Raw genomic sequence first — 72089 nt, forward strand, 5'->3', positions numbered from 1 at the left:
TCAGGTTAGTTGATTTTAAAGAAGATTAAACTTGATATTTCACCTTGTAGGCTGTGATTATGAAACCAAAGAAGCTACCAATGAGTAAATACAGAGGCCACAAGCAACATGAAATTGAACATTCATGTGATATGGTCGATCGTATCAGCAATCTACCGGATTGTATTCTTCACCAGATTCTGTCATTTATGCCTACAAAAGAAGTTGTAAAGACGTCCGTATTATCTACAAGATGGAAGAACCTCTGGGCTTATGTTCCCAACATTGAGATTGATGATGCAGTGTTGTATCCTAGAGAGATTGATGACAAGCATCCATCTAAGGTCACCTCCTTCATGAACTTTGTAGAAAGGGTCCTCCGGATGCGGGATGCATCAAATTTAGAGAAGTTCAGTCTAAGATGTCGTATTTCCTCTGATGCATCCCAAATAAAATTATGGATTTCTGATGCAATCTCGCACAATGTTCGGGAGCTTGATCTCTGTATAGTGGATATGATTTTACCTGTGATTCCTAGGTCTATGTTTCATAGCATGTCATTGACTATCCTGAAATTAGAAATAGAATGGATTGAAGTCCCATCTGACGTTTCTTTTTCGTGCCTGAAAAACGTGCACCTAGATTATGTTGGGTTCCTAAATGATGGTGATGCAGAACGACTTTTCTCAGGTTGTCCGGTTCTAGAAAAATTGGTTTTAGCATATTGCCAATGGATTCACTTGGATAACATTTTGATTTCCAGTCCCACCTTAAAAAGCTTGACCATATTCGATGACTCGGACTTTGAGCCAGAAGATGATGATATTGGTTGTAAGATCAAGATTATTGCAGCAAATCTTACATCTTTTGAATATATCGGACATCTATCAAACGAAATTCTCTTGAGTGATATACCTTCTCTTGTCAGAGCATACATTCACATTTCTCTCCCTGAGGAGAGGCAGAATGAAGTCACATGTCGAGCTGTTGATCTACTCAAACAACTACGAAATGTTATGGCTTTGGGGTTATCTAATGTCACTATGGAGGTAATTGACAAGCTAATCTACATCTTAAGTTGAATATATATCACAACTCACCTCTTTCTACAATACTGTTAAGATACGACTGTGTGATTATGATTACTGACTTTTGTGTTTGTGTGTTCTCTTTTCCATGTAAAAAGTCTCTCATATTTACAGACATGCCACTCCATTTACCGGTTTTCCCAAATTTGATCAATTTAACGTTGACTAAGGAAATCGAGAATTATACTTTTGGAGCAGTGATGAATTTGCTTTACTTCTGTCCAAATCTACAATTTTTTGGTCTCTCTGAGGTGGATTACTCTATACTCAAAGTCGAAAGAAACATCAATCATATGATATTTAACATAAGGTTTTCTAAAATGTTGTACAGGGTTTCGAGCACTCTATGGACCTTGGTGAGGAAGATAGAATCTGGTTATTAGTACCTATATGCATGTCAAATTGCCTCAAGATTGTGACTTTCAAGAACTTTCATGCTACTGATTCAGAAATATGTTTTCTCAAACGTGTTTTGAAGTATGCAACTGTTTTGGAGAGGATGAATATCTGTTGGTCTAAGACTCAGGTGGGAGATCGAAAGAAGGAAACAGATGTCATAAAGGAATTTGATAAGATCGAAAGTAGCTCTGCAGCCTTTGTTGTCAGGTTCACATGAAATATCAACAACTTTTATGTACTTTTATTTCTTTTTTAGTATTTCCCAATAAACTGGGATTTGATGTGCGTTGCTCCTTTGGATTTTCATATGCATTAGGATTTCACAAATCATTGATTTGAAGGTTTGGGTAAACATTTCATTTCATTATTTGTTTGCTGGTTTGAATTTCATGTCTATATTATCGTATTGCCACATTGGTTGCCTAGTTGTCAGAAAACCGGTAAAACTGGATATTAAAGGTTAAATTGGTATAATTTAAACATTTTCTACTGGACTAAGGGTGCGTTGTAGAAATTTGTTTTTTCATTTTTGTAAAAACGTTTTAAAAAATTGGAGTTGAGTTGAGTTTTCAGTTTACAATGAAAATTTTCAAAAACGCCTTTAGTTGAAACCTGTGGAGTTTTTATTTTCTATTTTAGAAATTTAGAAAACTTTGGAATACTGTAACAATTACTTTTCTAATTTACACACAATTTGGAAAACATAAATTTTTTTAAAAATGAGTCAACCAAAACTTTTTCAAAATTTTTATGGAAAACTCCAAATGCACCCTAACCCTTTCTTGTTCTTCAAAATAATTCTTAGTCTTATTTCTTTCAAGTTCAGAACTTATCCCTAAACAACAATATTAACAACTTTATTAAATTTCAGTATGTTAATTTCCCTAAAGTTAGCCTTTTTACCCATAAAAAGAAAACAACGCACTTTAGATCTTTGGCTAAATTTCATTTAACTCCCCCCAAAACATCTTCATTTTACCCCTAGTTAATAATGAACTAAACTCTTTGATTAATCACCATAAATGAAAAGTACCTACCGTTACAAAGTGATACTATTTCAGTGATTATTTGAAGTTTTGAATGTGTCAATTGTTGGTTGTTAAAGATAAAAGGATGGGATGTATGTCCATGACGGATGTTGTTGAAACTGGTTTTATATGCCTTCACACACTTTCGTTACAAGTGTGTATTCCGTTTTCCCTTTTTCTTATTATTGTTTATATTATTGGTATGAAAAACTCATTTGGTTTTCATGCTTACATCATCTACATGTGTGATACATCTCAGGTGCACATATCGTTGTTTATACATATCACTAGTGTAATGTTTATAATGAAAGTAGGGTTATCCCTTCACAAATTGCATGAGCATGCGAACATTAAAACATTTTCATTTTCCACTTACCATATGCACACGTATGCTGATAATACGGACAATATGTGTAATTCCACATGTTTGATTTATTTGTGACATTGTAACAATTTTATACACCTTCATTATAGTCAAACTCAAATAAAGTATGACTTTGTACGTGAGTATCACATTTAACAAAGAGACACCACATACACGGTATATATGTATTGCACTTCATTGCAATATCACTATAGTTTCTAAAAAATTGTAATATAGTTATGGTATGTGTATTGTAATTCATTGCAATATCATTGTGTTTTTCTAAAAGTTGTCAAATTCTATTGAATGTAGCTGCAATACGAACCATAGGATAAACGATGCAAATTACTATACAAAATTTAACATTTTACATCAAACATATGCAAAATATTTAGATAAAAATATGTACCTTATGTTTAACGTATGAAATAACTAATGATTCGAACATGAGAGAAATATGGAACGTTGATGATGCAAATGTGAAGAGAATAATATTCAAGGAATGTTAGAAATAAATGTACAAATTTATAATATTATAAGCAGAAAGTTTTTAACTTTTTTTCAGATGAACAGTGACGTTTTTGTTTTGGCTTCTGCCATTGAAGTAGTTTTGCATATAGTTTACCTTTGGATTTTACAATTCACATGCAATAGTTGTAAATTCATTTAATTTTTATACATTTCTAATGAATTCTACATTTATTTGTTATATATAATTTTAATTATATATAATATTGGTATTGATTTGAAGGTATTAACACGATCATTTTAGTGGTATAAACTATTAAAAATCATATAAAAGTTTTAATAATTTAATTTTATTAAAAGATATTATATGTATATATATGGTGAAGGTATAAATTAAACATTGAAAATGTAAAGGATATAATTATAATATATTATAAAAATAAAATGGTTAAAGTTGTAAAATGAGAAGCACCACTAATGTAGCTTTCAGATCAAGTATTAACCATATCTTCCATGTGGGTCCAAAGCCCAATTTTTGCAAGGCTTTTTAGAAACAACCCCATTTTTACAAATTTCTTCGAGAAAGTGACAGTGTGTGAGCTCATTTCTTCAAAACCCTAGATGCATTCCCAATTAGTTTTCTCAAATTTACTCCGCATTTAGCCCCAAATACAAAAATACTTATATCTTTTATTCAATTAAGAAATTTATATCATTACACATACATAGGGGGTGTTTGGGATTTGCTTATTTAACTCAATAAATTCGTTCTTATAAAAGTGTTTGTTTATTAGCTTATGTGGTGACAAAGAGTTTCTAAAAAAAATGTTTGGATTAGGTTTTGACTTTTGAAAAACTAACAAGTCAATCACTTGGGATATGACTGCAAAGAACCTGAGATCTCAGTTGGGATTGTCATATCGAGACATGAAACTAGTAACATGAAGAATAAAGAAGGATAACAAGACATGAAGAAATAGAAACTGTGTAAAATCCAACAACTGAAGTTTATATCCAAAACAAGAAATCAAAATATATAACATAATATTTCTCAAAATATGACAACTCTTAAACAACAACAACTGTTATCAAACCTGCAAATGCTTAATGGCAGTATGAACGTCCTTATCTCCTCTACCACTGCAGTTAAGGACAAGCTTGGTGCCATTAGGTAAAGTAGGGCACAGTTTCTCTAGATAAGCCAATGCATGAGATGTCTCTAGAGCCGGAATTATTCCCTCTAATCTTGAAAGTCTCTTAAAAGCTGCACACAAACAATTAATAAAATTAAGCAAGTAATTTTAACCTTTTTTGTCCTTTAACGATTCCACTTTTTAACCATTTTAGTCTCTGTGCCGTTTAAATGACCATTTTCATCTTCTTCCTGTTGTTCATGTTCATGAACCCCAAATTGTTACGCGATGAACAAAGGTAACAAGAAAAGGTTCATTTTACATGAAAGATAAAAGGAAAAGGGCAAGGGCAAGTAGGTCATTTTACATGGACATAGGTGTTAACTTAAACGACCCAAGAACAAAAAGGGATACAAATGCATCTTTTACGGATCGCAAAGGACCCAATCCATAACTTTTGACAAACCACAGGGTCGAAATTTGTAATTCACCCAAAATAAAATATGTACCTTCCAACGCTTCCTCGTCAGTGATGCTATAATATTCAGCCCGCCCTAAGTCTTTCAGAAAGCTGTGCTCGGGTCCCACTCCCGGGTAGTCCAGCCTACAATAAGCCATAATAATGATTTGAGATTAAGGAAAACAAAACGGTCACAGCTTTTTAGCCCTAAAAAAACCAAACCTGTTTGAATTTTCCGGTTGAATAAAAAGGTAAAAATAGTAATTGGATGCGTGTACTTATTATATTCAAAATCCATGAAGATATTTGTTGAATTTTGCAATAATATATATAACAGCAAAAGACATTCTAGGAATTTATATATGATAATGCAACTAACTAATGGAGTGCGATAAAAACTTTAGATAACTACACAAGGAACGTATGCATTATAAAACAAGGTCTAAATGCGAGAAAAAACAATATACTTTCCTTTATTTGTGTATTATATCATCCTACTTTTATTTCTTTATGTTATAGCAATATATTTACAACTTTTTTTTTTTTCGTATTAAGTTGTAATTTGAAATATCTACCCATTAGCATTGTATCTACAACTTTTTTTTTCTTATTAAGGCATTATACTTTGAAATATCTACCCATTAAAGCATTGCACTATCAATATTGTTACTGATTTACACATTATACCGACCAATTATAGCAGTTAAAAATGCTTTCTAATTCTACTTACCCTGCACTAATGGAATGAGGCTCAATGATTTGACCATCATCATCTTGTAACAAGTAACTCATAGCTCCATGAAGCACCCCAACCTCTCCTTTTGTTAAAGTGGCTGCATGTTTTCCACTATCAAGCCCAAAACCTGCAGCCTCCACTCCAATCAATCTGACATCTTTATCTTCAACAAACTCATGAAACAGGCCCATGGCATTTGATCCACCACCAACACATGCAACTAAAACATCTGGTTTTCCACCCCATTTTTCCATTGCTTGTTTTCGTGTTTCTTTACCAATTACTGCATGGAATTCACGCACCATCATAGGGTAAGGATGTGGGCCCGCAACTGAACCTAAGATGTAGTGAGTTGTTTCCACATTGGTTACCCAATCCCGTATGGCCTCTGATGTGGCATCTTTTAGTGTGGCTGTCCCTGAATGAACAGGTCTTACCTAAATGATGTAGTAATTATAGGAAATGATCAAATGAGAAAGTTGTTAGAAGGTATGAAATGTAAAGAAATTGTGAAAAGTAACAAAATGGTGTGAATCCTATTAATGTTGGAACAGAATGATCCATTCCATATTTCCATCATACCAAATACTACATTAATGTTGCATTTATAAATCTCAAAGTTGACAATAAATAAAAGGGAAAGTTGAAAACTTAACAAACCTCAGCTCCAAGCAGCTTCATTCTAAAGACATTAAGAGCTTGTCTTTCCATATCCTGAGCACCCATATAAATAATACACTGCAAACCAAATCTTGCACATACAGTTGCAGTTGCCACTCCATGTTGCCCAGCACCCGTTTCAGCAATAATTCTCTCTTTCCCTAATTTTTTGGCCAACAAAGCTTGAGCAACCGCATTATTGATCTTATGTGCACCAGTGTGGTTAAGATCTTCCCTTTTAAGATAAATCTCTGGCCCTTCACCATTGGGTCGTTTATAATGCTCTGTAAGTCTTTCTGCAAAATATAATGGGCTTTCCCTACCAACATAGTCCTTCAATATTCCAGCTAATTCCTTCTGCACTCGCATAGTTTATTACATAAGTTAGCAATTCCTCCATAAATTGAACCAGAAAGAGGGGTTTTTGTAGTAATACTGCATGGATTTTTTATAATGATTACTAGTCACAATGTTGCATATTTAGTCTAAACAACATTTTGTTGCATGAAATGAGAAAACAGTGAAACCACGTTTAACTCTTTATACTTATTTGCCAAATTTTTTAACACCATAGCATGCAAATCTTTAAACACACAAGTTTAGTTGTAGATATTTATCGAAGAATTGTTTAATTCTGACTATACAATAGGGCATCTTTTGTACAATTACTATAAAGAAGCAAAAAAAAATTACAAAGATGTTTCAATTGGTAAAACAATGCATAAGTACACAATCTTATCACTTTCAAACATAGAAATGCACATCCAAATAACGCTTGGTATATCAATCGGCAAGTGGTCCTGTAAAATTGTGGCATTCATAGAAACGGGATGAAGTAACTCGCAATCAATACCTGGAATTCATGATCGGTAGCTAAGGCTTTAAAAGCTGATTCAAGCTCGGAGAGAGCGAACATTAGGGTTTCAGGAACATATTTCCCACCATACTTACCAAAACGGCCGAGCGAATCGGGGCGCTGAAGAACCGACAACTCATCCTGAACCACCGCTTTCTCCAGCTCCATTTGACCGGTGGGTTGTTTAGCAAGGACACAAGAAACGGCAAACGATTTGGGCGAGCAGGACCCAAATTTGTTTAACCGAAGGGATAGTTGTGAGGGGTATGGATTGAGAAACGCCGAAGAGGACGAGCTGGAGAGGGCGGCAGTGGCGGTGGTTCCGGGAGCTGGGGTTGTTAGTGAGAAAGCCATTATCGTCTTTGGAATTTATAAGGGTTTGTATTTGTGAGCTCTTGTGGTGTGGGAAACTGATAAAAGCTATGGTGTTGTTCACTGATACGGGAACGGGATAGATTCGAATCGAGTGAAAATATTATAGAAAAGGAAAACACGAACAATCATGTATGTCGGCCCAAATAGGACCCAAAATATCGAAACACGACATTCAACACATCCTAAGCCACAACAAAGACAAAATTGCAACAAAATTGCAAAAATGGTTTTTGTGGTCGGCAAATTTATGTGTATTTGGTCGAAAATAAAATGTTGGTGTACCACTAGTCCAAAATTGGATATTTCTATTGGTTTTGGTCCCTATAGTAGGTATTTTTGTATGTTTTTGGTCCATACCCAACTTGAAATTGGTTTTGGTCCCTGTAATAGGCACTTTTGTATGTTTTTGGTCCATACCCAACTTGAAATGACGAATTTGCCCTTCAATAATTATTTATTAATTTCTTTTTAATTATTCTCTATATATTTAATTAGAAAACCAAAAAATACAAATTATACCATGCCCATCCCTCCTCCTTCTAACCTACCAACCGATATTTACTCAATGCCTCTCTTTCTCTATCTTTATCTTTGTCGGACCACCAACATCATAGGACCACCGTTGCCGCCTGCCGGACACCACCACCTATTGGACACCACCTGCCCACCCACATTTACGTCATCAGCGTTACCCTTCGTCTCCAAAAACCACCATCGACAACATTCTTCTTCCTTCGTCAGTGGTTCCGATCTACAAAAATGATGAATGGTTTCAGAAACCACTACCACCGACGCCATTCTTTTTCATTCGTGGGTGTCATTGTTATTTTGGTAAGCCCTCCACAATCCCCATCGACATTCCTTTCACCTTCATGTACTTCTAGTCTCGGCCACAAATCGTTCACCACCACTCATCGATACTTTCAACCGGGATTGGGGTTGAGAAGGAGATGCAGGTTTTGATCAACACATGAAAAATGAGGAAAAAGATGATGAAGGTTTCAATTTCTAAGGATCTAGGTTTAAAATTCTCCGTCGTCGGAAACCTACATCTGGATCTAAAGTATACACCGGAGTTTGAATTTATGTCTTGACCCGGTTTGTTATCCTATTCTACAACCAATCTCCCACTACCGAAAGCTTGATGTGTCACACCCCCAAACCGGAACGGCGGAAGCGTTCGGGGGTGGATGACCTCATGCGTAGTATCACAACAATTGTGTAACATCCCGAAATTCAGGTACAACTATTTAGCCCTTCTTTTATTCAAAGTGTCAAGTTAAGCCCTTAAGAGGAATTGGTAGCAAATGAGTACGCTGGGCGTACTCAAGAGTACGCTGCGCGTACTCATGCGCTTATTTTGGACGCGGACTCGCCTGAGTACGCTGGGCGTACTCAGGGTTACGCTGGGCGTAATGTGTCCAGGTGCAAACCCTAATTTCTGACTTGTGCCCTATATATTGGATGCTAAGGCTCATTTCTCAGCCTCCATAGCAGTGAGTAAAACCCTAAGAGAGAACTTTTCATCGTTCTTAGTGAGTGTGTGTGATTTTGGAGCTAAAAGTGCCTTGGTGTGCTAGTGAAGAAGAAGGAGAGGAGTTTGTGGAGACTAGAGTTTGAAGTGCAAGTTTGGATCTGAGATCTACAGAGGAAGGAGCTGCATTTGGAGGTTTAAAGTTCAAAACTTTCCTCTTCATTTGGTTTGTTGCTTCATGGACCATTTTAGGGTTAAAAGTCCCAAAGGTGGAGACTTTATGAGCGTAATGTGCTCCATGGACCTAGATCTGTCCCATTTCAGTGGTATTTGTGTTATAGATCCATAAAGTTCCCATCTTGGTCGTGGATATGAGATCATGCTTGAGTATTGGGCTTTCTAGTGTTAGGAAATGGTATATTTTGGGTGTTAGTGACTTGTTCAGCCATGCAAAGGCTTAAAGTCATCGACTTTATGGATTAAGAGGCTTAAAAATGGTCAGATCTAAAAGCTGGACGTGAGTCTTAACTGTTTAAGACCTCAAGAGCTAAGGGACTGAAACTGGGATTTACGCCGGGCGTAATCCCAATACGCGCGGCGTACGGGGTGGCGTTCCCCGATTCTGAGAGACTGCCGGGTACGCCCAGCGTACACATCTGGTACACGCAGCGTAACCCGGAGGGTTGACTTTTGGTTGACTTTTAGGGTTTGGTCTATAGTGGGGCCTTTGAGTTATGAGAGGGGTAAAATGGTCTTTTACCCTTCTGAGAGTACTAAGAGGAGGAATAGTCTAGCCTTGAGAGATGTATTGATTGAGAGTATTTATTTTACATGATTAGGCGGAGGCTAGACCTGATTTTACAGAGTTCGAGCTTTACCGAGTTACCCGAGGTGAGTCTTCTCACTATACTTTACCTAGAGTGGTAATTAGAGCTATGAGACAGAGTATGTTGTATGCTTTTGCATGATGTGATTTCTATGTGTTATATGCTATGTATGTTACAGAGTTTTCAGAGTTAGGACTGGAAGGTCCACAGAGTTAGGGCCAGAGGGCCCACAGAGTTAGGGCTAGAGGGCCCACAGAGTTATGGGACTGGAGGGTCCCACAGAGACACCTTGACCAGAGGGTCATCAGAGTTATAGCCTTGAGTGGCTAATATGTGTTGTGTGTGGTATTTTGGGGAACTCACTAAGCATTTATGCTTACAGTGTTGTGTTATGTGTCTCAGGTACCAGCGAGGATCGCGGGAAGGCGCCGGCTTGATCAGTACACACACGGGGAGATTTTTATTATGATCTTGGGATATGATGTTATGATTGACTATGTGATCCAATGGTGTTTTTATAACGATTATGAATGAAAATGTGTTTTATAAAATGTGAAAAATTGTTTTGAAAATTTGGGTGTTACAAGTTGGTATCAGAGCCTTGGTTTGAGGGATTCGGATTCATCTTCGGGCGTATCTGAACTCAAACTGAGGATTTGAGAGAAATTTTGATGACTAAAAACTTTTTTAAAGAGTAAAAAGAGTTTTGAGACAAACAGAGCAGAGCCGTGTGTACGATCAGTCAGCGCCCGAACGGTGATTTCCCAAAATACTCTTGTAATTAGTGTTATGAGATATATTATGTTATGATATTGATGAGTTATGCTATGCATGCTAGAGTAGACTAGGTATTCTTATTAGGACTAGAGTGGCCTGATATGTGATGCCTTAGTCTAGGAGTTTTGCTGCTAGGGATACTTGAGAGTGTTTAGATAGCAGCAAGGAGTTTATGAGAGAGCTGCTAGTGAGTAGCATATGGTTAAAGAGAGTAGAGTACTTGGGACTTGGGATCCAAGGAGGAGGACTTAGAGTGGATGCTGATGCGGTGTGGACGGTAGTATAGGGCCCGTACTACTGAAGACACCGGAGCAGTGCGCACCCTAAGTAAGAATCCATTGGGTACTAAGGAGCAAGTAGGGTGGAGTTATCGAGTGCGAGTATACTCGAGCGAGTCCCTGATATTTATTATGTTGTATTTTAGAGACATCATGGTTGGGACACGCCACCCACCAGAGAGCAGCGGTACTAGTGATGAGGAGATCCGTAGGATCATTCATGAGGAGGTGGCTGCGGCCATCAGGGCAGAGATACCAGAGATGTTCGGGTCTATCAAGACCACACTGATAGAGACATTTGACGGGAGATACGCTGCTCTTTTTGAGGCTGCGGCCACTGCAGCTATAGCTGCGACTAGGCCGCAGGGTGGTGATGCGTTGCTGTTTCGTGAGTTCAGCAACACAAAACCACCGGAGTTTGATGGGACCCAGGACCCGATTGCAGCGATGAGGTGGATATCAGACATTGAGGGGTGTTTCTTTACTTGCTCATCTCCAGAGCATTTGAGAGTCCGGTTCGCGTTGAACCAGCTTCGCTTGGGAGCGATGGACTGGTGGAAGTTTGTGACGGCGCACTATTCGCCTACTGAGCTTGTTGCAGTGACCTGGGAGAGGTTCACTGCTATGTTCCGAGAAGAGTATGTTCCCTAGGTGGAGAGGGAGCGTTTGGCCCAGGAGTTTTTGACCCTCAAGCAGGGTACATAGTCTGTTACAGTGATCACCAGGATGTTCCATGAGCGGGCGATGTTCTGCCTAGAGCACGTGTCCTCCGAGCAGGCACGTATGAGCCGATATCTGAGCATTTTGAAGAGGGATATACGAGAGTTCGTGGCGAACTCGACGTACCGGACATTTGCCGAGCTTCAGGCAAATGCCCGGAAGAGGGAGATAGAGCTGGAGACTCAGGCTAGGGAGGAGGCGGAGTCTCAGGGGAGGGATCGGCGACCGGCACAGTCTCAGCCGGCAGCCAAGCGGGCCAAGCCTGCCGATTCGAGATCAGGGAGCCAGAGGGGCCGCACTTGTGGCAAGTGCGGCAAGAGTCATGATGGAGTGTGCAGAGCAGGGTCTTGCTACAAATGTGGCAAGGAGGGGCATATGGCCAAGGATTGCCCCAAGGGGTTTGCAGTCTGTTTTCACTGCAACCAGACCGGACACCGGAAGGCCGAGTGTCCACAGTTACGAGGGTCAGCTCAGGGAGCTTCTCAGGGATCTGCTCTTGCTGTTGTTCGAGCTACATAGAGTCGGCCGGCGAAGGCTGAGGCACCGAAGGCTCGCGGGAGAGCCTTCCAGTTGACAACGGAGGAGGTCCGCGCAGCACCCGATGTGGTAGCTGGTACATTTCTTGTGTGTTCTGTACCTGCCTTGGTGTTATTTGACTCGGGTGCGAGTCGGTCTTTTGTGTCACTAGCGTTTAGTCAGCACATCAGTAACCAACGTGAGGCGTTGAGTCGACCTCTACGAGTTTCCATAGCTGACGAGCGAACGGTGTATGCTACTGATGTGATTCGAGGATGTGTACTCGAGATCTTCGGTGTCGAGTTTCCGATAGATCTGGTCCCGATTGCTATGGGGGACGTATGTGTCATAGTGGGCATGGATTGGTTGAGCCATTTCGGAGATGTGATAGACTGCGAGCTACAGTTGGTGACGATACGAGACCCCAGTGGGGGAGTACTTACGGTGTACGGCGAGGGTACCCGTTCTGGCTCAGCATTTTGTTCGGCCGCTAGAGCGAGGGAGAGTCTACAGCAGGGCTGTAGTGGGTTTGTGGCTTATGTGGTGGATACGAGAGTAGATGCAGAGAGACCGAGGTCGGTCGATGAGGTCCCGATAGTGCGTGAGTTCCCGGATGTTTTCCCCGAGGAGTTGCCGGGTGTGCCTCCCGAGAGGCAGGTAGAGTTCCGTATTGATTTGGTTCCAGGGGCAGCGCCTATCGCCAAGGCGCCCTATCGCCTTGCGCCACCAGAGATGCAGGAGTTATCCTCGCAGCTGCAGGAGCTGCTGGGGAAGGGGTTTATACGGCCGAGTAGCTCGCCGTGGGGAGCGCCGATCCTTTTTGTCAAGAAAAAGGATGGTTCACACCGGATGTGCATTGATTACCGGGAGCTGAACAAACTGACGGTCAAGAACCGTTACCCCTTACCGAGGATCGACGATTTATTCGATCAGTTGCATGGAGCGTCTTGGTTTTCCAAGATCGACTTGAGGTCTGGATATCATCAAATGAGAGTACGAGATGAGGATATCCAGAAGACAGCGTTCAGGACTCGTTACGGGCATTACGAGTTCGTGGTGATGCCTTTCGGGCTCACCAATGCACCGGCGGCGTTCATGGATCTCATGAACAGAGTATGCAGACCGATGTTGGACCGTTCGGTGATCGTGTTCATCGATGATATACTGGTGTATTCGAGATCCAGAGAGCAGCATGAGGAGCATTTGAGAGAGTTACTTGGAGTTTTGAGATCGGAGAGGCTTTATGCCAAATTCTCCAAGTGTGATTTCTGGTTACGAGAGGTCCAGTTCCTAGGGCACCTCGTTAACCAGAATGGGATATTGGTCGACCCGGCCAAGATTGAGGCGGTTATGAGTTGGGAGGTGCCGAGATCCCCCACCGAGATCAGGAGTTTCTTAGGGTTGGCTGGCTATTATCGGAGATTTATCAGGGATTTCTCCAAGATCGCCGTGCCACTTACCAGGTTGACCCGGAAGGGTGTTGCTTTTTCATGGGGACCAGAGCAGCAGGCCTCCTTCGAGACACTTCGCCAGAGACTATGCGAAGCCCCAGTGTTAGCCCTTCCGGAGGGGATGGAGGACTTTGTGGTGTATTGTGACGCATCGATATCGGGGCTGGGAGCGGTGCTGATGCAGAGAGGGCATGTGATAGCATACGCATCGAGGCAGCTGAAGCCTCACGAGACGAGGTATCCCACCCACGATCTGGAGTTGGGGGCTGTAGTGTTCGCCCTCAAGATCTGGCGTCACTATCTGTATGGGGTTCGGTGTACCATATACACGGACCACAAGAGCTTGAAGTACTTGATGGATCAACCCAACCTGAATATGCGCCAGAGGAGATGGTTGGACGTGGTAAAGGATTACGATTGTGAGATCCTGTACCACCCGGGCAAGGCTAACGTTGTAGCCGATGCCCTGAGTCGTAGGGCGGAGAGCGCCCCGATACGGGACGTTTGTATGAGATTGACAGTGATGACTCCAGTGTTGGACACCATCCGAGGGGCCCAGGCTGAGGCCGTGAGACCGGAGAACCGCAAGAGAGAGCGGGTTATCGGATATGTATCGGAGTTTGTTACCGATAGCAGAGGGCTTATGACCTTCCAGGGTCGGATCTGGGTGCCATTTGTGGGCGGGGTACGTACCATATTGATGGAGGAGGCACACCGATCGAGGTTTTCGATCCATCCCGGGGCCACTAAGATGTATTTGGACCTGAGAAGAGATTATTGGTGGCCCTGTATGAAGAGGGATGTAGCATGGGTTGTTGAGAGGTGCTTGACCTGTCGCAGGGTTAAGGCCGAGCACCAGAGGCCGCATGGTAAGTTGCAGCCGTTGGAGGTTCCCGAGTGGAATTGGGAACAGATTACCATGGATTTTATCACCAAATTGCCAAGGACTGCGAGGGGCGTCGATGCAATTTGGGTGATTGTGGACAGGTTGACAAAGAGCGCTCACTTCCTTGCTATCAGTGAGAGCTCCTCCGCTGAGAGGTTGGCAGAGTTGTACGTGAGGGAGGTGGTATCACGGCATGGAGTGCCGATCTCGATCGTCTCAGATCGAGATGTGCGTTTCACTTCCAGATTCTGGAAGAAGTTTCATGAGGAGCTGGGTACGAGGCTACATTTTAGTACCGCATACCACCCCCAGACAGATGGGCAGAGTGAGCGGACGATTCAGACGCTCGAGGACATGCTTCGGGCATGTGTGTTGGATTTCGGAGGGAGTTGGGACACATACTTGCCCTTGGCTGAGTTTTCCTATAACAACAGCCATCATTCGAGCATCGGTATGCCACCCTTTGAGCTGTTGTATGGGAGGAGGTGTCGGACTCCCATTTGCTGGGGTGAGGTCGGGCAGCGTGTGATGGGTAGTACAGAGATAGTGCTTCAAACGACAGAGCAGATACAGTAGGTCAGACAGAGGTTGCTGACAGCTCAGAGTCGCCAGAAGAGTTACGCGGATAGGCGACGATCCGAGCTTGAGTTCCAGGTGGGAGACTTCGTACTCCTAAAGGTGTCTCCTTGGAAGGGAGTAATCCGTTTCAGGAAGAGGGGCAAGCTGGGGCCCCGGTACATTGGTCCGTTTAGGGTGACCGCGAGGGTGGGCAGAGTAGCATATCGGTTGGAGCTACCTGCGGAGCTGAGCCAAATTCATGATACCTTCCACGTGTCTCAACTGAGGAAGTGTATTGCCGACGAGACAGCAGTGGTACCGCTGGAGGATATTCAGGTGGATGCAGGCCTGAATTATGCTGAGAGGCCAATCGGGATTATGGATCGGAAGATCAAGGTTCTGAGGAACAAGGAGGTGCCTCTGGTTCAAGTCCAGTGGCAACATCGGAGAGGGTCCGAGCTGACTTGGGAGCTAGAGTCAGAGATGCGGGAGCAGTGTCCGGAGTTGTTTGCAGCATGAGACTTCGAGGGCGAAGTCTGGTTCTAGTGGGGGAGAATTGTAACATCCCGAAATTCAGGTACAACTATTTAGCCCTTCTTTTATTCAAAGTGTCAAGTTAAGCCCTTAAGAGGAATTGGTAGCAAATGAGTACGCTGCGCGTACTCATGCACTTATTTTGGACGTGGACTCGCCTGAGTACGCTGGGCGTACTCAGGGTTACGCTGGGCGTAATGTGTCCAGGTGCAAACCCTAATTTCTGACTTGTGCCCTATATATTGGATGCTAAGGCTCATTTCTCAGCCTCCATAGCAGTGAGTAAAACCCTAAGAGAGAACTTTTCATCGTTCTTAGTGAGTGTGTGTGATTTTGGAGCTAAAAGTGCCTTGGTGTGCTAGTGAAGAAGAAGGAGAGGAGTTTGTGGAGACTAGAGTTTGAAGTGCAAGTTTGGATCTGAGATCTACAGAGGAAGGAGCTGCATTTGGAGGTTTAAAGTTCAAAACTTTCCTCTTCATTTGGTTTGTTGCTTCATGGACCATTTTAGGGTTAAAAGTCCCAAAGGTGGAGACTTTATGAGCGTAATGTGCTCCATGGACCTAGATCTGTCCCATTTCAGTGGTATTTGTGTTATAGATCCATAAAGTTCCCATCTTGGTCGTGGATATGAGATCATGCTTGAGTATTGGGCTTTCTAGTGTTAGGAAATGGTATATTTTGGGTGTTAGTGACTTGTTCAGCCATGCAAAGGCTTAAAGTCATCGACTTTATGGATTAAGAGGCTTAAAAATGGTCAGATCTAAAAGCTGGACGTGAGTCTTAACTGTTTAAGACCTCAAGAGCTAAGGGACTGAAACTGGGATTTACGCCGGGCGTAATCCCAATACGTGCGGCGTACGGGGTGGCGTTCCCCGATTCTGAGAGACTGCCGGGTACGCCCAGCGTACACATCTGGTACGCGCAGCGTAACCCGGAGGGTTGACTTTTGGTTGACTTTTAGGGTTTGGTCTATAGTGGGGCCTTTGAGTTATGAGAGGGGTAAAATGGTCTTTTACCCTTATGAGAGTACTAAGAGGAGGAATAGTCTAGCCTTGAGAGATGTATTGATTGAGAGTATTTATTTTACATGATTAGGCGGAGGCTAGACCTGATTTTACAGAGTTCGAGCTTTACCGAGTTACCCGAGGTGAGTCTTCTCACTATACTTTACCTAGAGTGGTAATTAGAGCTATGAGACAGAGTATGCTGTATGCTTTTGCATGATGTGATTTCTATGTGTTATATGCTATGTATGTTACAGAGTTTTCAGAGTTAGGACCGGAAGGTCCACAGAGTTAGGGCCAGAGGGCCCACAGAGTTAGGGCTAGAGGGCCCACAGAGTTGTGGGACTGGAGGGTCCCACAGAGACACCTTGACCAGAGGGTCATCAGAGTTATAGCCTTGAGTGGCTAATATGTGTTGTGTGTGGTATTTTGTGGAACTCACTAAGAATTTATGCTTACAGTGTTGTGTTATGTGTCTCAGGTACCAGCGAGGATCGCGGGAAGGCGCCGGCTTGATCAGTACACACACGGGGAGATTTTTATTATGATCTTGGGATATGATGTTATGATTGACTATGTGATCCAATGGTGTTTTTATAACGATTATGAATGAAAATGTGTTTTATAAAATGTGAAAAATTGTTTTGAAAATTTGGGTGTTACAAATTGCATCATAGTAATCATAGTAAACACAACCATTACATTGATTAGGTATAAAAGTAGTTACATCTGTTTGATTCGAAATCATATACATCAAAAGTATAACAAATGTAAAAGACGTGACTCTATACGCTCCGTCTTCTCCAGAAACTGCGGGAGGTACCTGTGTACTGATTTCCTGGGAATACAAGCAGTTTTGAAAGAGTATCAGCATTAAGCTGGCGAGTTCATAAGTATATTTTTTTAGTGAAAATCTGTCGTTGAATCCTGTAAAAATATTTATATGTTTTCCAAGAAAATTCAATATTTTCTAACATATATGTTTGATACTGTGTTCTGTATCAATGTATGATGTATTAGTTCGCATGTCTGGTTATCATCAACTATATTGTATAACATTGTTTTGAATGAAAGACCCTTTGTATGAAAACCTTGGCTATCACCAGTAATGTGTAGAGTGTTTTGTTTGAAAACCCTGGCTACCACCAGTATGTATAGTATGTTCTGTTTGAAAACCCTGGCTACCACCAGTATGTATAGTATGTTCTGTTTGAAAACCCTGGCTACCTCCAGTATGTATAGTAGTTTCATTACTTAAAATAAAACTAGTGAAGAATGAAATCCCGTAAACAAATGGTTAGTTTATACTATTGTGAGCCGTATAACCATGCTTGATATGACCTAGTGACCTTTACGATGTTCTTCAAGTGTCGGTTAAATGACATTTGTCACCCCAGACATGCCTGCCTAACTGTAGCTAGCAGTTCATGTGTGGGATTGTCAGTCCCGAATAGATCTATTCACAAATCTCACGCTCTCCCTCCAGGAGACTCTGGTTATATTATGATAGGATTTAACATGTACCCCGAAGGGTACATTTGAAGTGTTGTCTCACAATCCTGTATTAACTAGTTTTACGTGTGGTTCTGTATGGTTCTTTCGTATTTGAATCCGTGTGTATACTTTAAAGAGTAATAATTATACTTAAATAATTATCTAATGTTGTACTCTTGGAGTCCGAATGTATTTCATAAACTAAATCTGTCATAGTTTATATGTTTTGCAATGTGTAACTCTGAATTCTTGAAACTGTGTATTGAAAACCCCAAGCTATACCTATTATAGTTTGCATGTACGTTTCATGTCTGGTTCGTGTGTTGATCTGAAAACTATGAAATTATGGTTGTATATTGAAAACGCCCCTTATACTCAGTGTGTTACAAAAGGGATAAAATATCTAAATATTTTATAAAACATGAAAATCCTTTGGTTGTATCAATTGCATAAGTTTTGAAATTCTTTTGTATAAGTTCACAAAATCATTTGTGTCTGGCTTGTATTCCCCCCTGAAAATCTTAAAAATAGTAAAAGCATAGGGGTATGAACTCACTGTTAGTTGTGTGCAAGCGTCGAATCAATGAACTGAAAATGAAGACCCTCGAGTTGTTGTATGTGGCACTTAACAGAATCCTAATAATAATTAAATGCATATATGTATCTAAATTAGCGATTTCGTTAGATAATGTGTTAGAAAAACACTTTCTTTCTGTTGAGAAATGTTACCGGGACTTGATTGAATCGAGGAAAATGGGTTTTCAGTCTAATTCACTGCTTATGGAGAGTTTGCGGCCGTGAAGGGGGTTTACGGCCATGAACAGCCTCTTGAAGGGTTTACGGCCTTTGAAGATTCGATGAGTGTACGACCGTAAACAGGTTTATGGCCTTTGAAGATTTGAAGATATGAAGTGTGTACGGCCGTAAACTCAAGAACAAGGATGTTGGATTCGATGAAAACGTGTTTTAGATGCTCCTAAACAACCTCCAAAAGTGTTTCTTGATGATTTTTCGGGAGAAATGAGGGTGTTTTTGGGGTTTACGGTCAAGAGATAGAGAGAGAATGAGAGAGTTTTCGGCCAGAAAAAGTGCAAATGAGGGGTAGGGACTCGTATTTATAAGGGGTTTTCATGGTCGGTGGTGGGGTCCACCCGACGTTGGCCGTAAACGAGTGTACGGTCGTACACGGGTTTACGGCCGTAAACTCACTTAGGCCGAAAACTGTTTGGTTTTTCAAGAGGGTTCGGGTTTTTTGCGCGATTTTGGTTCCAACTCGTATAAAAATTTAATTATATAAAACTAGATGATTTTCTAAACCAAGAAGTTTGACGGGAACTTAATAAAAATTCAAATTTTATTAACGAAAATCGGTTAATGGAAACGGAAAAAGGTTCGGGTTGTCACATGATGTCCGGTAGCCGATTAGATTTGGGTTTAAACTCCCCTGCTGTCTCTGCTGACACAATTCGTCACTCCTTTCCCGATGTACAAATATATCGGTGGCTTTTGAAGGTTTCAGGCGGTATTTAGCGGCGATCAGTACAGAATGATGGTGGCATTCAGGGTGTTATCGGGGGGGGGGGGGGGGGGGTGAGAGAGAGAGAGAGATGTGTTTATCTGTGTGTAAGAAAGAGTGAACGGGAATGGGCTAGAGGTCTGAACAGGAAGGGAAAACGAGTATGGTGGGTTTTTTTATATTTTGAATAAAAATAGATAATAAAAAAGTGGAAAAACAAATTATAAGGGCATAATGGACTTTTTTAGTAGATAGGGACTAAAAACAATAGAAATATCCAATTTTGGACAAGTGGTACACCAACATTTCGTTTTGGACCAAAAACACATAAATTTGCCAACCACAATGATCATTTCTGCAATTTTGTCCACAACAAAATAGATAGATGCAATTAAATAAATTAAAGGAGTGGTAACGATTTATATTTTGTAGGGTTCATTAATATTATATTTTTGATGGGGTAAACTATAAAAATAAAAGTAGGGACAAAATTGTTATTTTAGAAACATTTGATAGATCAGGTTTGATGGTAACAACTTTGGTGAGTAGGAGTGTGGAGTCAAAATTTTAAAATAAAAAAGGGCTTCCATCTATATTTATCTTTTGCAAAAGTCTATTGATTTCTAATCGAATTAACAACTCTAAGTTAAAAACAATAATATTAGCAAGTTAATAATTAAGTCATAGATGAGAATGAATATATATAATCAACGACTAAAAACTAATAAAAATAATCATCTTAGAATGATTGATAAAATATTTAAATTACAAGCCTAATTTCTACTGTCTCTAATCTACTAAAAAGATAAATAAATTGGTTACATTTTATTGTTATACAAACTCAAAGCTATGACTTCTTGGTTCTACATTTACAAAAATAAAATATGACATATGGTTGATTGCATATATTACATATGAAAAGGAAAAGATATATATATATATATATATATATATATATATATATATATATATATATATATATATATATATATATATATATATATATATATTAGTATACTGTGGTTGTTATGTCATTCGGGGAAGTTGTTTACAAATTCCCAATATCCTTTGACTTTGAGTATTTCTTTTTGCAGTAAAAGTCTACATATAAACATAGTCAAATTGTGCTTTTTCTTGAACCAAAGTATTACAATTGTGCTTTTTCTTGAACCAAAGTATTACAACTTTTTTATAGAATCGGATATATGATTATGATTTAAGACTTTAAATTTCAAATTTACTGGAATAGATATGTAGAATCCTTGAATCTTTCTACAATATAATCGGTGGGATGGATGTACATCTAGTCAACATGAGACTCCAACAAACGATAACTGCCTTGTAGGCAAGTTGCTAATAGAAAAAGCTTTTTGTTTGGTCAAAAACGGTAAGCGGCATCAAGGAATGTCTACTTGTGGTTTTGCGAATTACTTTCATTAAGAATTTCTTTTAATTATGTGACAAGATCAAATTTTGTAGATTTTTAAAGGAAATGTTTGTTGGGGGTATCAATTTTAACATGTTGACTTACAATTGTGTAAAAATGCATGACCCATGGACCCTTAGACAACCGATCTTTTCATTCAATTAACTTTCTATCACGAAAAAAATAATCATTCAATGTCTAAACCCCTATGCAAAGAAATTGGTGTATGATGTATACACCCTCATTTGGTTTTGTTGTCTATATTGTTATTCTGTTAAAGATTTTTGTATGATTACACATTAATATTTACTCAAGTCATATAAGAACGGGTTAAGGGTAACAGAAGTTATTGGCAGCCTCTACGTATAACTAATTATGTGACAAAGCAGTGGGACTAAAGAAAAAGGAGATAAGTGGGGCAAAGGTAAACAAGTATATCCTAACATGCAAGAACATAATGTTTCCAAAAATATCATAACTGTTATTTATGGTGATCAATCTCTTAAACAAGAGCATTTAAATAAGCAAAAATTCATTCTCTCCTCTAGCACTGCAGTTGAGGACAACCTTGGTGGCATTAGCTAAGGTGGGGCATAGCTTCTCTAGATAAGCCAATGCATGAAACGCTTCTAAACCAGGCTTTATGCCCACTAATTTTGGCACTCTATCAAAAGCTGCACAACAGAAAACAACAATCAATAAAATAACACAAAATGCAGAGAAGGGCCGTTTGTACCCCTTTTTAATCTTCTTCTTCTTGATGTTCACTTCATGAACCCTAAATTGTTACCTGATGAAGATGGATGAGATGAAAGAACACAAGGGCAAAAAGGTTATTTTAAACAGACAGGTGTTGACCTAAATGGCCCAAGGAAAAAAGGGATACAAATGCATCTTATCTTTTAGGAACAAAAAAGGGACTAATTTGTAGTATTTTTTTACAAAATCACATCAACACAAATATGATATACCTTCCAAAGCCTCCTTATCAGTGATGCTATAATATTCAACCCGCCCTAAATCCTTCAGAGAGTTGGAGTTGTGTTCAGGTCCCACTCCAACAAGGCCCAGCCTACATTTACATTAAAGCAGAACAAAATTAAAGAAATTTGGTTTTAATCCCGAAAATGCCCACCCTGCACCTTAAGAATCAAAAAACGATTTTTTTTCCGTTTGTTTTTTCAAGATGTTTGATAAAAGGTGTCTAGGGTGGTGTGGATTTTGAAAAACTTTAGCAAGAAAAAAAGTTGTCAAGTACATAGCTATTTGTTGCATTACCCGGCACTAATGGAATGAAGGTCAACAATTTGACCATCATCTTGTAACAAGTAGTAAGTCATGGGACCTTCTTCTGTTAAAGTGGTTGCACGTTTATAGTTTGGCAATATCAAGCAAAGAACCTGCAGCCTCAACTCCAATCAATCTGACTTGTTTATCTTCAGCAAATTCATTAAACACGCCCATGGCATTTGATTCACCACCAACAAAACTAACTAAAACATCTGGTTTTCCACCCCATTTTTCCATTGCCTGTTTTCGTGTTTCTTTACCGATTACTGCATGGAATTCACGCACCATCATGGGGTAAGGATGGGGGCCCGCCACTGAACCTATGATGTAATGACTTGTTTCCGGGTTGGTTATCCAGTCTCTTATGGCCTCTGATGTCGCATCTGAATGAACTATTCTCACCTAAATAAATCATGTTATATCAAAATGATCAAAATCAAGGTATCATCAAAGTTGTTTTTAGTGTCACATATTTCAATCTTGAAAAAGACCATAAACAGGATTAATTAAGTTTCCAGGATTAATATCTTCCCTTTTAAGATAGATTTCTGGCCCTTCACCATTCGGACCTTGATAATATATACTCTGTAAGTCGTTTTGCAAAAAGTAGAGGTCTCTCGCCCCAAACATAGCTCCTTAATATACCATTTAATTCCTTCTGCACTTACATAATTTATTCCATAAATTACCACAAATCGCTGATTTTTTAGTAATATAATATATTTGCACACATTTTCTTAAAAAAATTATGTCTGTATGGATGCACCGTCTTGCAAGTGATCAATGATTGGGTACCCAGCTTCTACTTTTGCTTATGGTTATATCATTCATTGTTTAGGATCAAATGATCAGTTTCATACCAGTTGCAATCATACTGGTTATCAAATACTTCAGTAAAATTACTTTAATACCTATATTTTACATTTATTCTAGGGTTAAATCTCTCTTATGCAACCACATTTCACTCTTTTCCCAATTTATGCAACAAAGTTGTTTTTTAGATGAAATATGCAACCACGTTTTATTATAGGACCAAAAATGTGCAGTAGTTTACCAGTAACATGTTCAACCAGTTGAAATTAGCAGTAGGTGCATACATTGGAAAAAAGCGAAACACCCTTGCAAAGGTAAAAAGGTGAAACATTATTATTGCATAAATTGGTATAAGGGAGGAGGGAATCCTTCCCTCCCAACCCACTGAACCCAATATCACATCAACTTTTTTACTTTCTCTTTCTTCTATCTTTCCCAACCCACACCATATGAAAATCATATATTTCTCAACCCACTCAACCCACTTTCCATATCATTCTTTTTTATTTTTTCATTTTTTTTTGCTAATTTAAAAAAATTCTAAAATAATATTAAAAATAACATTTAATATTCTTTTTTATTTAAGTAAATTAGAAAATATAAATTAAAATAAAACATAACATTTTTTTGATTTTTTTTTGCTAATTTAAAAAAAATTTCTAAAATAATATTTAAAATAACATTTAATTAAAAACCACACTTAAAAAAAATACACGATAATTATAAAACACGATAATTAAAAAAATACACTAAAAAAAAGACAACATGATTTAAATCCTAAAACGGCAATTGAAATTAACTAGTTATTATCTAGAGTTGGAATGTAGACATGTTCAATGTGATCAGTAAGATCAGATCGAAGCTGGTGGTGGGTTTCAGCATTGCGCAATTCATGTATTATTTCTTGGTCATCAATTTCGTCGGTGGGGGTGTTGTGTTCCAGCCTCTAAAGCCTCCAAAGCTACAGTAGCCATCATTGTTGACAAAATGAAACCTACGGGACAAGTTTTTCTTCCCACCCTATGATGAACACAATTAATAGACGCAACTACAATGGTGGCTGCCAAGACTATAAATAGAGACTTCATTCTTCAGTTGTATGCATCCCAAAAACACAGAGAAACAGATAGTATAACACTTAGAGTGAGAGTGTTAGTGAGAGGGTTGGTTTTTTGTAATAGTTGAGTGTGAGAGTTGCTCCTCCTATTGTAATTCTATTTTCGTGTTTAATAGAAGAGTTTTCCAACCCCAACAACTGGTATCAGAGCCCCGTTCGGTGTCCAGGGAATTCTTTACGAATTTCTCTGTTTTTTCGTCAAAAAATTTTTGTCTCAAAATCCGTTTTTGAGTACACCGTTGGAAAGGGCTTGTTTCAAGGATTCCGAAAATATATTTTTCGTAATTTTTTGACCACCAGAAGGCCCTCAAATTGTTGGTCAAAGTTGGTCAAATCTGGCCGGAAAAGTCGCCGGAAAAACCAGGTGGCCGGAGAAGACTGCCGGGGAAGAAGGAGTGACGTCATCAGTGAGGTCATCATTGACCAGAATTTCAGGAAGTTGCAGTTTAGCCCCTGAAGTTCCAAAAAATTGCAGAAAGGTCCCTCTGTTTCTAAAACACTGCAGTTCGGTCCCTGTTTGTTCCGAAAGTAACCTGTTTGCTCCCTAGACTTCAGAAAAGTTTCAGAAAGGTCCCTGGTTGGCAGAAACGTTTCAGATTAGTCCCTGTATGCTGCGAAAATTACAGTTTAGTCCTTATAATTCTGAAAAGTTACAAATTAATCCATAACTTTTCAAGAAAGTATATTTTGAGCCCGAAAAATTCTACCCCACCATTTTTGACGCTTCCGAATCCAACCGAGAGCTCGGTTTTATCTAATTTTTCCTCGAAATATTTGTAAAATAAATTTGCAATTATTTTCGATGGAATCTACAAGTACGATTACGATGGTTCGACTTACGCCCACAAATTACAACATGTGGAAGCCAAGGATGGAAGATTTGCTTAATCTGAAAGATTTAGCAGAGCCTATAGAAAAGCAAGGCGTCAAACCCAACACGAAGACAGACAAAGTTTGGACGAGAATAAACAGGAAAACGGTGGCACAAATTCGACAGTGGATCGACCACAGTGTTTTTCATCATGTATCTCAAGAGACAGACGCGTACAAACTTTGGGAGAAGCTCGAGAATATGTATCAGGCAAAGACGGCACGCAACAAGACCTTGCTGATGAGGCGCCTTGTAAACCACAAGTTACGAAGTAGTACGTCCATAACCGAGCATACGAGTCAGTTCCAGGATCTCGTAAACCAGCTCGGTGCTGCTGATTAGGTTCTCAAAGACGAGGAACAAGCCATATTGCTCTTGAGTTCTCTACCAGATAATTGGGAGACGCTTGTTGTGACTCTCAGCAATTCTGCCCCCGGTGGTAAAGTGACAATGGAGATGGTCACAGATGCCCTAATGAACGAGGAAGCCAGAAGGAAAGAAGCTGGTACAGACCAGTCTTTTGCCCTCGTGTCAGAAAACAAAGAAAGAGGCGGAGGCAGAACTGGAGGCCGAGGTCGAGGTAGAGGCAGAGGTAGACATGGTCAAAGTAGAGGAAGATCCCAAGATCGTGGGAAATCACGAGATCGAGGGAAATCGCGAGAGCGAGGTAAATCTTCAAATACATGGTTCGAAGGCTATTGCAATCATTGTAATTATTATAGCCACAAAAGGAGTGATTACCGAAGGTTCTTACGAGAGCAGCCCGAGACAAGCCAGAATCCAAGCAGGGAGAATGGTGAAACCATGGTCACCATAACACAAGACGTTGCCCTTGTTACATACGAGGAGGAAGCATGCCTACATGTTGAAACTCATGATGATGAGTGGGTGATTGATAGCGCTGCATCATATCATTCGACTCCAAACCGAGATTTATTCAGTACTTATAAACCCGGAGACCATGGTACCGTGAAGATGGGAAACACCAGTTTCTCAAGCATTGCTGGTATTGGTGATGTGCATTTAAAGACCAATGTTGGATGTACATTGGTGTTGAAAGATGTTCGGCATGTCCCAGAGCTGAGAATGAATCTTATCTCAGTTGGAGCTCTTGACATCCAAGGATATGATAATCAATTCAAAAATGGCACCTGGAAGTTGTTGAAAGGTGTTATGGTTGTTGTAAGGGGAAAACTTGATGGTACTCTTTATAAAAGTCATGCAAAGTTGCTTCAACCAAGTCTCAATGTTGTTAAAGAAGAGACATCACCAAACTTGTGGCATAGAAGACTAGGCCACATGAGCGAGAAGGGATTGACGACTCTTGCAAAGAAGGAGTCCATTTCAATGGCAAAAGATGTTGCCTTGGATCCTTGTAAATACTGCCTATTCGGGAAACAACACAGAGTTTCCTTTAGCTCCACAAGAAAGAACCGCTCTGAGTTGCTGAGCCTTGTCCACTCCGACGTATGTGGACCCATTGAAGTAGAATCTCTTGGTGGAAGCCGGTATTTTGTGACATTCATTGACGACGCGTCACGAAAAGTATGGGCATACTGTTTGAGAACGAAGGACCAAGTATTGGACCGCTTCAAAGCTTTTCATGCAATTGTGGAAAGACAAACATGCAAGAAGCTAAAATGTCTCCGATCAGATAATGGAGGCGAATATTATTCCCGTGAGTTCTCTAAATACTGCACGGAACATGGTATCAGACATGAAAAGACTGTCCCACGAACCCCACAACACAATGGTGTAGCAGAACGGATGAATCGCACCATTGTTGAGAAAGTTCGATGCATGCTCAGCATGACTAAACTCCCAAAGCCATTCTGGGGTGAAGCTGTATTGACATCTTGCTATCTAATAAATAGGTCACCTTCCGCTCCATTGAATTTTGAAGTTCCGGAGAAGATATGGACGGGTAAAGACATATCATATTCTCACTTGAGAGTATTTGGGTGCAAGGCGTTTGCACATGTATCAAGTGAACTGCGGAAGAAGTTGGACCTCAAATCCACTCCATGCATCTTTATTGGATATGGAGATGAAGAGTTCGGGTACAGGCTATGGGACCCAGAACTAAAGAAGGTTATTCGAAGTAGAGATGTGGTTTTCTATGAAAACCAGTATTATGATTTCAAGGCACCGGTTAACAAGCAACAAAGCTCCAAAGTTTCAGATATAATATATGAAAATAAAGAAGATGTTTCCGCTGAAGAAGTGGATGAAGAAGTCGATGATGCATATCAAGAAGGTGTTGATGAGGGGGAGCTTCCACCCCTGGATAATTTAGATCCACTGCCAGAAGTTGCAAATGAAGGAACTCAATTTCGACGATCCGAACGAGTCCGTGCTCCATCAAGAAGATATCCGACTTCAAACTACATCCTTCTTACTAGTGAGGGGGAGCCAGAGAGCTTTCAAGAAGCTCAATCTCATATTGACAAAGCAAATTGGCAGAAGGCCATGGAAGAAGAAATGAATTCTTTGCAGAAGAATCAAACATATGAGTTGGTAAACCTCCCCAAAGGAAAGAAAGCCTTGAAAAACAAGTGGGTTTTCAAGTTGAAGAAAGACGGCAAGGGAAATACTATGAAGTATAAGGCGAGACTCGTTGTCAAATGTTTCCAACAAAAAGAAGGAATCGACTTTGATGAAATTTTTTCGCCAGTTGTGAAGATGATGTCTATCCGAGTTGTACTCGGATTAGTTGCCAGTCTAGATCTTGAACTTGAGCAGATGGATGTGAAAACAGCCTTTCTCCATGGTGATTTGGATGAAGAAATATACATGGAGCAACCTGATGGCTTTAAAGTCCCAAAGAAAGAGCATCTCGTCTGTAAATTAAAGAAGAGCCTTTATGGTCTTAAGCAAGCCCCAAGGCAGTGGTACAAGAAGTTTGATTCATTTATGATGAATCATGAGTACAAGAGAACTGTTGCAGACCATTGTGTCTATCTGAAGAAGTTTCCAGATGGGAAATTTGTCATCCTTTTGCTCTACGTGGATGATATGTTGATAGTGGGCCAAGATGCAATGATGATCAACAACTTGAAGAAGGATTTGTCTAAGTTCTTTGATATGAAAGACTTAGGCCAAGCACAACAGATATTGGGCATGAAAATTATCCGTGATAGAAAATCAAGAAAATTGTTCTTATCACAGGAAGAGTATGTTGAACGTGTGATAAAAAGGTTCAACATGGAAAATGCCAAGCCCGTTGGTACGCCCTTGGCTAACCACTTCAAGTTGAGTAAGAAAAATTGTCCATCTTCTGAGAAAGAAAAAGAAGAGATGAAGGCAGTCCCCTATTCCTCAGCCGTAGGAAGTCTTATGTATGCAATGGTGTGTACAAGACCAGATATTGCTCATGCTGTCGGTGTTATGAGTAGATATCTAGCTAATCCGGGAAAACAACATTGGGAAGCAGTCAAATGGATACTTCGATACCTGAAGGGTAGTTCGAAACTATGTTTATGCTACGGGGGAGCAAAGCCAATCGTGGAAGGTTATACAGATGCCGATATGGCAGGAGATCTTGATAGTAGGAAATCTACATCAAGTTACATTTTTACTTTGGCAGGGGGAGCTATCTCGTGGCAATCCAAGTTACAGAAGTGTGTCGCACTGTCAACAACAGAAGCCGAGTATATTGCTGCCGTTGAAGCTGGGAAGGAGCTTATATGGATGAAAGGTTTCTTCAAGAATTAGGCTTTCCACAAGAAGAGTACATCATTCATTGCGATAGTCAGAGTGCTATGGACCTGAGTAAGAACTCGATGTACCATTCCCGTACAAAACATATTGATATACGTTATCACTGGCTTAGAGAAGCAATTGAGGGACGAGAATTGAAGTTGTTAAAGATCAACACCAATAACAATCCTGCAGACATGTTGACAAAGGTGGTGACACAAGAGAAACACAGACTATGTGCTGACATAGTTGGGATGAGGATTGTTGGACAGAGACTGGAGGGGGAGATTTGTTGTGTTCCAGCCTCTAAAGCCTCCAAAGCTACAGTAGCCATCATTGTTGACAAAATGAAACCTACGGGACAAGTTTTTCTTCCCACCCTATGATGAACACAATTAATAGACGCAACTACAATGGTGGCTGCCAAGACTATAAATAGAGACTTCATTCTTCAGTTGTATGCATCCCAAAAACACAGAGAAACAGATAGTATAACACTTAGAGTGAGAGTGTTAGTGAGAGGGTTGGTTTTTTGTAATAGTTGAGTGTGAGAGTTGCTCCTCCTATTGTAATTCTATTTTCGTGTTTAATAGAAGAGTTTTCCAACCCCAACAGGGGGATCGGGCTGATACACAGGACATATCGCAGCACCCTCATCTTTCAATATCATATTGTGTAGTATAATGCAAGCGTACATTATATTTTTTGTTTTCTTCACCGTCATAGCTCGTGCAGGCATCTTTAATATGTCCCAACGTCCTTTAAGGACCCCAAAAGCACGTTCTACATCCTTTCTTGCTGATTCTTGTGCCGCCTTGAACCGTATCTTTTTGTCGGTAACTGGATATGGATATGCCTTCACAAATACAGCCCATGATGGATATATTCCATCCGCAAGATAGTAACCATGTTTGTAGTGTTCACCATTCAGATAAAATGAACAATCGGGTCCTGTTCCATGATATTTCTCATCAAACAATGGTGATTGGTAGAGGACGTTTAAATCATTGTTAGACCCGGCTACACCATAGAATGCATGCCAAAACCATAAATCTTGTGACGTCACCGCTTCTAGTATCATTGATGGATACTGATGGTCACCCCTCATATATTGGCCTCTCAATTCCGTTGGACAATTCCTCCAATTCCAATGTGTGCAATCAATGCTACCAAGCATTCCAGGGAATCCATGTCTAGCTTCATGTGTTTCATACAAAAGTTGAATGTCAGTGGATGTTGGACGGCGTAAATATTCAGCCTTATACATTTGGACAACACCGTAGCAAAAGTTTTCAAGAGATTCACGAGAAGTTCTTTCTGACAGATTTAGATACTCATCTAACGAGTCTGGGTTATAACCCTTCGCTAATTGATGTATTGCTGATGTGCATTTTTGTAGCGCACTGAAACTTCTTTGATTTGTTGCATCCCATGTTGTTTGAAAATAAGGATAATTCGTCTCCAGGTCACCAACAAGTCGCATAAACAAACCTTTGCTCATACGAAACCTTCTGCGGAATTGCGCGTGACCATAGGTTGAATCATCTGCAAAATAATGTCGGATCAGCAGTCGTTCAGCCTCTAAACGATTGTGTTTCTCCTTTGAATGTTGCTTGAACTAGCATTATTCTGAAGAAGCAGTTGTGCAGTACGAGACAATACAGGTAACAAATTATTGTTGATAAGTTCATCATCAGATGATGAACCGTCATCGTTAACTTCCATTACTATTTTCCAAATGTTTGGATTCATTTTGAAAGAAGAGAAAAGTTAGAGAGAAAATGAAACAAACATGCATATATATATATATATATATATATATATATATATATATATATATATATATATATATATATATATATATATATATAGATAATGAAACAAGCATAGCTATATATAGATAATGAAACAAGGATACATATAGAGAATCTTAATAAAAATAAAAATAAAAATAAAAATAAAATAAAAATGAACATGAAAATAAAATAAAAATAAAAATAAAAAAAATAATAATAAAGAGAAAGATTCTCCAGTCAAATGATGTCGACATTTTGAACTTCACGGGTTCTGTAACTCCCAACCATACTTAGTTGCAATTTGTCGTTTCCTTTCAAGCACCGTGCGCAAAATACCTCCAGTCAAATGATCATGCGGCCGGAGAAAATACTCCATATCTTGGTTCTCTATCTCGCGATCCAACAATTGAGCTTTTCGTTCTTCATTAGCTTCGAGAATGCGCAATTTTTGTTCCCGGTACCGTTGTCTCTGTTCTGCCTCTGTTTCGGTTGCAGTCTTGATGCCGGCAATTTGTTTGACGAGATCAAACATTTCATTTTCTGTTGATGATGTTGATGCCGCTTTCTTTCCTTTTCTTTTTCTCTGAGGCGGTGAGTCTTCAACACTAAACAACTGTTGTTGTTGGGGGGAGAATCCAGGAGGATATTGTGGATCAGATGATGATGTGTAGGCGTTGGATGAAGATGTTTTGGTTCGTTTTGAAGAAGGAGGCGGGGAGTCTTCGCCCACTTTTGTAACAAATGCCCATTTCGCGTTGTCTTTCAACCACTCCCAAGCTTGTTGATGAGGAAAACATTTCTGGTTAATAGTCCTCCGATACTCGCTTAGTGAAGATTGTAAAACATCAGCCTCAGATCTCCCGCTAGCCACACTGTTCATCTTACGGTTATAGATGCCGTTGAAAGCATTACATTTGTTTTGGAGGTCTTTCCATTTTGAGTTTACTTGGTGTCGTGACCGATCTGAACCTCCCATTTGAACACTGAAATGCTCTAGAACCCTCTCCCAAAATGCATCGAACCTTTGTTGATTTCCGCGTTGTTTATCTTTAGAAACATCGACATATGCCCTAGCCAAAGCCAACTCTTCGCGTTCCACCCAGTTCTTTCGCTTCTGGCGGAGTGTATAGTTGCGTTTTTTCTCAGCAACGGGTTGCAACTCCTCGCTGGTTTCTTCTTCGATTCTTTCGGGAGCTGGGTCGTCACTAGCACTGTCAGATTCTTCATTCTGAGCATCACGGAACTGGAAATTCTCGGGTTGAGAAGATTGGAATTGGGTTTCTGGAACCCTTTGAGAAAACTGATTCCATGGATTATAAGGGAGGAGGGAGTCATTCCCTCCCAACCCACTGAACCCACTGCCACATCACTTTTTCTCTTTTGTTTTTCTTCATATTTCCGAACCCACAACACAAGGAAATCATATCTTTTTGAACCCACTCAATTAAAAAAAAATACAAAACAATCAAATGTAAAATCTTAATTAGCAATAGAGTTATCGGCGGTACCACTCCTGCTTCAACGAGTGGGTTGATTGGTTTCACCAACCCACTTCATCATCTCTCTCTACTTTCTCTTTCTTATTTTCTCTGTACCATGTGCTTTAAAACTTGTACATTAGTTGTTTTGTATTTTTTTTAATTGAATGGGTTGAGTGGGTTCAAAAAGATAGGATTTCCGAGTGTTGTGGGTTCGGAAAAATGAAAAAAAAATAAAAGAGAAAATGTGATGTGACAGTGGGTTCGGTGGGTTGGGATGGAACGACTCCCTCCTCCCTAACTCTGATTTTCCTCTGGAAGTCTAAATGTGTTGTAAGATTGTTGCACCGGGAAATATTGTTGTGGATAGTTTTGGTTTTGTTGGTAGTTTTGGTAGCTTTGGTAGTTTTGGTATTGTTGATAGTTTGGATTTTGAAAATCTTGAAAAGAAAATGGAATATCTTGACTTGAACCGCCTTGTGTGGATTTGTGTTTTTGACTAGAACTGGTTTGTTTAGCTTTGCCTCGGGAATCCATTGAATGTAACTAAATGAATCAAATGAAACATAAAATTTTCCAGAGTAAAAACACTACAAATGAATGAATTATTTATTCATCTATATATAATATGGCAAAATACTACAAAACCATAGAGTAAATAAACTTGTAAAATAAAAAAGTTAAAAAAAAAAAGAACCCGTATCAATGTAGTCAAAGAATATAGTCAAAGTCAAAGCTAAAATGCAATTTAAGAGTGACAGCTATATGCATTAACTTTAGTCACATGCATTACTTCTCTTGCAGGGAATCTTTTGGAAAGCTGCTACAAAAAAACAAAACATTGATTCCTACTTTCTAAATTTACCAACGAGTTCACCAACCCATTTTTCAAATGTGAAGCCACTGAACCCGGCGGAACCCGGCGAAACCAATGTTGAGTTATTGTTTCTGGGCGGTACCGCCGGTACCGTCTTTATCTTTTTCCACGATTCCGTCTTGCCTAAAAAATGAAAAAACATTGCATAAATAAGCATTTAATGGATAGAATGCCATGACATACCCAGGTTACAAAGTTGCATATTCATATAAAACCATTTTATTGCATGAAATGCAAAAAATGAAGCGACATTTAACCATTTACACTTAGAGTTAAGAGCGTCTTTGGAGATACCCCTTAACATATCAACAAGCAAGCGCTACTGTAAAATTGGAGCATTGTTTCAACTAACTGATACGGTTTGGTAAAATCATGAACATTAACATAAAAAAGAGGACTTTTCTATAACGATCAACGCATGAAACCTGGAACTCATGGTCGGTAGGGAGAGCTTTGAAAGCGGATTCAAGCTCGGAGAGCGCGAACAATAGGTTTTGCGGGACATACTTCCCACCATAGTTACCAAAACAGGCGAATGAATCGGGCTGCTGGAGAGCTGACACCACTTGCCCCGTTGATTGTTTCGAGAGAACACAAGAAAACGCAAACGACGAGCGGAACCCAAATCTCATCAATTGAGGGGATAGTTGTGAAGGATAGGGATTAAAAATTGGTGGATAAGCAGAGTTGGTGGGGCGGCAGTTATGTGAGCTAGGGTTGTCAATGAGAACGCCATACGATCAGAGTCAATGAGAACGGCGGCGGTAGAGTGTGCCACACACTTGCCGGTAGCGTCAACTAGGATTTGTCATCACAACGTTTTTTTTTCTCATTTATAAGATGTGGGTTGACATTATATACATATTAATTCTCATGCAGCGGTGAACAGGAAAGTTTGGGAATTCACATTGGCCACACCCTTATTAATTTTTCATGCAGTTGCCATGGTTTTCTCGTTATTATATTCCACCGCCTTGCCTCACCTTTATTTTCCACCGCCTTAGCCTCACCAATCAGATGCAAGAAACCTCTTCTCCAACCTTCTACTGCCTAAAAGTTTAGAACAAATTCCTGAAATGGTCCATGTTGTTTGTCAAATTTATTGAAATGGTCCTTCTGGGCTGTTCCTCCCTAACATATTGAAAAAAAAGACTTTTGAAAAAGAAAACCGGTCGAAAAATACTATGTTGCCCTTAATGATATTTTATAACATTTTTTAAATATTTTAAAACTCTTTATATTTTTCAGAATTTAAAATAAAAAAATAGGGGCCCACTTCACACATATCTCATAAAGCTTTTCCTACTAACATAGTCCTTCAATATTCCAGCTAATTCCTTCTACACTTGCATAGTTTATTACATAAGCTAGCAATTCCTCCCTAAATAGAAACCAAAAGAGAGGTTTTTGTAGTAATGTTGCATGAATTTTCTTATAATGATTAGGGTTTGTTTGGATGTGGGTCTTGCTCCTTTTGATTGTAGTTATATGCTTGTTTAGGGTTAAACCATAGTTTGAAACTAGTTGCAAGAATACTGATTATAAAATAGTAAAGTAAAATCACTTGTATACATTATTTTTATTTGTTTTTTGTTGATGTTTTGTTCGTTTATTTTTTTTAAATCTTTTAACATTTTGTTTGTTATTTTTTGACATTTTGTTCGTTTATATGAAACCGGCTTTTAAAAAATCGGATCATCCGAAGCCATAACTTTTTTTTACAAGTTAATTATGTTTTTTTGTAAAGCTTTTTTATAACTTAGGAATATTTTTAACTTTTTGACGTTTTGTTCGTTTATCCGAAATCGACTTTTAAAAAACCGGATCATCTAAATCAGAATCTTTAACTATTTTTTACAACGAATGTTTTTATAAAGCTTTTTTACGACTTAGGAGTATTTTATGTAGGTTAATCCGACGAAGTATTAAAAACCCAGATTATCGAAATCCATAAATGGTTATACTTGAAATCCATATCTCATGCAAAAATCTGATAAAAACTGGTCCGGATTTAACCGAACTCCGATAGCCTAAAAACCGGTTTTATAGTTACATATATAAACTAATGATAAAAAAGGCTAAGACCTGTTATCAAATAAACTCACTATTTACTTGCTAACTCTTTTAATGATCAAATGAGGCAAATATTAGATACAAATCTGAGTTGTTTGTTTAGAGATATACATATCTTTCTAGACATCTATATATGTTAGTTGTCTGTTTTCCAACATTCATTAATATCCTAAATCTCGCAAAGAAGAAAACATAATTGAGGCGGCAGAATTTTCGGCATCCTTAACTTTTGACCTCTCTTCTGCCTTCATGAAAAATATCTTATCAGAAAGTTCAATTTGCACGGATGCTATGTATCTTCTATCGTGTGCAGGACCCAATTCTTGCTCAATTCTGCAAGAAAAAAAAAACATTAAGATTAAACAGATTTTGTGATTTATTTGGTTTCCATTTTAATTAAATATACAACATGATCAAAGTAGTAATAAAGGCAAAATATTTACATACCTGTAAGTCCCTTTTGGCCACTTTCTCCTGTTACAAAGTTCATGTATTTTTAGTTTAGCACCTTTAATCTCAGTGGCTTCACCACAATCAACATCCATGTGTAGACTTATTGCATCAGTGCTTTTTAGCCTTGTTAAGTTAGATAAAGCAACCTCAGCTGCATGAAGTTTGACATTCTCTTTTTTCCCTGAAGAGCCAGAAGCAATAAATCTTCCATCAACATAAATGCTTGCAAATATATTAGATATGGTATATTACTATTTGCATCTCTTTTCAAGGATGCAAATGCATATAATAGTAGTTGTATTGGGAAAGAAGTTGGTATTTGTTAGAGAAGCTCTAACCTTTCCTCCCCTTCTTGGTGTCAACAATTTTCCCCTCTTTTTCGCATGCCTCATATACCATGGTAATAGGTTGCGACTGTTTCTCTAAAACATTTAGCATAATCATCGGTTCAAGTAGCTCTCTAATCACCTGAAAGCAGAAAGTCAAAGCAATTGATCATAGTCAACACATGTATCTGTACTTTCCACATTAAGACTAGTATGGGTAAAGTGGCTGAATGAGTAATGATGTTTGCCTGGATAAGTTTTGTTTCTTTTCTAGACTGAATAAACCGTCTGAATGAGATTAAATGATCATTTTACCCTTACATTCCAAAAATCAAATTTCATAATATTCATCAGGTTTAACGTGAGAGAAATTGGGAGGAAAAAGAGGGCAAATAGGTAACGGGTTAGTGTCTTAAAACATTAAGCCAAGTTTTTTTGGCTTAACCCATTAGGTCATCCGTCCAGATTAAGTAAAAAAGAAGCAACCATGTATAACTGTCCAGATTAAGTGCTTAACCCATTAAGCCCATTAAGTCAAAAAGAAACATCCCCATAGGTTAGAGGAATCAGCTTCTCTCGATCCAATATCTAGTTAGGCAAAAGTTTGTAATCTAATCGAATTTGAAGAGATGTATAGGATCTCAATTCACAACCACTCACCACCCACAGATTTTGCAAATTGAACCCACAATCTTCATAAACAGCTCCAGCAACTGATTCAAGAATATCAGCAAGTACCTTTGGAGCTTTCATTTGTTCACCATAATCTACCATCTCATCTTCTTCTTTGACTGCGATCACAAATTCCCTAACCTAATAATAACAAGCACCATATTCTCCAATTTCAATTACAAAAAATAACGAATAATGACATAAATACATCATTTATAAGGAAAAAAATCAACATATTGTCCCCCAATGCTAAAAAAACCATCATGTTATTTCCACATCATTAAAACCATTATATTTTCTGGTTTTGGTTAAATTAATGGATAATGCAAAAAGAAAAACGGTTGCATAGCCTATTGCCTACATGGGGTTGAAATGATTACATCTATAGCAATTAATCACACAGTTTCTGGAAATTAAAATGCAATGTAAGCTTTTTTAATTCCATGTAGGATATGCAACCAATTTTGAAGCATTAGTTTAACCAAAATCCGAAAATATAGTGATTTTAATGGCATAATGGGTTTTTTTGGTATTTTCCCTGAACAAAGATATAGATTGTATATAGACAGACAGTATAGTAAGCTGTAAGACAAATATGAAAGCTTTTCAATGTGACAATAGGGGTTAATACAATAACAAACAATTTCTTGACCACTTTGCCACTCATGGCATACAATTTCGTTTTTTATGTCCTCACGCCTCTCAACAAAATGGCAAATCTGAGTGCATGCTTAGAACCATCAATAACTTCATTCGATCACTCCTTTTCCAAGCCCACATGCAACCCACTTATTGGGTTGAAGCCCTTCACATGGTCACTCACCTTCTCAATATCCTTCCCTCAACAACTATCCAGAATGAAACCCCACACTTCCGCCTTTTTCTAACCTCACCACCATATGCAAACCTAAGAGTCTTTGGTTGCCTATGCTACCCTCACATCATAACTCCCCATAAACTAGCCCCACTCTCTTCCCCATGTGTACTCTTAGGATATCCATTTAATCATCACGGTTATCGGTGTCTTGATCTATCATCTCGCAAAATAATAATATCTCGCCATGTTATCTTTGATGAAACTATTTTTTTTTCAAATCCGTCACTCCTTTGGAGCCCCCCTCGTATACATTCCTAGATGACATAACTCATGTAACGCCCGCAGATTCAGGCTAGTCAATTTAGAGATAATAAGCGTTAAAAATGAATTTTTGATATTAGATTATTTAGAATAAATAATCTTAACCAAGTTATAGTACATGTCACAAGGTTACGTACATATAAAGAACGCTGAAATTCGAGCTATAACGAATAAGTTTTGATCTGCCGAAGTTTTACGTCAAAACCGGCACGACACCGGGAATCGTAAAAAGTAAGTTTGCGATAAAATACTTTTTAGCCTTAGCGATTTAAACGAAAGTCGTAGTATGAGTTAAACCGAAAGCGTGCATAAAAAGAACGTCCAAATCTAACTTCGTATGAGGAAGTTATGATTTTTCTAAGATTTAGCATAGCAGTGCATAATCCGGAATTCGAATTTTAGATCGATCGATTGTTAGCCGACACAACCTAAATGAGAATTGAAGATCTCATTAATAGGATTGCAATGATAAAAAGATAGTAGAAAATGGAGTCTGTATGTAGAAGTTATGAATTCTACATGGTCGTTAACAATGTAATCTTCTTATACTGTTAAATTTAAAATCGGTCTAGAATTAGCCGATGGGGTCAAAAGGAAAGTTGTAGAGTACGTCGCCACCTACGCGTGGATATAAAGAACATTGAAAACGAAGCTTGTATGCGAAAGTTACAGAATTTAGAAGACGGAAGGGTGCTGCTGCGAAGGGGGTGGCGTGGCTTAATATGGACCATTGCTTCCTCCCCACGCCTTGACACCAGATGGTGACACTTGGCACTCAACTCGACGAGTTGGCGGCTCAAACTCGCCGAGTTGAGCCATTTTTCAGCCTATAAATACCATGCGAAGCTCACCCTTTTTCCTCACACCTCAACCCTTCTCTCTCTCTCTCTCTCTCTCTCTCTCTCTCTCTCTCTAAACCCCTCCCAAGCCCTAGTACTTCCCAAGTGCTAAGAGGCAACTCCCGGAGCGCCAGAAGGCTCCGAGAAGAAGAATTTTCGGCTCGAAAGTTCTGCCCCCTGTAGAGCCCGGTTCCTAACCAACCCCCCCGGTAAGTGAGATATGCTTACCCTACTCTAAGTATAACTTATGTTTAAATTTAGTATCGTTATTATGAACTTATAAACAATATATGAGCTAGTATTATGACTTATATAAGTGTCGTTATAATGCATTTTTAACTACTCGCGGTACGAGGATCCGATTTGAAGGGCCGCCTGGGTTGTTGGATTTCAGAAGTGCTATAATGTCAAAATGGTCCTGCCCTCCAGTGTTTCATATCTGGCCTTGTCTGTACATATTGGTTGAAAAGTATTGTTTAAATGCTTATATAAAAATAATAATACTAAGACTAATAATTAGTCACGATAAATATTAAACTAAAATCTAGTGGGAATGATACAAGGTTTCGTCGAAGGAAAATAATTATTAGAAGCGAAGCGCTGCATGAGTTTGGAATCACCACTTTAACAAGTGAGTGTATAGTTACTTTTCATCTTACACACAAAGAAGCACACAACTCACTCAAAAGCTTAAAATGGACTAGGGTTTGCAAGGAGGGTCGATCTTGGGATGTAGGCTGATAAAGGGAAAGGTCTTGGGGCCATAATGGTGTTTAAATATGTCACACCCCCGAACCGTCAGAAATAACGGCGGAAACGTTCGGAGGCGGGTGACGTCATGCATAGTATCATAACAATTGTATCATAGTAAGCAAAGTAAACACAACCATTACATTACAATATGATTATTTACATCTGTTTGAAAACATAGTTTGTACATAAGAGTATATAACAAAAGTAAAAGACGTGACTCCAAATGCTCCGTCTTCTCCAAAAGTTGATAAAAGTACCTGTCTATTGCTGCCCTGAGAATACAAGCAGTTTGAAAGAGTATCAGCATAAAGCTGGTGAGTTCATAAGTATTTAGTTCTGGTGAAAAATGTTTCTTTGATCCTTTGAAAAGTGTTTCCCAAGAAAATCCTATATTTTCTTATGAAAGATGTTTGATTATCCATTTGTTATTTGTTAAACAGTCCGTTTATGAAAGGTTGAGTTATCCCAGGAAAATCCTACATTTTCCCCAAAAGTTGATGGTTGGTTATCTGTTTCTAGTCTGAGGCGTACAAGTATCTACCATACTTATATCGTTAGGCGTAGTTTTCTTGAAAAAACCCTGTTAGCTCCCTGTGAGGTGTATTAGCCTTATTACATAAATAAAACTAATGAATAAGTGGTGAACTAAATCCTAAGGGTGTTATTAATACCCTCTAGTAATCGAATCGGTTATTACTTTGAGGTTAGTTCACTTGATTCATTATTACAAAAGTAAATTCCTGTTATCTGGGTTGTGGGAGTCATAACCGTACTTAAACTTGATATGGCACGTAACGGGGCCAGTATCCTTTTATGACTTTGTCACCACAGGCATGTATGCCTAACTGTAGCTAGCAGTTTAGGTGCGGGATAGTCAGTCATGTATAGATCTATACACAACAGTCACGCTCTCCCTACAAGAGATTCTGGTTACAAGTGCTAGTCCTATGCTCTCGAATTCGGTGGGAGTGTTACCAAGGACGTGTCCCCAACTTTAGACTAACAATTTACAAGTAATAATACTAAAAATCCTGTTTATAATCTGTATGATATACATTTTACGAAATGTTTCACGAGTTCATTACTTTAGTTTGAAAACTGTTTCTACGAGTTGATTTCTTAATCGTTTGGTAAAACTGTTTTCTGTGTTTAAAAGCATGCTGAAAATATAATTATCTTATACAAAATAATATACTTTGAGCACAAGTTTCCTTGTACTTTTGCTTGTATTCCCCCCTGAAAACATGAAAAACTCGGAAAAAGCGTAGGGGTATGAACTCACAGTTGGTTGGATGCAAAGGATTGAACTGGACGATCCTTGAGTTGGTGTACGTTGCACTTAACGGAATCCTAATATCAAATAAATACATATATGTATCTAAATTAGCGATTTCGTTAGATAAAGTGTTAGATAAACACTTGTTTTTGGTTAAGGAATGTTACCGGGACTTGGTTGAATTGAGAAAACAGGCTTTTCCCCACGAAAGAGTTGTTTAGGGTCGACAGACAGTTTACGGTTCCATGGGTTCACGGTCCCATGTGTTTACGGTCTAAGGAGATCTGGTGAGTTTACGGTCTATGAAGATTGATGAGTTTACGGTCTATGAAGATTGATGAGTTTACGGTCGCAACAGGTTTACGGTCTATGAAGATTGACCGTAAACTCAAGAACAAGGGTGCTTGTTTTTGACGAAAAAGTGTTCCAGAGGCTCCCAAACGGCCCCAAATGATGATTTCCGGCGTTTTTCGGGTGAAAGGAGGGCTTTATGGTGTTTATGGTCAAGAGGTTTGGAGAGAGAAAGTGGGTGTTTCCGGTCAAGAAGGTTCAAATGAGGGTGGGGGTTCAGTATTTATAGACTGGGGTTTGGTCAGTGGTGGGGTCCACCTGACACCGACCGTAAACGGGTTTACGGTCGCACTCGACCGTTAACTCATTCTGGCCGTGAACTCGGTGATTTTTGAGTGAAGGTTCGAGTTTTTCGCGATTCCGGTTTATTCCGACTCGTATAAAATACATATCATTTATTTAAAACGTAAAGTCTTTCTCAAACTAAGAAATTTGACGGAATTTAATAAAAACCCAAATTTTATTAACGGAAACTGGGTAAGGATAACGGGAAAAGTTTCGGGTTGTCACATCATCCCCCCGTTAGAGGGAATTTCGTCCCGAAATTCGAACATAGAATACAAATCATGGATTAGAAAAGAGATGTGGATACTTCTGTTTCATCTGATCTTCGTGCTCCCAGGTGAATTCAGGTCCCCGCTTGGCATTCCAGCGAACCTTCACTATCGGGATGCGACTTTGTTTCGTTCGTTTGATCTCTCTATCCATGATTTCGACCGGTTCTTCCACAAAGTTTAGGTTCTCGTTGATTTCAATCTCCTCGAGAGGGATCACAAGGGTCTCGTCGGATAAACACTTTTTAAGGTTCGAGACGTGGAAGACGGGATGAATGTTGCTAAGTTCTTGAGGTAAACGAAGTATGTAGGCTACGGGACCGATCCTAGCGAGGATCTCGAAGGGTCCTATGTATCTTGGATTTAGCTTTCCACGCTTTCCAAAGAGTATCATGCCTTTCCAGGGCGATACCTTTAGCAGGACACGGTCTCCAACCTGGAATTCTAAGGGTTTTCGTCGTTTTTCGGCGTAGCTCTTTTGTCTATCTCGTGAGGCCTTCAGTCGTTCTCGGATTTGTACGATCTTTTCGGTGGTTTCACGGATGATCTCTGAACCAGTGAGAGTGCTGTCAGGGACTTGCCCCTTGGCTAGCTACGTGTTGCCCACCTCAGCCCAACACAACGGGGATCTGCACTTGCGGCCATAGAGGGCTTCGAAAGGCGCAACCTTGATGCTGGTATGGTAACTGTTGCTGTAGGAAAACTCGACCAAGGGCAAATGGGTGTCCCACGACTTACCGAAGTCAATGACACATGCTCTCAACATGTCTTCCAAGGTCTGGATGGTTCTCTCACTCTGCCCATCTGTCTGAGGATGGTAAGCTGTGCTCATATCCAGCCGAGTTCCAAGAGCTTTCTGCAGGGACTGCCAAAATCTCGAGGTGAACCGGCTATCTCGATCGGAGATAATGGACACAGACACACCGTGCAGTCAGACTATCTCTTGGATGTAGATTCGCGTGAGTCTCTCCATTTTGAAAGTTTCTTTGATTGGCAGGAAGTGAGCGGATTTCGTCAATCGATCGACTATTACCCAGATGGCGTCGTACCCACTCGGAGATTTGGGTAATTTGGTGATAAAATCCATAGTAATCCTTTCCCACTTCCACTCAGGTATATCCGACTGGTGGAGTAGACCTGAGGGCTTCTGATATTCGACCTTCACCTTGGCGCAAGTCAGGCACTTGCCCACGAAGGTAGCGATCTCTGCTTTCATGTTTGGCCACCAATACAGTTTCTTGAGATCGAGGTACATCTTGTCCGAACCTGGATGAACGGAGTATTTAGTCTTGTGAGCTTCGTTCATGACAACCTCTCTGTAACCACCGAACTTTGGGGTCCAGATCCGGTCCATGAAATAATAGACTCCGTCTCCCTTGATCTCTAGGTTCTTTTCCATTCCTCTCAAGGCTTCACCCGGCATGTTCTCTGGTTTTAAGGCTTCCAGCTGAGCCACCTTGATTTGCACGGATAAATGGGAATGGATAGTCATGGTCATTGCCTTCACTCTACGACCTGAGCACTCCTTCCGGCTGAGGGCATCTGCCACCACATTGGCCTTGCCGGGATGGTAGCATATTTCTCACTCGTAATCGCTGAGTAGCTCAACCCATCGCCGTTGTCTCATGTTCAATTCCTTCTGATCGAAAATATGTTGCAGGCTCTTATGGTCAGTGAAGATAGTGCACTTCGTTCCGTAGAGATAATGTCTCCATATCTTCAATGCGAAGACCACTGCTCCCAATTCCAGGTCGTGCGTTGTGTAGTTGACTTCGTGTGCTTTCAGCTGTCTTGAGGCATAAGCAATGACTTTTCCCCGCTGCATGAGCACACAGCCTAGGCCCTGATTGGATGCATCACAGTAGACAACGAAGTCCTCCTTCCCTTCGGGAAGAGACAAGATAGGTGCGCTGCATAGGGCCTGCTTCAACGTTTGGAATGCAGTGTCTTGCTTTTCACTCCCACAAAAGGGTACGCCTTTCTGAGTCAGAGTGGTTAAGGGTTTGGCAATTCTGGAAAAATTTTGGATAAATCTGAGATAATAGCCAGCGAGACCCAAGAATTGATGGATTTCTGTGGGCGTCTTCGGTGCTGACCAGTTCTCTATCGCCTTGATTTTTGAGGGGTCCACGTGTATGCCTTCCTCGCTTACCACGTGACCTAGGAAGGTTACTTTTCGAATCCAGAATTCGCACTTGGAGAATTTCGCGTATAGCTTCTCCGCCCTTAGAGTTTCCAACACCAATCTCAAGTGTTGTCGGTGATCTTCCTCACTTCTGGAATAGACAAGTATATCGTCAATGAATACGATTACAAACTTGTCCAAGAAAGAACGGCACACCCGATTCATCAGGTCCATGAATACCGCCGGTGCGTTGGTTAGACCGAAGGGCATTACTACAAATTCGTAGTGGCCATACCGAGTCCGAAATGTTGTCTTAGGAACATCACTCTCACGGACTCGCAGCTGATGGTACCCTGATCTTAGGTCTATTTTGGAGAAGTAGCTGGCTCCTTGAAGTTGATCGAAGAGGTCGTCGATTCGAGGAAGAGGGTAACGGTTTTTTACAGTGAGTTTGTTCAGTTCTCGATAATCAATACACATCCGAAAGGATCCATCCTTCTTTTTCACGAACAAGATTGGGGCTCCCCAGGGTGAGGAACTCGGTCTGATGAATCCTTTGCTGAGCAGCTCATTGAGCTGACTGGATAACTCCTGCATTTCTGCTGGTGCTAAGCGGTATGGGGATTTAGCTACGGGGGTAGCTCTGGGGATTAGGTCGATGCGAAACTCGACTTGGCGTTCTGGAGGAATTCCCGGAAGCTCTTCGGGAAAAACATCAGGAAAGTTGCAGACTTCGGGGATGCTCTCGAGATCTTTAACTTCCTGCTTCTCATTTATGACGTGGGCTGGGAATGCATGACACTCCTTTCGTAGAAGTTTTTGGGAATTGATGCACGAGATGATGCAGAGGTTCGAGCTGAGTTTATCAACATAAATCATGAGGGTTTCACCAGAAGGAAGGTTGAGACGGATAGCTTTTTCGTAACAAAGGATATCAGCACGATTGGGGCTCAACCAATCCATGTCGACAATGACATCGAAGCTTTTTATGGAAACTGGCATAAGATCGATCGGAAAAGAATGATCGTTTAGGGTAAGGGTACAAACTACGAATATGTCGTTAGTGCTCTTTTTCTCACCGTTAGCCATCTCGACGGTAAATGTTTCGGTTAGAGGTTGGGGTTTATGTTTGAGAAGATGTTTGAATGCATGGCTAACAAAACTTCTCTCAGCACCAGAATCGAAAAGAATGCATGCATAAGAGTTATCGAGGAGGAACGTACCCGAAACAACGGTGGGATCTGCAACTGCCTCCTCTTGGCCCATTGCTAGCACTCTCCCCGTGCTACCAGTTGTTGTTGCCTTAGGGCAGTTTCTCTTGTAGTGCCCGACTTCTCCACAACCATAACAGGCTTGTCCAATGCCTGTTCCAGGGGCCTGGTTAGTGGGTTGGACTTGTGTCTTGCAGCCTCGAGCTGTGTGGCCCTTCTTGCCACAGTTGTTGCACGACATCTCCCGGCAATGTCCCTGATGATGATAGTTGCACTTGTTGCACAGAGGTAACTTCCCAGCATAGTGACTGGGGTTTGTTGGAGTAATGGGGACTGTAGCAGGGGTAGTAGCAGCGTGGACTGCCACAGTTTGTTGTTTCTTGGAGGGCTCCCGAGAGGGCTGGCCCTTGCGTTTGTTCCAAAGTACCTTCTTCCCACTACCCTCCGTATGTGGTTCAGAAACAGCTGTCAACTCATCAAGATCGACTCCATGATCGATCAGAGTCTGGGCCAGACACTTGGCGCTATCAAATGTAGCCGGCCGAGCAGCCAAGACATTTCCTTTGGTTGGTTGTGTCAGTCCCCAAATGTATCTCTCAATCTTTTTGCTTTCCGGGGTGACCATACCCGGGCAAAGAAGTGCTAGATCTTCAAATCTGGAAGTGTAGGCAGCAATGTCGGAACCCTTCATCTTCAAGTTCCATAGCTCGTGCTCTATTTTCTGCATCTCGCCCCGTGGGCAGTACTCAGCAAGCATGAGCTCTTTCAAGCTCTCCCACCCCATAGAATTGGCTATCAGTAGGGTTAGGGATTTGACCCGACCATTCCACTAGGTCAGTGCTCTGTTGGCGAAAGTGCAAGCAGCGAATTTCACCTTGTTGGCTTCGGGACAAGAGCAAATTTCGAAGATAGACTCGATCTTTTCGAACCATCGATTCAGGGCAATAACACCTCCATTGCCGTCGAAGGATGTGGGTTTTGCATTCATGAAGTCTTTATAGGAGCACTCCTTCTGGTGTCCCTGACTACCTTCATGGTTTTGGGGATGAGTACCACCTCCCGGCCCGCCAGATCCGCCAGGATTAATCTGTGACATCGCGGCCGCCACAGCAGCAGTAACAGCTGCCTGGAACATAGCAGGATCGAATTGAGGAGGTGGCGGTGTCGGATCTGTTGGGGGATTGTTGTTCTTTTTGCTGGGTCTTTTCTTTGGAGGCATCTTTTTCTAAAAATAATCAGGAAGAAGAGGATGATAAGTCCCCCAGGATTTGAATATAGAGATATGAAACAAGATATATATCGATATGATTGCTAGAGTGTTCTACTAAGCGATAAACAAGGAAAAGCTACCAATGCAAATAAGTTATCGCTAAAAGGAATGAGTAGCAACACTTGGAAGTGAATTTTCTGCAATGCATTTGACTCTAGTAAAATACTCCTATAGTATTTTAAGTTGTAAGTTTTGTTATATCGATATTTTGTTGTATGGATACTTGGTAAGTTTTAGGACTGTTGCAACACCACAGTCACTCCCAAGCACATGTTGGTCATGTCTCGAATGAATATAGTTGATCATTCTATATTGACCCTAGACATGATTACATAACTGCCCAGGTTTAACCGCAGTGTCCAACATCCAAATACTTTTGTTTTGTTCTACCCATAATACTGTTTCTGGTATGTAGGTATACCTGTATACTTTTCGTAAAAATACTTATATTTTAAAAGCATACTTCTAGTTCAGAGCACTTCAGCCCCTTAGTGTTTATAGTTGTATACCATGTAAGGTTCGGTATACTTAGTTCACTATAAACAATAGCTATGATACCAATCTATCACACCCCCGAACCGTCAGAAATAACGGCGGAAACGTTCGGAGGCGGGTGACGTCATGCATAGTATCACAACAGTTGTATCATAGTAAGCAAAGTAAACACCACCATTACATTACAATATGATTATTTACATCTGTTTGAAAACATAGTTTGTACATAAGAGTATATAACAAAAGTAAAAGACGTGACTCCAAATGCTCCGTCTTCTCCAAAAGTTGATAAAAGTACCTGTCTATTGCTGCCCTGAGAATACAAGCAGTTTGAAAGAGTATCAGCATAAAGCTGGTGAGTTCATAAGTATTTAGTTCTGGTGAAAAATGTTTCTTTGGTCCTTTGAAAAGTGTTTCCCAAGAAAATCCTATATTTTCTTATGAAAGATGTTTGATTATCCATTTGTTATTTGTTAAACAGTCCGTTTATGAAAGGTTGAGTTATCCCAGGAAAATCCTACATTTTCCCTAAAAGTTGATGGTTGGTTATCTGTTTCTAGTATGAGGCGTACAAGTATCTACCATACTTATATCGTTAGGCGTAGTTTTCTTGAAAAACCCTGTTAGCTCCCTGTGAGGTGTATTAGCCTTATTACATAAATAAAACTAATGAATAAGTGGTGAACTAAATCCTAAGGGTGTTATTAATACCCTCTAGTAATCGAATCGGTTATTACTTTGAGGTTAGTTCACTTGATTCATTATTACAAAAGTAAATTCCTGTTATCTGGGTTGTGGGAGTCATAACCGTACTTAAACTTGATATGGCACGTAACGGGGCCAGTATCCTTTTATGACTTTGTCACCACAGGCATGTATGCCTAACTGTAGCTAGCAGTTTAGGTGCGGGATAGTCAGTCCTGTATTGATCTATACACAACAATCACGCTCTCCCTACAAGAGATTCTGGTTACAAGTGCTAGTCCTACGCTCTCGAATTCGGTGGGAGTGTTACCAAGGACGTGTCCCCAACTTTAGACTAACAATTTACAAGTAATAATACTAAAAATCCTGTTTATAATCTGTATGATATACATTTTACGAAATGTTTCACGAGTTCATTACTTTAGTTTGAAAACTGTTTCTACGAGTTGATTTCTTAATCGTTTGGTAAAACTGTTTTCTGTGTTTAAAAGCATGCTGAAAATATAATTATCTTATACAAAATAATATACTTTGAGCACAAGTTTCCTTGTACTTTTGCTTGTATTCCCCCCTGAAAACATGAAAAACTCGGAAAAAGCGTAGGGGTATGAACTCACAGTTGGTTGGATGCAAAGGATTGAACTGGACGATCCTAATATCAAATAAATACATATATGTATCTAAATTAGCGATTTCGTTAGATAAAGTGTTAGATAAACACTTGTTTTTGGTTAAGGAATGTTACGGGGACTTGGTTGAATTGAGAAAACAGGCTTTTCCCCACGAAAGAGCTGTTTACGGTCGACAGACAGTTTACGGTTCCATGGGTTCACGGTCCCATGTGTTTACGGTCTAAGGAGATCTGGTGAGTTTACGGTCTATGAAGATTGATGAGTTTACGGTCTATGAAGATTGATGAGTTTACGGTCGCAACAGGTTTACGGTCTATGAAGATTGACCGTAAACTCAAGAACAAGGGTGCTTGTTTTCGACGAAAAAGTGTTCCAGAGGCTCCCAAACGGCCCCAAAAGATTATTTCCGGCGTTTTCGGGTGAAAGGAGGGCTTTATGGTGTTTACGGTCAAGAGGTTTGGAGAGACAAAGTGGGTGTTTCCGGTCAAGAAGGTTCAAATGATGGTGGGGGTTCAATATTTATAGACTGGGGTTTGGTCGGTAGTGGGGTCCACCTGACACCGACCATAAACGCACTCGATCGTAAACTCGTTCTGGCCGTGAACTCGGTGATTTTTTAGTGAAGGTTCGAGTTTTTCGCTATTCCGGTTTATTCCGACTCGTATAAAATACATATTATTTATTTAAAACATAAAGTCTTTCTCAAACTAAGAAATTTGACGGAATTTAATAAAAACCCAAATTTTATTAACGGAAACTGGGTAAGGATAACGGGAAAAGTTTCGGGTTGTCACAAAATAATGCACAAACCCTAAATATTAGGTTTTTGGTCTGAACCACGTACGCCCAACGTACAGGAGTATGCGCAGCATACTTGCACGGAGCTTAGTACGCCCGACATACACAAGCTGCATCTAAAAGTCACAGAATTGCCTAAGTGGACCCATTTTGCAAACATTTCATAACTCAAGGGTCTAAAAGCAAATACATGGAAAAATAGATGTTACAACTCTCCGCCACTTGAACTACACTTCGCCCTCAAAGTCAGCTGCTGCAAACATATCATGGTAGTGCTCTCGCATCTCCGTCTCGGGCTCCCATGTCCATTCGGAACCCTTCCGATGTTCTCACTGGACCTTGACCAGTGACACCTCTGTTGGATTAATGTCTAAGTCCATAACTATATTTGGTAGGTACTTGACCCGACCCGGCATGGTCCATTTGGGTTGCACTTCACCAGCACAATTTATATGGATAGTCTTTTGAGAATAGTATATTTATGATTTATATTAATATATTATAAGTTCTAATATATTAATATGGAATCATATTATTTAATTAGTATTGATCAAGAATTAATTTAGAATTAATTAAGTGATCAAAAAGAACTAATTAAATATGGACTCTTATATATATGGAATGGGCCAAGTTCATTTAGGTTGGGCTAAGCTTTCATGGATGGTCCATGGAGCTTTTAACCCATGGATCCTATGTAAATGAAAGGTCATGGGTATTAGGGTTTACATGGATGTAACCCTAATCCTCCATAATATATAAAGGGATCCTTGGCTCACAAAATTGGGGACAAGTGTGTGAAAATAAGAGTGGGCCGATTTTAGTGTGCATACATATTCTCTCAAGTTCTTCCAAGGTGTTTTGGTGATTTGTGATTCCATTTGAGGCTACCACACTATTGGGGCTAAGCTCTTAAAGCTTGAAGACATCAAGCTACATCAAAAGGTATGTCATCTAACTAGAACTTTGTAGTATAGGTGCTTCATAATATGCTAGTTAGGATGAAACCTTGGAATAGTTAATATTTGCATGTATAATAGAGAAAACATAGATCCAAGGTTTATAGGGTTGCATGTACACCATACGAGTGTTAGAATGCTCAAAACCCAATAGTGGTATCAGAGCGTGGTTGTTTTCTGTTATATTGATGCAAATGTTTTATTTTCAAGTTGGAAAAAAAGGAAAAAAAAATGACGTTTGTCAAATTTTAAGATAATTACTTGTTTTGTGAAAAACGAATTATTTGTAAAATTTGAATCATTTGTTATATGAGTTGAATTAGGTCAAATTTAGTAAAAGATAAAATGATATGATTATTTTATTAGTTTTAAAAGTTCGATCTAAATGTTTTAAGGAGTTACATATTTTGTCATAAAATTTTGGAGCTCAAAAGTTTTTTTTTTTTTTTAAGTTGTGATCTTAAGGGTTTTTGAAACTTCCATAAGTTATGGATATGAAAGTTCTTTTTTTTTTAAAAAAAAAAAATTTGATTCAAAGTTTTTATGGAGTTACAAAATTTGGTGTTAATGTTTTAAAGAATTCCATAACTTTTTCTTAAGTTATGGAACATGTAAAGATTCATCATAAAACACCATTAATTCCATAAGTTATGGAATCCAAAGGTTTTCAAGAATTACAAAACTTGCCCTCAAGTTTTGGAATTTGAGAAAAGTTTTTTATGAAAAAAAGAATTGAATTCTAAAACTCTTGGGTTCATAACTTAAACAATTAATTAAATGGTTTTAATTTTGAGTTTAATAATTGGAATTATGATGTTTTGTTGAATAGTTCAAATTAACTCTTATGGACTTTATTAATAGTTAATTAAAGCGTTTAATTAAAAGAGTATTATTAATCCATAAATATATGGTTTGAGTTTAATTAAATTAAAAGTCTAGTTTAATTAATAGATTAAACCACCAAGTATTTTAAATGTCTAAAATACACCCTTATACTATTATAATATTAAAAGTTTAATATATTATATGTATAAGAGCAAGTCGTCTTACCATTAGTAGGCCTCATTCACGAAGCCGGTCTATAAGGGGGGTATAAGGTTACTGCCTATAAAATGGCAGTTTAATGGGTGTCCACTCTCACTCACCGCTTCCTTGACTGGTGGAGGGTCGTTAGCCGAACAGGTAGGACAAGAACTATAATTCTCCCTTCATTAAAAGTATTAATGATAAATACTAAGTAACTAAACCTTTTATTAATTCCCAATCTTAGTTACTTAGGAAAATGTGAATAAGGTGCTAATCCATGAAATTACACTTTGCACTTTGTTTAAACCGTTAGTGGAGCGTGTGTGGTTAACCGGCACACTAACCTGGATTTAACAAAGTAGGCAAAGGGTAACTTAATATTTATCATAGTATCGGTGGAGCTCGTGTGGTGAACCGGCACATCGATTGAGGGGTAAATATTAAGGGTACCAAGTATATTTGCATGGTTACTTCACACCTTGTTTTGTGATCATCGGCATCCCAGTCACAAAACCTGAAGGGCACACTCGAGATTGAAACATGCCATTGAAAAGTTCAATGAATCTCAAAAGATCTAGGAGTTTCAAATCCAAGTAAAAAACCTAATTAAATTATTTCGTTTTTCATGGTGGAAATTGGTAAATCGTCATTTACCTACCTTCAACTATTTTATAACTCGGATTACGGCATCCCTCTTCCAGTTATAAATAGGTTGTTGGATCCTAGCCTTAATATTTCATATTGGGTGTTATATTAAGGACTTTAAATCAACTATCTTGAATATCTCCCAAAAGATGTCGAGTTCAGACATCTATGATCTTCCCAAATCTCTTGGAACTTTACTTCCTCCACCTCCTCCAATTATTCTCCCTAACCCACAAGTTCAAGGTCACTCAAGCCCTAATGGCAAGCAAGGTCTATGTGTGATCACATCTTAGAGATGAAGTCACATATTGACAAGCCGAGAGAGTTGGGTTTCAAAGTCTTGAGAAAGTTGGATGTTCAATCACTTTCTAAGTCACATAGTGAGTTCCTTTGGGACTACTATGATACAGACTATGACATGAACCTTAATGATCATATCTATTTGCTTGGTGCTGCTGAATCAACAATGATTTGGAATGATAGTGAAGCAAATTTGATTAGAAGATCAACTTCCCAAAAACTTTATGGATAGTGACAATGGTGACACTGGAAATCCAGAAAAAGCATTCTCTTCCCAATGGAAAGGGATTGGCCATAGTCAACCCGGTTGACCAAATGGTAAAGAGAAAGGCTAAGTCTGAGATAGTCCCATTACCAAAGGGTCCATATGTTTATTTTGCCAAAGGAAGGGGCGTTGATTGCAAAGCTGCCAAATTTACCTAAGGATGTTAAAGTCAATAAGTTTGACTCTACATCAGGTAGAGCCCATTATCTAACTCTGTTAAGTTCTATTATGAGATCCTCATTACATGATGTGACTGGGTCACATGTTGATGTTTTAAGAATCAAAGAATAGAGAGAAATCTTAAAGGAAGTATATGATGATTCTGATCGCGAAGGTGGATTTCGATCGCATCAGAATTTTGAGCAGTTGCTTAAGAAGTTATGATATATTGCTAAGGAATAGATAACAACAATTTTCCATGTGGATTGTAAGGATAAGTTTTTCCGCAAAGTTTTAAAATAAAAGAAAATTCTTTAATTTTGTTTATTTGAAGTATCCTTACAATGGCATTTGTGGAAAATTGTTGCTTATATGATTCCACTGACAGCAATATTGGAAAATGGATTTGATTCTTTCATTTGTGGTAGTGTCTAAATTTACCAAATCAGGAAAGTTCCTCATCACCCAAGTTTCAATTGGACCGAAACTTGGAATCATGCAAGTTGAATAGTATGATGAATGAGAACTTTCAAGCATTGGAAAATCAAGACTAATTACTTGTTCATATGGATGTGTGAGTCAAGTGAAGGACTAAAGGGATCGAGTACACATTCTTGTGCACTGGTCATGTCCACCACAAAGCTCGTTAAGACTATTTGATTTACTAAAGTTTAGTAAATATGGTTATACTTACAAGTTTAAGTATAATTCTGAAACATTGGAAAAGTCTCAATGTATGGCAGAACGAATGGGAAGAATCAAATTAGGCAGAAAGATAAAAGTTTCTCAAATCTGAAAAGATGGGAGAGTACTTTAGTATCATGTTTGTGATCATCTTAATGATTTAGAAATCATATCACAATTAGTCCTCTAAAGGTCTTCTTAGTGCATTCTTATGACTAAGAAGAGGAGTCATGAATTGTTGAAATGGTTAGATCAGGAAGATGAGTCATATTTCGTTCCAAAACAATTCTTAGAGTCATACTCCAAGATTGTAACTTGAGTGACATATCTTAAAGAAAGGTTTAAAACACTTGTCAAATGTAAGAGTAAAAGTGTCCTACTCTTGTACATTTGAAATTGGTAAGTTGTGATGTTTTGGATAAAACAAAGACCAACTAAAGCCAATTGTGTGAAGTGTTTGTCTTGATAAAGAATACGCACTATCTCTTGAATATTTGGCAAGATAGTCTTATATGTCAAGAGGATAGTGGGAGTCTTAAAGATCCTAAAAAGAATTTCAAGAACTAATCAAGAATAAAACCTGAGGTTCTTCACTAGCACACGACTTGAGGTTTATAACCTATCGTGTTGACATATTTTGTGCCCATTCTAGTTAAAGTTGGCTTTGCATAGGAGTTCTGAAAGTTCTCAATTGGTTGCATAACAACTTGGAAGCAATGGCAGGCCCTGTACTGCCAGGTGGCAAGAAGTTAAGATTGCATAAGTTCAGTCCATATGAGTTTGGATTTGTCATTATCCTTGTCTTGTAACTATGGTTTTGACGATTCACATGGATAAGAACACATACACCATAAAATCTAAGGGTCATAAGGTTTCTCTCCGATTCATGAAAATGATGGTGAAGAAACACTTCCACCAAGTAGATTTGAAGCAGATGGCAAAAGGTCTAAACAATTGAGACTATGATTACGGCATCCCTTTTCATAGTTCTGAAATTGTTTAGACACACATGCATGCTATCTAAGGAAAGGTGTATGATTTTGATAAAGTTTTATCAAAGCATCTCGTATCATAAATCTGAACTTTGGTAAGAAAGTCAATAAAGTATTGATTTCTAGAAGTCCAGCTGATTTCTGAGTACATGTCAAAGCTAGTGGGAGCATAAGTGTTATGCTAATAATCATCATGTTAGTGGGATCATGATAATTATTGTTAGTGTTGCAAGTTAGCAATGTTAATTATAGAAAACAAAAGTTTCAATTCGTGAGGCTGCAGGGATTGAAAAAGTTGTTTTGCTATAATTAAGGGAGAGGATATACTTCATTTCAGTTCTAAAGGCTTAGATTGAGACCATAATCATCTTTAGTCAAGAATATATATATGAATTTCATGTTGGATTGGTTCAATTTAAGGAAATTCTATATATTGCGTTCTCAAAATTCGATTATGATTACGGCATCCCTCTTCATAGTCAAATTTTGAAAACATGGCAAATAAAAATATTGTAGCAAAAGACTGGTCTAGAATCATGTCTTTATGTGAGACATCATGAATCATGTACCATTTGCTTTGGGTACAGGATCGATTGCATGTGCTATAATATTTGTCATTTCTAAATTTTTCCAAATGCCCAGAGGCATTAAGAAGGGAAAAGGTCTAGAATTGGATATTACTAAGCAAAAGTTGATAAACTCCGATCTTGGTTACTGGTGAAGACTTCTTGTTTCCCATGATCAAGTTTATCCTTCCTCGCTCTATCTCCTCACTTTCTTTTAGCCCCTGTAAATCAGAACAGATGTGAAAACCACATCCTGTATCAAGGACCCATGAACGAGAAGATAATGAGTTATTAGAAGAAATAGTGTAAATGCCTACTGAAGATGGCTTCACTTTGCCATCTTTGATATCCTGTAGATATTTTGGGCAGCTTCTCTTCCAGTGCCCTTTGTCATTGCAATAAAAGCAATCTGCATCTTTTGGATCAGAAACATGGGGAATGGTAGAATTGGGCTTAGCCTTTGGGCCATTACTAGATGACCCAGCTTGAGCCTTGTTCTTCCAGTTTTGCTTAGGAGGACCTTTCCTCTTTTTCCCCTTTCCCTGTCCAATAGCCAAGACAGGGGCACTTGCAGGAGTGGAGGCTATACTTTTACCCTTCATCCTTGCTTCAGCTGTCTGCAACAAGTTGTGCAATTGGGCCAGTGTCTGCTCAGTGTTGTTCAAATGGTAAGTTAGAATAAATTGACAATAACAATCAGGTAATGAGTTCAAGACCATGTCAATGGCCAATTCCTCATCAAAGTGAATGTTGAGCTTGACCAAACGCTCTATGTAGCGTTGCATTCTTTGCACATGAGACACAACCGACTCCCCTTCTTTCATCTTGCAAGCCATGAGTGACTTGACTACTTCAAACTTTTCTTGACGAGCTCGCTTATGGTACTTCTCCATAAGGTCCTTGTTCATCTCAAAGGGCCATTAGTCCTCATAGTACCTCTGTAGTTCTGGGGACATGGTTGCGACCATGATGCATGCCACTTTGGTAGCATCATCATAATGTTTCTTGTAGGCAGCATATTCTTCAGGAGTAGCTTTAGACTCATCAAGCTCTTTGAGCTCCTTTTCAAGGACATATTCTTTGTCCTCAAATCGAAGCGCCATCTTGATGTTACGCATCCAATCGTTATAGTTAGAGCCATCCATAACGACTTTGGAGCAAATGTTGAACAAAGAGAAGTCGTGGTTGGAGGATGATGAAGCAGAAGTGTTTCCAGAAGTAGACATCTGAAAGGAAAGAAAGTTTTAGTTAGATTTCAAGATACCTCAATATAATAACCCAAAGATATAATATTAAGGTTAGGATCCAACTATGAAGATTCACAACTTAGAAATGGGATGCCGAGATCCAAGTGTAAATTTCATAAAGGTAGGTGAATGACGATTCACCAATTCCACCATTAGACGAAATAAACAAAGTGAAATTCCTAATTCTTTTGAGATACATTGAAACTATTTAATGGCATGTTTTAATCTTAGATTATGCTCTTCTATTTGTGACTGGGATGCCGAGGATCACAAACAAGATGTGAATAACCATGCAAATGTGCTTGGTAACCTCATTGTCTTTATCATTAACTATTGATGTGCTGGTAAACCACACACGCTCCATCAAAATGACAATTATGAGATACCCATTACTACTCTTTATTAGTGCCTTTTAGTGTGCTGGTTAACCACACACGCTCCACTAACGACCAATAAAGCATAATGTGCAATTTCATGGATTAGCATACTTTTCACATTTTTCCTAAAGTAACTAGAGTTGGGATTTTGTAAAATAATGTTCTAGTACTTTCTTTAATAACATTATACTTTTAATGAGATGTAGTTGTCCTATCAAATCCGTTCTGCTAACGACCCTCCACTAATCAAGGAAGTGGTGGGTGAGAGTGGACACCCATTCAACTACCATTTTATAGGCAGTTTTCTTATACCCCCTTTATAGACTAGCTTTGTGAATGAGGTATACTAGCGATTTGACTGACCATATTCTTATACATATATAATATTAAACTTTTAATTATAATACATATATAAGGTGTGTTTTAAACTTTTTAAAACTTTAAGGTTTATATATAAATTTCGAAAAATTAAACTATTAGTTTAAATTTAAAATAAACCAAATAACTAGATTTAATAATTATCTATTAATTAACTTTTAATTAATCTATTAAATCTCGTAAGGATTATCTAATCAAATTAAACAACTAATTTAATCCTAATCCTTATCCCTCTAGATTTCGAAAATTAGGGTAAAGGATAATTTCCTTATTTTTCTTAATTATCCAATTAGGCAATAATTATCCAATCAAGTAATAATTATCCAAAATAAGATAAAACCCTAAAACAACAAGCAAATTTCGAAATTCAAGGGAGGAGGCTAGGGTTTTCCAAAACCCTAACCCTAATTTCGATTAGGGTTCATGGAGGCTAGGGTTTTTCGAAAAACCCTTTAAACCAAAAACCCTAAAAAACGAAAATTTTGGCCTTTAGGGTTTAATGGCTATAAACCCTAATTTGCAATTCAACTATTATAGCAATTCAATTTAAAACAAACAATGGCTCTGATACCACTGATGGATTTTAGGTAAAACAAATAAACTAGAAAAACAATTCCTAAGTTCACATGCAACCTACTTTGGATCTATGTTTTAACTATTGAACATATAACTTTGAATTGCAAACAAGAACCCTAGAGGAGAGAGGCTAATTTCGAAATTAACAAACTAGGGTTTCAGAATACATACCTTTCAATTGTTATAGCAAACAATTGTTAATCCTCTTGAACTTGATCTTCTTGGAAGCCTAGCACCACAAATGTAATGCCTCTAATGGAATCACACCAAAGAACTAGCAAGAAGGAAACTTGAAGGAGAGAGAGGCTAGGGTATGCAAAATTCGGCCTAGGGTTTCTTCCAAGGTAGGAGTGGCCGAATTTAGGAGCTGGGAGGCTCCTTATATAGCTGAGGGATCTAGGGTTTAGGGAAAACCCTAATACTCCTTTGCTTGGGGCCTAAGCTAACCCAAAGGCCTTATCCAAAGACCCTTGGACGAAATCCTTAGGGTTTCCCCTATAGATTTCGTCCACCTCCTTCCAAGGAGGTTCTGGAGCCTTCCACTCAACTATTAGATAACTGCAAACTAGTCCCTGCACTTTATAATTAATACTTTTAACCCCAAAATTAATTCTGATTAATTTCTGGCTAACTATTAATTAAACATAATGATTTCTAATTAATATATTAATCTTTTAACATATTAATAAATCATTTATATTAATTTATTAATCTTATAAATTAATATCTCTCCTTTCATAATTTCCTTGTCTAGTTGCTAGGTTTGAGGGCAACCCAAAAGGACTGTGCTGCTATCAATTCAAGTACATACCAATTATAGTTATGGGCTTAGACACCTAATCCAACAGTCTCCCACTTGGATAAGTCTGTAACTATAATTGCTAGTATGCCTTCTAAATTTGACCAGCAAATTGTAGGTTCCAAAAGCTGCTGCTGAACTCTGACCCAGTCAGTTACGTGTCCTTAGATAAGTGATCATATAATCCTTCGTTCTGCAAGATATCCCCAGACATAAGACATGGAACGAAATCAACCTCTTTGTCCAGAATCTATGTTTCCCGATTTCTGATTTGTGATGATGTAGGACTTCTAATTGAACACATCAATTTAGTCCTGGCTGGGCCCAACACATAAGTCAACACCAAATCATCGAGGGGCCCACAGATATCGCTTTTCCGGTTAGGGCAAAAGGAACGAATAAACGTTGACTCATCTGCTTGTATCTTTTACTCATCAAATTATACATGACAATACGTTTTATAATACCAAGTTACTGATGCGTTTCGTATCACCAATGTATAACCGACTTTGTAAATTACAACTCATATATCTTCGTTTCAAGATTATAAGATATTATCGTCTCAGTATTACTCGTGATGAATTCCATGAAGTGATACTCTGAGCGAGGGTTTATCCAATACTCAAATATCAATTTCTGAGTACTCATGAACATTGTAGCAATTCTATTGCCATGTCTATCCTCAGACAATCTGCAATCCAATTCACGACAGTCTTAATTCACTACTTACTTCCAAAAGTATGAGCGACTATGGAGTTTGAATAATCTTATTATTCGGGAAGTAAAACATGCAAAAATGAAACACAATAAACAATTGACAAAAGGCAGCAAACAAACTCATAAATAATACTTTATTATTTAATCACCAAAAGTCAATTACATTTACTTTGTTACAAGTTTCAGAACTAATCTAACTACTAAAACTAATATCATCTTTCAGTCCTATGCTCCGAGCATGCTGAATATGCTTAGCCCTACTCAGACCCTTTGTGAGGGGGTCTGCTGGGTTATCTTCAGATGACACCCTCTTTACTACAAGATGGCCTTCTTCTACTCTATGTCTGATAAAATCGTACTTTCTGTCGATATGTCTGGTTTTACCATGATCTCTCGGTTCCTTTGTTAAGGCAACCGCTCCCTCATTATCGCAGAACAGTTCCATAGGCTCCTGGATGGTTGGAACAACTCCGAGATCTCCGATGAAGTTCCTTAACCAAGCTGCTTCTTTCGACGCTTCACTCGCTGCTATGTACTCTAATTCACAAGTAGAATCAGCCACCGTATCTTGCTTGGAACTTTTCCAAGTAACCGCTCCTCCATTCAGTAAAAATACCCAGCCAAATTGAGAACGGAAGTTATCTCTATCCATTTGAAAACTGGCATCACTGTAACCATCTACTCTCAAAGTATCATTGCCACCAAGCACTAGGACCCATTCCTTTGTCCTTCGCAAATACTTGAGTATATTCTTAACCGCTATCCAATGAGCTCTACCCGGGTTTCCCTGATAGCGACTGACCATGCTCAAAGAAAATGCCACATCAGGGCGAGTACATGTCATAACGTACATGATCGATCCGACAGTGGAAGCATAAGGTACACGACTCATGTCTGCTATTTCCTCATATGTACTCGGGCATTGAGTCTTACTCAATTTGGTATTGCTTTGGATAGGTAGCTCTCCCTTCTTGGAATTTTCCATACTAAACCTCTTTAGTAACTTATCCAAGTATGTGCTCTGACTAAGTCCAATTAGTCTCTTCTTCCAAGTAACCGCTCCTCCATTCAGTAAAAGCGATATTTGTGGGCCCCTCGATGATTTAGCGATGACACATGTGAGTGCTTGGCCAAGCCAGGACTGATTTGATTTGTTCAATCAGTCAGTCATCATAAATCGAAAATCGGGAAACAACAAATGGACAGAGAGAATGATTATAATCCATGTCTCAGTCCATATGATATCTAGAATGGAGGAATATATGATCCCTTATCTAATGGACAAGTCATTGACAAGGTCAGAGTTCGACAGCGGCTTTAAGAGCTACGATTGCCAGTTAGGTTTTGAAGTCATACTCAATAATAGTTTTAGACTTATCCAAGTGGGAGACTGTTGGATTAATGTCTAAGTCCATAACTATATTTGGTAGGTACTTGACCCGACCCGGCATGGTCCATTTGGGTTGCACTTCACCGGCACAATTTATATGGATAGTCTTTTGAGAATAGTATATTTATGATTTATATTAATATATTATAAGTTCTAATATATTAATATGGAATCATATTATTTAACTAGTATTGATCAAGAATTAATTTAGAATTAATTAATTGATCAAAAAGAACTAATTAATTATGGACTCTTATATATATGGAATGGGCCAAGTTCATTTAGGTTGGGCTAAGCTTTCATGGATGGTCCATGGAGATTTTAACCCATGGATCCTATGTAAATGAAAGGTCATGGGTATTAGGGTTTACATGGATGTAACCCTAATCCTCCATAATATATAAAGGGGTCCTTGGCTCACAAAATTGGGGACAAGTGTGTGAAAATAAGAGTGGGCCGATTTTAGTGTGCATACATATTCTCTCAAGTTCTTCCAAGGTGTTTTGGTGATTTGTGATTCCATTTGAGGCTTCCACACTATTGGGGCTAAGCTCTTAAAGCTTGAAGACATCAAGCTACATCAAAAGGTATGTCATCTAACTAGAACTTTGTAGTATAGGTGCTTCATAATATGCTAGTTAGGATGAAACCTTGGAATAGTTAATATTTGCATGTATAATAGAGAAAACATAGATCCAAGGTTTATAGGGTTGCATGTACACCATACGAGTGTTAGAATGCTCAAAACCCAACAACCTCCTTGTTACGTAGAGCCTTCGCCTTCCGATCTAAGATCACCACCAGTCTCTATACATAATTCAAGCGATCATCAACCTGAATATCATCCAGAGGAACAACTGTGGACTCATCAGCCACACACTTTTGAAGCGGAGACACTTGGAAGGTGTTATGGATTTAGCTAAGCACATCAGGAAAATCCAGTAAGTTTGCAACCTTTCCCACCCGGGCCGAAATCTTGAAACGTCCGATAAATCTGAGGCCGAGCTTGCCTCGCTTCCGAAATTAGATGACACTTTTCCAAGGTGACACCTTCAGAAACCTGTCGCACACCTGCATAATCGACTTAGTTGTGACATCCCCATTTTCACTGCCAGAAAAGACCGGTTTTTTTTGTTTATGCTTTATTTAAAAATCAGAATATCCTTTTGAAGAAATGTGTTGCGGAATTTGTTCCCAAAAAAACATGATAAATACATCATCAAAGCATTTCCGAAGAAATGTAATTTTATTCATTTTAAAATATTGGGATGTCATCGTCAATACAGAAACATAAGTATAAATAGAACTTACATTCATTATCACTAGTGATTTATATCTCCTTAATCCCTCAGTGTAATGTAACCTCATATCGACACCTGTGATACAAATAAAATGAGTGGGTCAGGTTGGGAAACCTGGTGAGTACATAGGGTTTTCAACCCACAAACACAATAATATAATTATTATGTTTAATCATCAAACAATTAACCCAATTACCCATCCCCGTTATCTTCTTTACTCTTAAGGATTTACCCTAAGAATCAGCTATTCCTCGTCCATTCATTCCTAAGGATTATCCTAAGGAATAGGCACGAAGTCCATCGTTGCCAATGACACAACTGTCAATATTATCTATTAAGCACAGCTGCCAATATATCGTTTAGGCGCAGCTGCCAGAATTATGACATTCTCTATTAGGCGCAGCTGCCGATATTGTCCTTTGGGCGCAGCTGCCAGGGTTATGATGCTCTCTATTAGGCGCAGCTGCTGATATTATCCTTAGAGTGCAGCTGCTAGGATGTTTAGAGTAGATCAAAAACATCTACAGATTGTGGCGCAGCTGCCAATGCTCATCTATAGGGTACTAGGTCCATTGCTGCCAATGTTCACCTATAGGGCACTATGTCCATACTGCCAATGTTCCTCTATATTAGCTTTCATCCCTCATCATTCATCTACCCATGTTTTACCCAACATATTTTGTAGATATAAAATACATATACAGTTTAAATCATTTAAAACATGTATAAAATCGTTCATCCAGCATAGATAACAAGTATACAGATAATATGCACACATAGCACGTAATTTATATAAAATACTTCATATCTATGTGTAAGATGAAAGTAACTATGCACTCACTTGATAAGGTGGTGACTCGGTACTCGGACAACGCTTCGTTTACTTTAAAATAATTTCCTTTGACGAAACCTAGTATTATTATCACTAGATTTTAGTCTAATATTTACCGTGACTAATTATTAGTATTATTATTATTATTATTATATAAGCGTTTAAACAATACTTTCCAACCACTATGTACAGACAGGGGCCAGACATAAAACATCGGAGGGCAGGACCATTTTGGCATATAGCACTTCTGAAATCCAACAACCCTATGCGGCCCTTTAAACCAGATTCTCCATACCGTGAGTAGTTAAAAAGATATTATAACGACACTTATATAAGTCATAATAATGGCTCAAATATTTATTATAAGTTCATAATAACAATACTAATTTTAAATATAAGCTATATTAAAATAGGTAAGCATAACTTACTTACAATGAGGTTTTAGCTAGGAGTCGCGCTCTGCAGGGGCAGAACTTCATCGCTGAATCTTTCTAAGAAGGATTCGTGCAGCGCTTCAACGCTCACCTTACTATACTAAAACTACAGAAAGAGAAGTCGAATCACAAGGGACCGAAATGCTCGGGGGATAAGAAGAGAAAGACTCTTGAATCAAGAGAATGGTGCAAGAAATATGAGAGCCCAAGCCTCTTATTTATAGTAATTGAATTTACAAAAACTACCCTCCATAATTACTTAATGACCTTATAGTTATATAAACGACTAAACACCCCTTCATAATACTATTTTAAATAGATTTAACGATATTTGTACTAAACTAATGTCGAAAGTACTCAACACTAGTCTTATAATAACCGCAAATGATATATACATTTGTATATATATGTGTACGTATATATGATTTATACTTTATTTTAATACGTAAATATGCTATTATAATTTGTAACTCGTTCATACGAACTCCCTTTTTGACGTTCTTTATATCCACGTGTTGGTATTTACGAGTACTACAACTTTCGTTTAGACGCCGTCAGCTAATTCTCATTCTATCTCAGATTTACAAAATTGTATCAAATTTATCGCGTTCGAAGAGTAAGGACCAAGTTTCGTCCATATCTTTAACATACGAGCTCTACTCTCGACATTCTTTATATCCACGCGTAGGTAAAAACAATATCTAAAACTTTCATTTAGACTCCGTTGGCTAATTCTCGACCGGTCTTAAATTTAACAGTAGGAGGAGATTATACTGTTAAATGTCCGCGTAAAATTCATAACTTCTACATACAGACTCCGTTTTCGTCTGTCTTTTTACCGTTGAGTTCCTATTAATGAGATCTTCAACTTTCATTTAGGTCGTGTAGGCCAATAACCGCTCGACCTAAAATTCGAGTTTCGGACCGTGCACTGCTATGCCAAATCTTAGAAAATTCATAACCTCCTCATACGAAGTCAGATTTGGGCGTTCTTTTTTTGTATGTTCTCGGTTTAATGTATACTACAAATTTTGTTTAGATCACTAAGGCTAAAAAGTCTTATACCGTAAATTCACTATTTACGTCTCCCGGTAACTCGGATTTCGGCGTTCTTTATATGTACGGAACCCTTGTAACATATACTACAACTTGGTTAAGATTAATCCTTCTAAATAATCTTCCATCAAAAACTCACTTTTGATGCTCATCATCTCTAAATTGACTAGCCCGGATCTGCGGGCGTTACATTAGTGGTCTTGAGTACCACCTCTGTGCTTCCCATGACTCGATGCCCGACCTCCCCCAACAAACATGGTTCATGCACCTTCTTCCATATAACATCTCAAATGGTGGTCGGTCAATACTGGCATGATAACTTTTATTGTAAGAGAAGTCGACCAGTGGAAGGTAAGTATCCCAACTCCCTCCAAAATCCAACACACAAGCCCGAAGCATGTCCTTGTCTGAATCATCCACTCGCTCTGGCCATCGGTCTGAGGGTGGTACGTCATACTAAAATGCAACTGAGTACTCAACTCCCGCTAAACATAGTGAGGAAAACTCACCACAGGCTGCTGAATCACCCGAATAAATCTCCGACTGCTGGCCCGAAAATCCCCACGCTGTCAAAATCAATAACATCCAATTATTAATTGGATTCCAATCCATTCCAAAAGTCTAAAATAATTGGCCCATAACCAGGGCATATCACAACCATTCAATGGCCCAAAACCTAAATGACACTATATGGCCCAATCTTCCAAATTGGGCCAAAACCCATCATGGGCCTAAAGTCCAAGGGGGCCTAAAACGTCCAGATATAAGGGCTAAGCTTCTGAAACGACCTTTACTCACAAGGACCAACCAAAAAGGGACCAAAATAAGCCATAAACAAACCCACATTAGATCTACACTAGAAGTTGACAAGCTAAGGACTTTATACCTCAAATGGCTTGAAATGAAGAAGTTAACTCTAGATCTCTAAGCTCTACTCCAAGGAATGAGTCCTCAATCTCGTTCTTCCACTTCACAAAGCACAAAAACACACCAAAACTCTTCACAAAAGCTCAAAGCACCAAACAATGGCTAAGATCAATATTAGGGTTTAGAGGATCAGGGGGCTGGTCTAAAATGTCCAGGAGGTGAGTTTAGGATGCTTAAATAGGGTGATGTCGAAATATTAATACACCTAATTTTACCTACTATCTAACTAGCTATTCGACTAAAGGCAGTGTACCTTTTCGCAAATCGTATAGCACAAACAGTCGGGTATCAATCACAGGGAACAATTTTAATTAACTAATTTATCTACTTAATATTAATCTAAGAAAAACAAAAGTAAATTGAGTTTTATCCGATTTTTCAAGTTGAGACAAACTTAATCAATCAACTATTCAATCAATTACTAAAAACACTTATGTTTAGTTCGAATCCACTTCTCCTCAATGGTTGGCTACTTATTATGCATAATTCACGTTGGTTACCAATTAATATATTATTAGTAATTTGAGTCCAAATATACAAATGTTTAACTAATTCATACAGAACCATGCATGGTCACACATAGTTTAACACATAATCAATTATGAATTATGAATGGAGCTATGTAATATTGATTAGACAAACACAATTATAGTCACAATATATGTTCTCCAGCACAACCAAATTTAATAACTTTAATTACTTATCTAAGATTGGTTCGATCCTAGTTCTAGCAATTCAATGGTCACTAAATTACTAGGTGTCAAGTTCATGTAAATTAATAATCACTAAGCTACACAGAACATGAATTCAAGCAATTTAAGTATCAAATATTAGCATGCTAGGTATTAACAATCAAACACAAGCATATATCCAACTAGTAAAATCCATAATTAAATAAATAATCTATGAGTTGAAGTTTCATCTAGCTAAACAGAAGCAGCTAGATTCTGCTACTCATGGCTGAAATCAAACACACAAATTCAATAAGTAAAAACATGTTTGAATGTACCAACTTAAAGTAAAGGTTATGATCTTCAATAACTTCTTCTTCCTTTGATGTTAGCACTCGAATTCTCTACCTTATTCTCCACAAGAAATCGGCTTCAGAACCCTCCAATCTCTAGCAGAACTCCCAAAATCATAAGTACCAATGATATATATAGTTTTCGTGTTTTTTTGCACTTCACGTCGTGAATTGGGGTGAATCCTTATCAGGCAAGGATTCTGACTTTTCGTGTACTCATCTTCCAGAAACACCATCTCCACGTCGTGTAGAGGAAGTCCACGTCGTGAATTGAGCTTTTCACTGGGATTTTCTTCTTTTAATTCTTCAAACCTCCAAAGTTTCGCTACTTGTTGCTTTTGGTCCTTATTCTTCACCATTTCTCATTTTGGCTGCAAAATACAATTCAATCTCATAAGTACCATTTATCTTTTCAAATAACCAAAATATGTATAAAAATGTATTCAAATATTGCCTAAATATGTGTATAGATATGGCAATATCATAGGACACAAACCCTAAAAAATAGGGCTTGTCCCAAGACTCTGTACGCCATGCGTACTCCATGTACGCCCCGCATACGTGGATGGAATCCGCGATCAGTACCAGAAGACCAGTAGCCTTCATCACACTCAATTGATTGTCTAGCCATAAGACACATGTTTCTTGCGGATTTTTCTTCCCCTTATCACCAAAAGACCAGTACCCATCAACATTTCTTGACACCGTGGTAACAAAAGTCTTTTCACTTTCAGCGAGTTCTTGTGTTCTATGAGAATAGTAGGCAGAGTCTTTTACCTTTGGTTTATGAGAAATTTCAGCCAAACAGTCCTTTTCAAAGTGGTTTCCGAGACCATATTTGTGACAAACAATCTTAGGTTTCACTGGTTTTGGAATTTCCTGAGGTTCTGAGGAGTGATTCGGAATGTTGGATCGGTATGCAGGTGTATTTTCTGTTGGTTTAAGGAAAGGTTGAAGATTTATTTGATGAGCGTCTTGAAATCATTTTTGAAAAGGTTTATGATTGGGATTCCAGGGACGTTTGTACTTCATAGGCAGAAGTGCGAATTCTTGTTGGAAACGAAGTTTAGAATCAACTAAATCGAGATTAAGATTTTCTTCAAATGAATGATTCGGAACAGGTGGGATAGGTGGAGTATGAAGTGTTAGTTGAACATATGAAGCAGGTGGGATATTTACAAAAGGATCCGAAACAGATGGGTTTGGAATTGGTGGGTTAACGAAACTGACTAAAGCGAGAGGACCTCCTGACAGTTCTCTCAACGTTTGAGCAACGTTAGATTCATGGCCTTGCAATTCGTCAAATAACTGATAGAGCTTCAGTTTCTTCAGAGATCCATTACTCTGAAGACATGATTTAACATTTCCCTATCCTTTTTCGAGGCTGTTGATGAAATTCATATTGTAATCGAGTAGAGTTATGACTATTCCATGTGCAGTCATGTTGTTCACAACGATCCTGTACCGATTTGATGCAGAGGCTATAGATTCACCGGGAGTTGTAGTGAAAGTATCAAAGTCGTTTACAATGAATGTCAAATGCTTATCCTTCATGTTCTCAGAACCTTCGAACAAGTCTTGAAGTGTACCCCATATCTCTTAGGCAGATTTGCACAATTTTATGTGCTCAAAGAGAGAAGGAGTAACACCAAACACCATTTCTGAGAACACCATCCGATCTGCAAGAAGCTTTTTGAGTTCTGATGCAGTTAGAGGTGTTGGACGTTATTCTTCTTGACCCATGAGAGTAGCAGCAACATTTCTAACCATTTGTCTTACGGGAACATGAGGACCTTCTTTCACTGATCTCCATATCTCTTCACCTTTTTCCTTACCAAGTAAAAAACTCTCCATTCTAACTTTCCAGTGATCATACTCTTCAACAACTAGCAATGGGGCAAGCATTGTGCAATCCACGCTATTTGTTACTTGCATTGAATACATTTGTTGAGTTGGATTAGAAGCAGCCATTGAAGTTAAAGTATTAGAGCTGAAGTGGTATATAGAAGAAATTTTATCCTGAACACAGAAATGATTGAGATACCAAGGTAATCTCAAATCAACTTTAATCTGTTCTTATGGATTCAAAGGACAGCCACTTAGGCTCTGATACTAATTGAGAGTGCAAGAATATGTGCGTGGACAAGGTTTGAAAACTCAAACCTTGAATTAACTTAAGATCAATGTCTACCACTAATATTAAAAGTCCAGTCAAGTTTGGTAAACCAATCTTGTCTTGAATAAATAAGGAGTCATAAAAAGACAAACTAGAAAGACTGCATATACTATGTAAAGCTGAAAAGTCAAAAAGCTGACACACGAGATTTTCTCGATCTAGTCCCATGAACTTTACAATAAAACAAATACTAAGTGACAAGAAACACTAAATGCAAACACATACTCAAAATAGCACTGAATACTAGGTGTTTCTCGAACAGGTCTTCGTTTCGGAAGTAGCTTCATTTCGGAACTCATCACACTTCGGAATGCACTTCACTTTAGAATGGCTTGAGTTTGGATTATGAAAGGTTCACTATTCATGTATCAACAACTATTAATACATTAAATAAATAAAAATAAATTTTTTTGAAGCCAAAATACATAAATCGTTAAGTCCTTTATCCAAACTCTCAGATCTGGTCCCTAAAGGTAACTTATCACATAAAGTTGGCAACTTTACGTGCATGCATGACTTAATGGGGCTTAAGAGCTCAAAAAGAGCTTAGCAAAGGTCTTAACACATGCATGGGTCACAATACTCGAAAAATTTTGCATTTTTATGCATAAGGGACCCCTAAAACGTCCAGATATAAGGACTAAGCTTCTGAAACAACCTTTACTCACAAGGACCAACCAAAAAGGGACCAAAATAAGTCATAAACAAACCCACATTAGATCTACACTAGAAGTTGACAAGCTAAGGAATTTATACCTCAAATGGTTTGAAATGAAGAAGTTAACTCTGGATCTCTAAGCTATACTCCAAGGAATGAGTCCTCAATCTCGTTCTTCCACTTCACAAAGCACAGAAACACACCAAAACTCTTCACAAAAGCTCAAAGCACCAAACAATGGCTAGGAGCAATATTAGTATTTAGAGGATAAGGAGGCTGGTCTAAAATGTCCAGGAGATGAGTTTAGGATGCTTAAATAGGGTGATGTCGAAATATTAATACACCTAATTTTACCTACTATCTAACTAGCTATTCGACTAAAGGCAGTGTACCTTTTCGCAAATAGTATAGCACAAACAGTCGGGTATCAATCACAAGGAACAATTTTAATTAACTAATTTATCTACTTAATATTAATCTAAGAAAAACAAAAGTAAATTGAGTTTTATCCGATTTTTCAAGTTGAGACAAACTTAATCAATCAACTATTCAATCAATTACTAAAAACACATATGTTTAGTTCGAATCCACTTCTCCTCAATGGTTGGCTACTTATTATGCATAATTCACGTTGGTTACCAATTAATATATTATTAGTAATTTGAGTCCAAATATACTAATGTTTAACTAATTCATACAGAACTATGCATGGTCACACATAATTTAACACATAATCAATTATGAATTATGAATGGAGCTATGTAATATTGATTAGACAAACACAATTATAGTCACAATATATGTTCTCCAGCACAACCAAATTTAATAACTTTAATTACTTATCTAACATTGGTTCGATCCTAGTTCTAGCAATTCAATGGTCACTAAATTACTAGGTGTCAAGTTCATGTAAATTAATAATCACTAAGCTACACAGAACATGAATTCAAGCAATTTAAGTATCAAATATTAGCATGCTAGGTATTAACAATCAAACACAAGCATATATCCAACTAGTAAAATCCATAATTAAATAACTAATCCATGAGTTGAAATTTCATCTAGCTAAACAGAAGCAGCTAGATTCAGCTACTCATGGCTGAAATCAAACACACAAATTCAATAAGTAAAAACATGTTTGAATGTACCAACTTAAAGTAAAGGTTATGATCTTCAATAACTTCTTCTTCCTTTGATATTAGCACTCGAATTCTCTGCCTTATTCTCCACCAGAAATCGACTTCAGAACCCTCCAATCTCTAGCAAAACTCCCAAAATCTTAAGTACCAATGATATATATAGTTTTCGTGTTTTTTTGCACTTCACGTCGTGAATTGGGGTGAATCCTTATCAGGCAAGGATTCTGACTTTTCGTGTACTCATCTTCCAGAAACATCATCTCCACGTCGTGTAGAGGAAGTCCACGTCGTGAATTGAGCTTTTCACTGGGATTTTCTTCTTTTAATTCTTCAAACCTCCAAAGTTTCGCTACTTGTTGCTTTTGGTCCTTATTCTTCAAGATTTCTCCTTTTGGCTGCAAAATATAATTCAATCTCATAAGTACCATTTATCTTTGCAAATAACTAAAATATGTATAAAAATGTATTCAAATTTTGCCTAAATATGTGTATAAATATGGCAATATCATAGGGCACAAACCATAAAAATTAGGGTTTGTCCCAAGCGTCTGTACGCCATGCGTACTCCATGTACGCCCCGCATACGTGGATGGAATCCGCGATCAGTATCGGGTTAGTACGCCAAGCGTACCACCTAGTACGCCCCGTGTACTAGCTAAAGGACCAAAATGAAAGAAATTTTGCAATAAGGACTAAAAGATAACTTACCAAAACTTGAATGTTACATACCTGCTGGATGATGCTTCTGCCAAGTGGATCGTTTATTGCCATGTAAAAAAAGTTTGGATCAAAATCGTCATCATTTGCTTCTGAACCAAAAGACCAGTAGCCTTCATCACACTCAATTGATTATCTAGCCATAAGACACATGTTTCTTGCGGATTTTTCTTCACCCTTATCACCAAAAGACCAGTACCCATGAACATTTCTTGACACCGTGGTAACAAAAGTCTTTTCACTTTCAGCGAGTTCTTGTGCTCTATGAGCATAGTAGGCAGAGTATTTTACCTTTGGTTTATGAGAAATTTCAGCCAAACAGTCCTTTTCAAAGTGGTTTCCGAGACCATATTTGTGACAAACAATCTTGAGTTTCACTGGTTTCGGAATTTCCTGATGTTCCGAGGAGTGATTCGGAATGTTGAGTCGGTATGCATGTGGATTTTCTGTTGGTTTAAGGAAAGGTTGAAGATTTCTTTGATGAGCATCTTGAAATCGGTTTTGAAAAGGTTTATGATTGGGATTAGAGGGACGTTTGAACTTGATAGGCAGAAGTGTGAATTCTTGTTGGAAACGAAGTTCAGAATCAACTAAATTGAGATTAAGATTTTCTTCAAATGAATGATTCGGAAAAAGTGGGATAGGTGGAGTATGAAATGTTGGTTGAATAGATGAAACAGGTGGGATATTTCCAAAAGGATCCGAAACAGATGGGTTTGGAATTGGTGGGTTAACATAACTGACTAAGGGGATAGGAACTCCTGACAGTTCTCTTAACGTTTGAGCAACGTTAGATTCATGGCCTTGTAGTTCGTCAAATAACTGATAGAGCTTCAGTTTCTTCAGAGATTTATTACTCCGAAGACATGATTAAACATTTCCCTATCCTTTTCCGAGGCTGTTGATGAAAATTCATATTGTACTCGAGTGGAGTTATGTAACACCAGTCAAAATAGGTCAATAACAATAACATGTGATTATGCCAATCATGTAATGTGATTTTGTTAAACTAGTAATGTGATAAATGATGGGTTTGAGCCATAAGAACTTTCCTATGTGCACATGCAAACCCTAATTGCTTGGATCTAGGTTTCTCTAATTGAACATGCATTGAATCCAAGACTTGCAATACTAGATCTAATGTAATATATTGAATCTAATCATATGAAATCAGATCTGAAAGAATACCTTGAATTACTTGCTTGATGCTTCTTCTTCTTGGAGCTTAGAGTCACAATTGTCACTCCTCTAATGGCTTACAAACACCAACTAGCAAGAAGATGATCTTGAGAGAGATGGAGGAGGGATAGAAATCGGCCCTAGGGTTCCTTGGCTTACAAGAGTGCCGATTTCTCCACCACAAGGGTCCTATTTATACTATGAGCTATTAGGGTTTCTCCTTTAACCCTAATTGAATGACTTAGGCCCTAAGCAATCCAAGATCCTTCTAGATACAAGGCTTGGACGGATTTAAGGTTCCCACACCCTAAATTTCGTCCACCCCAATATCCATAAGGATACATAGCCCAAAATACAACTATCACACATTTGACAGTTTATGCCCTTTATTCAATTAACCTCTTTAAGTCACCAAATTAATTCTCAATTAATATATGACTTATATTAATCAAATAATATTATTATTCCTTAAATATATATTATTCTTATAATATATTAATAATATCTCTTCTCTCTTAACAAATCATCTTGTCAAGTTGCTATGGTGAAGGCAACCCAAAAGGACCATGCATAACCCGGTCAAGTACTTACCAAATATAGTTACAGCCTTAGACACTAATCCAACAGTCTCCCACTTGGATAAGTCTAGTAACTATATATGCAAACACAATCCGATTAGCAATCGTAGCTCTCAAAGACGCTGTCAACTCTGATCTTATCAGTATCCTGTCCTTTAGATAAGGGATCGTATAATCCTCTGTTCTAGATATCGTGCGGACAATTACATGGAACATGGTCATACTTATTGTCCTGCAATTTGTTTCTCGATCTCAGATTCATTTGACATAGAACTTAATCGAACACATCAATTTAGTTCTGACCGGGCCCGACACATAAGTCAAATCAAATCATCGAGGGGCCCTGATATCGCTTTTACCCTCTTATGATAA

At 38.7% G+C, this 72089-nt stretch overlaps 5 protein-coding genes and 1 pseudogene across 11 annotated transcripts in view; 1 reads left to right on the plus strand and 5 right to left on the minus strand.

The window, feature by feature from the left end:
* Positions 1–1833, plus strand: part of LOC145125378 (F-box/LRR-repeat protein At3g58900-like) — a 2357-nt gene extending 524 nt beyond the window's left edge. For 3 of the 6 annotated variants that reach the window (XM_079060836.1, XM_079060833.1, XM_079060835.1), the window contains 3 exons: positions 5–1028; positions 1166–1318; positions 1399–1833. In XM_079060836.1, coding sequence (XP_078916962.1) covers positions 60–1028; positions 1166–1318; positions 1399–1683 — 1407 coding nt within the window. In that variant the 5' untranslated portion in view covers positions 5–59 and the 3' untranslated portion in view covers positions 1684–1833. The remainder of the gene's footprint in view (positions 1–4; positions 1029–1165; positions 1319–1398) is intronic. The other 3 variants (XM_079060838.1, XM_079060834.1, XM_079060837.1) reach the window with 1 other exon arrangement.
* Positions 1834–4295: 2462 nt separating this feature from the next.
* LOC145124319 (tryptophan synthase beta chain 1) lies at positions 4296–7643 on the minus strand. Its single transcript, XM_079059609.1, has 5 exons — positions 7169–7643; positions 6316–6672; positions 5650–6092; positions 4969–5063; positions 4296–4590 (listed from the first exon to the last, which is right to left on the minus strand). Exons 1-5 carry the CDS (start codon positions 7523–7525, stop codon positions 4415–4417), a joined length of 1428 nt encoding a protein of 475 aa, XP_078915735.1. The 5' UTR covers positions 7526–7643; the 3' UTR covers positions 4296–4414.
* Positions 7644–21523: 13880 nt separating this feature from the next.
* On the minus strand, positions 21524–23559 carry LOC145127239 (tryptophan synthase beta chain 2, chloroplastic-like; annotated as a pseudogene). The gene is made up of 5 exons (XR_013716435.1): positions 23525–23559; positions 23352–23415; positions 22286–22699; positions 21979–22079; positions 21524–21681 (listed from the first exon to the last, which is right to left on the minus strand). The product of XR_013716435.1 is annotated as a tryptophan synthase beta chain 2, chloroplastic-like (transcript).
* A 5824-nt stretch (positions 23560–29383) lies between these two features.
* LOC145127240 (uncharacterized) lies at positions 29384–30522 on the minus strand. The gene is made up of 2 exons (XM_079062464.1): positions 30460–30522; positions 29384–30415 (listed from the first exon to the last, which is right to left on the minus strand). The coding sequence occupies exons 1-2, from the start codon at positions 30520–30522 to the stop codon at positions 29384–29386; spliced, it is 1095 nt and encodes a 364-aa protein (XP_078918590.1).
* A 267-nt stretch (positions 30523–30789) lies between these two features.
* Positions 30790–33983, minus strand: LOC145125363 (uncharacterized). The gene is made up of 2 exons (XM_079060824.1): positions 33374–33983; positions 30790–33071 (listed from the first exon to the last, which is right to left on the minus strand). Exon 2 carries the CDS (start codon positions 31567–31569, stop codon positions 30856–30858), a length of 714 nt encoding a protein of 237 aa, XP_078916950.1. The 5' UTR covers positions 31570–33071; positions 33374–33983; the 3' UTR covers positions 30790–30855.
* A 1134-nt stretch (positions 33984–35117) lies between these two features.
* Positions 35118–36615, minus strand: LOC145123301 (ribonuclease 3-like protein 2). Its single transcript, XM_079058519.1, has 4 exons — positions 36461–36615; positions 35813–35942; positions 35469–35655; positions 35118–35354 (listed from the first exon to the last, which is right to left on the minus strand). Exons 1-4 carry the CDS (start codon positions 36572–36574, stop codon positions 35183–35185), a joined length of 603 nt encoding a protein of 200 aa, XP_078914645.1. The 5' UTR covers positions 36575–36615; the 3' UTR covers positions 35118–35182.
* Between the last annotated feature and the right edge of the window lie 35474 nt (positions 36616–72089).

The sequence above is a fragment of the Lactuca virosa genome, chromosome 7, assembly GCF_052849685.1.
Source record: "Lactuca virosa cultivar CGN04683 chromosome 7, Lactuca_virosa_CGN04683_v6, whole genome shotgun sequence".
NCBI classification, from domain to species: domain Eukaryota; kingdom Viridiplantae; phylum Streptophyta; class Magnoliopsida; order Asterales; family Asteraceae; genus Lactuca; species Lactuca virosa.

Coding starts and splice junctions, on each gene's coding strand:
- LOC145125363 (XM_079060824.1), bottom strand. CDS start 31,569: ATGGGAGGTTCAGATCGGTCACGACACCAAGTAAACTCAAAATGGAAA.
- LOC145124319 (XM_079059609.1), bottom strand. CDS start 7,525: ATGGCTTTCTCACTAACAACCCCAGCTCCCGGAACCACCGCCACTGCC. Junction 6,673..7,168: donor CTACCGATCATGAATTCCAG/GTATTGATTGCG, acceptor ATGCGAGTGCAG/AAGGAATTAGCTGGAATATT. Junction 5,064..5,649: donor CCTCATTCCATTAGTGCAGG/GTAAGTAGAATT, acceptor GGCTTATTGTAG/GCTGGACTACCCGGGAGTGG.
- LOC145123301 (XM_079058519.1), bottom strand. CDS start 36,574: ATGGTAGATTATGGTGAACAAATGAAAGCTCCAAAGGTACTTGCTGAT. Junction 35,943..36,460: donor ATTTGCAAAATCTGTGGGTG/GTGAGTGGTTGT, acceptor TTCTGCTTTCAG/GTGATTAGAGAGCTACTTGA. Junction 35,355..35,468: donor TGGCCAAAAGGGACTTACAG/GTATGTAAATAT, acceptor TTTTTCTTGCAG/AATTGAGCAAGAATTGGGTC.
- LOC145127240 (XM_079062464.1), bottom strand. CDS start 30,522: ATGGAAGTTAACGATGACGGTTCATCATCTGATGATGAACTTATCAAC. Junction 30,416..30,459: donor TCAACAATAATTTGTTACCT/GTATTGTCTCGT, acceptor GAATAATGCTAG/TTCAAGCAACATTCAAAGGA.